The sequence below is a fragment of the Gekko japonicus genome, unplaced genomic scaffold, assembly GCF_001447785.1.
Source record: "Gekko japonicus isolate JY-2015 unplaced genomic scaffold, Gekko_japonicus_V1.1 scaffold537, whole genome shotgun sequence".
Classification (NCBI taxonomy): Eukaryota; Metazoa; Chordata; class Lepidosauria; order Squamata; family Gekkonidae; genus Gekko; species Gekko japonicus.
This window is the reverse complement of record NW_015162495.1, coordinates 818,394-890,482: the sequence shown is the minus strand read 5'-3', so window position 1 is coordinate 890,482 and position 72,089 is coordinate 818,394. Positions and strand designations below refer to the sequence as shown.

The window sequence follows — 72,089 nt, the reverse complement described above, 5'->3', positions numbered from 1 at the left end:
GGGTCTTGAACTGCTGAACTACTGACCTTCCACAGCCTGCAGTTCAGTGTCTTAACCACTTGAGCCACCACAGCTCAACTGATCCACTAATAAGAGTTGTGATTGCACTCTAGAATGGTAGCATGTGCCAGATGTCCCATAGCACATAAGGCAATACATGTTCTGCAAAGTACAGAATGGGTGGGCTGTGTGTCTTTCCGCTAATTGTCTTCTTGGGGTTCCTACCTGAGACTTGCCTGGCTCTGCTTCATTCTCTCTCTCTTGTAACTAAATAAACAGACCTGTCTGTCCTTGAATTTGTATCATATAGACTGAGATGCCTCTCTAGGCTTTATTGATACAGTAGAACACAATCCTTTCATCAAATCATAGAGTTGGAAGTCTTATACATCATCTAGTCTCCCCACTCAGTGAAGAAAATCCAAAGCTACAACATCCCTAACAGATGATTTTTCTAGCCCCTGCTTGGAGATCACCAGTGAGAGAACCTTGTCATTTCTAGATAAGATCCAGGTCCACCTGCTTTATCATTCAGAATACCTGTCAAATGGCTCTGGGAAGCTCATAAAGAAGCTGGTGGTGGTGACAGACAGTGGAGACTGTGCCATTGATAGTCCTTATTTATAATCACCAAGTGTTTACACAGCAGTTCTGTCTGTACCTTCATACTACTTTTTTGTGATGTATTCAAGTGGATGTTTACCAACACAAATAAAAACATATTCTTTGCCCCTCCAAATATTCCTGTCACAACAATGTGGTGGCTTGACAGCTCCTACTGTGTACTTGGAATAAACCTCTGTTTAGGATGTGAGGACTAGAAGCGTGAAGTTGGTGTAGAGCATGGCAAAAGGAATCTCTATGTTGGTTCTTATGGACCTTTAATACTAACAATGGAGCTTTTCTTACTCAAGGACCAAAAGTAGGTTCCTTGCATCAGAGGAAACCACCACCATTGACGGAGACATTCTGTAAAATCCAATCCAATAATGTGATTTTTAGCACTAGCAGAGGAAGATGAATTTAGCTTTTTTTTTTTTTTTGCTTAGGGTAAGCATTGAGGGCACTGATTCTGTTCCCCCCCCCTCCTAAAAATGAGCTGGACTTCCATAGTCGTCTGGTACCTCAATCCATTTATCGTGCTGAAGCTCTATTCTGTATCTTCCTTGTGCATCTTCTTTTTAGAAATATCTAACTGGTCCACTAATAAGAGTTGTGATTGCACTCTAGAATGGTAGCATGTGCCAGATGTCCCATAGCACATAAGGCAATACATGCAATCATTAATGCTAAAAACATTGCGGTTTTTTTTAACTGTGTGAAATGAGCATGGCAACAAAAAGACAGCTATGGTGGGATTAGCATATGGCTTTGCTTGTGTGCATAGGTATCTGCTTCTTGAGGTACAGGAAATGGATGAAAACGCCATAGATCTGCCATATAGCACCTCAAATATTAACAATGGATAATCCAACATCGCTAAAAGTTGTAGACCAAAAAACATGCAGAATATTTTTCTTAAATATTATTTATGGTTCATCCATAGGATTAATTAATGTTGGATAAACATTTTTTTAGAAATAATGAATACACAGCTCCCCCCCCCCCGAGGAGAACAGGTTGAAATCTACACATGCACATATGTATCCATGTGAAACTTGGGATAGCAGCCTGCGCTTTATAACTTAATCTCTATTTTAAAGATGAGCATGCTAGCACACTCTTATTCTACATACATATTAATCAGTGCAGAAGTATTTTGTACCTCTAAGATTTTATCAACATGAGTTGAGGCTGCTTTGCATTATTCATAAAAGGCGAAGCCACAGTTGAACGATGATAAACTTGTCACCCATACTTCTGCACGATATATGTATGAATGAGATTGCTCCAGCCTCTTTAATATATATATATATATATATATATTATATAAACTTTGCCCCTTTTTTGGTCTGTTTGCAATAGTAGTCTATTTCTTGGCTAGTTGAGGGGGGTCTTGAAAAGTGACTTCAAAAATGCTCCACCGGCTCGAGATTGGGGTGGGGGGGTAAGGTTGCCAGATCCAGGTCAGGAAACCTGTGGAGGTCTGTGGGTGGAGCGTGGAGAGGACAGGGACCTCAGTGGGGTACAGTGCCAATGGACTCCACCTTCCAAAGCATCCATTTTCTCTGGGGGGGGGGACCTAATCTGTATAGTCTGGAGATGAGCTGTAATTCTGGGGGATCCCCAGGTCCCACCTGGAGGCTGACATCCCTATTTTCAGCTACCAGAGGCATTTTGTTTGGTGTAAGAAAGTGCCTTCCAAGCAAGTGTCTTCCAAGTGTCTTTCTTTTCCAAGTGTCTTGTGTTGGGGAAGGTTCTTTCTGTTGGAGAAAAGCACCTCTGCTAGCAAAAAAGAAAAGAAAAGAAAAAGTGGTAGATACCAGTGAGAAGGAAAGCAAATGAGGGAAAATGCTGAAGATGCCCCCAAAGAGAGGCAAAATCTTCAATTTCAACAATACAAGTATCACAGGGTGAGACTATTAACTGTAGTTTCTAGCATCATTTATAGAGTTCATTGCATAAAAGTGAATTATTGCTCCTTGTGTTCTATTAGTATTCAGTGTACATATGAGGTGTTGGGGAGAAAGGTGTTGAATCGTTTAAAAAGTGGTAGCCAGTGTTCTGTGTGGATTTTGCAAACCAGACATTGCTCAAAGTATGATTGGGGAGGTAGCAGTGTGTAGATGACACATGATTGTTGATTGGCTAAATTAGCATTCAGTGAAGGACGGTGTGACCTAACCTCATCCAACTGGGTCGTGCTTTTGTTTAGCTGTTGTGTTGCTTCACCTCTGCTGGACTGTCCGCTTCTTCCCTAATTGGCTGAATAAAGCATGACCCTTTCAATCTAATAGACCTCAGGTTCCTCCTGTTCCAACATGACTTCAAAGGCAGTTACATTTTTGCCTGGGAACCTAACCTGGGAACATTTTCCAAGGGTTCTTTACATTGGAAACCCTAGAAAGTGCTTTAATCAGTTTGATTTTTATGAGAATGTAGATGTAGAGGCACTTTCTGGATGGTTTGTAGGACGGATCAGTACAGCTGAAGTTATCCAGCCGCTTTGCTATGTTAAAAGGGAATAGAGTAGCAGTGCACTATTGATCAGTCAGAGTTGGGATATTATGTGGAGCATATTTAAATTTAAATAAGGGCATATTAAAATCCCCACATATTAAGCACACTTCTGAAGATTCTTTGGATGGCATGAAAGATCTTGTGCTGCCATATATGGCTGAAAATGATTTTTTTCCAATGGTCATAGTCTTCATTGCTTATGGACATCAATTTCTGCTCCATTCTAGGTTTCAGGTGGGTGGTCTGTAGTAGTACAACACAATTCGAATCCAGTAGTACCTTAAAGACCAGATTTTTTAAAATCTGACAAAGTGAGCTTTGATTCACGAAGGCTGTTATACCCAGGAGAATTGTGTTGGTTTTGATGGCCCTGCTGGACTCAAAATTTTATTCTAAGTTTCAGTCGATGAATAACCATATCTCATTGTGTCTGTTCTGCACATGGCTATTTGTGCTCTTTTCTGTTTGATGACCCTCTTTTTGAGGTTCAAATAGCATTTGGGTGACAGTATAAGACAGTGCAGGCATAGCTTTTAGCAATATATTTGAATGTGTTTCTGGATCTGGACAGATTTCTATGGTTTAGATTAAATTTCTGATGTGAATGGGTAGTGGATAATGGGAACATTCTGGCATTGCTCCAATATAACTCCGGAGAGTAAAAAAATCTTTTTATCAGGAACAAATAGCAATTTTTTAAATAAAACTCAGTTATGCGAATATTATGAGATTTTTCCCATGGAAAGCTAATGTGGCAGCTGGACGGAAACGAAATGTATTTTAGCCTTCTTCTATTGACTCTGCATTGGGATGTGTTCATTGAAATCATTCAGCTATAGTTGCATGTTCCAAAAATGCAGTTCTGGGATCTTTTGCATCTTGCTTGCATTAACTTTGTGGCCTGATCCTTATGGCCATCACACTGACAATTCAGTGTGAAAATTACTCTTCCTCCTCTCACGCGAATCCTCCAGCTTAGTGCGGCTGTCCACAGGGCCTGTTCTGGTTCCCTTGTTGAGAGAACTGTTATTTGGTGGAGCCTTTCTGTATAACTTTCCCTGATGCAGATTATTTTGTGAACTCCTTCCTCACTGAAGCTTGTAGAAGCGCAACCTTGTTAACCTTTGGAAAACTGGTCAAGAGTTTGAGTGACGTGTTCAACATTAATCTTAGGTGATGAGTCACCTACCTCTACCTTCAGTTCTCATTCGCGATTTTTTTGGATTGCATTTTTATTGCAATGGTTTTTCTTAAAAAAATATTTTTCATACAACATGCTCTGAGCTGTATGAGAAAACTGCCAAATAAATATGTTCTGGCATCTGGACTGCAGTTTAGTGTCATATCTTTTGCTATTATAGCAATAGTGTAACAAGTTTATCCCTGAGGGGTTTATTTACCCTGCATGTTTCCAACCACAACAGCCAGAAGTTGTATAGTAGCACTAACATTGGGTGGAGACACAGTAGGAGAAAGCAGAGGTGATGGTAAAGCTGGACATGAGTACACCTTTGGCAACCATGGAGCCTTTCAATCAGATGATCCCAATTAATTTAATGCATTAGTCATCTGTGATAGTTAATTCTAATAGGGTTGAGTTTTACGAGTAGCAGACAGAATGAATGTGCCCACAGTGGTCTACAGGCCACATTGGCCATAGTTCCTTTCTCTACATCTGTATGACCAGAATGCATGTTTCCCAGTCAGTGATGCTTGTGAAGGATAGTTGTTTGTTCTAAAGAAGCACAGTGCAATCCTAAACAGATTTTTAAAAGATGCAACTTTGTTTAGGATTGTACCATTAGAAATAGTTCCTCAGGGCCTGAAGGACGGAGTTGTTCCGCCAGGCCTTTAATTAGGAGCCGCCCCGGGGGGAAAACCCTGCCCCTAGAGCTTTAAGCAGCCTGAGCCAGCTGCACGATATTAGATTGTGAGTGACCACAGCTGAACACCATCTTGTTAAATTATTATTGTTAATGACATCTGGATTGTATTCGTTAGCACCTTTTAATACTGTATTGTTTTATTGTTTTGTGATTTTATGATTAGTGTATTACTTATTGGTTTAAATTTTTGGAAGCCGCCCTGAGCCGGCTATTGCTGGGAGGATGGGGTATAAGTCAGCTGGTGGTGGTGGAAACTGCTCTCAAAAAGCTTTATAGTGACTCCATAGGATTTTCAAGGCGAATTATGTTCAGAGGTGGTTTGCCATTGCCTGCCTCTGCATAGCAACCCTGGACTCCCTTGGTGGTCTCCCATCCAAGTTCTAATCAGGGCTGACCCTGCTTAGCTTCAGAGATCTGACGTGATTGACCTTGCCTGGGTCATTACAGGTCTGGGCACTACCTTAGTTAGAATACAATAATCCATGATCCTAATCCTTGGTTTGAAGTTGGTTTATTAACTGCATCCAACTATGGGATTGTGTGACATATGAATGTAGACATCCTAGGCCCCTGCCACACGCAGGGGAAAAGGCGCTAGAAGGCGCGGCTTTTAAAAGCCGCACCAACGTTGACACGGCGCGGTGGGATCCCACGGATCCCCTTGCCGCGCCGCCGTTTCTCCCCGGCGCGATCAAACGCCGGGGAGAAAACACGGCCCTAACCGGGGGCCGGCCGAACTGCGCATGTCCGAGCATGCGCAGTTCGGCTCCGGGCCGGGGTTGTGCCGGCGCAAAGTCGCGCCGGCGATCAAACGCCCGGGAAGAAGCGCCTCTTCCGTTTGAACCACCCAGGTAGGTGGTTCGGTTTGAGGCGGCTTTGGGTAGGGAAGGGGCAGTTCGGCCACGGAAGCAATACGCTTCCCAGATGTTGTGGTGTGATCGCGCCGGTTTGATCCGGCTCCAAACTGTCCCGCTCCCGGCCCAAATCGGCTAGTGTGAACGGGACCCTAGTGGGTTTTAGGGTACTACCTTTGCAACAGCACAAGCTAGAACACTGTACTAGGAGCAAACTAGGATCTGAATGACTGTCATCCAAATCCTAGATATGCAAAATAACCATAGTTAAAATAAGTAGTTCTATGCTATGTCTGAACCAAGTCTGTATTTTATTCTTGAAATATTAATGTTAGAGCTGCCCCTTTAAAATCTCACTTCAAAACTTACATCTGCCTGAGTAGTCTGGGGAAATGCCAAAAGAATATTCTTCCTCTATTACTCTAATTAATTCTGCTCTTCCTTTTTTTTTTTGCCGACCAACCCCTTTGTAAAATTTTAGATTGTAATTAGCTGCCTGTTTTTTGCTACTTTGTAAGGTGCCGTGTTAATTGTTTAAATATTCTTATTAGTAACATCCTCTGTACTTATGAAAGTTTCTCACATACAGTAGATAAAACTTGTATATTTCGTGACCAGACTTTATAAAACTTGGTGTGTGGTTTCATTTCTGGTAAAGCTGAATTCTTTGAATGAGGTTTGGTTTCGAAGATGAAAGGCAAGCTCTGTAAGATGAGTTTGTAGGTTAGCAAAGGGATGTGGTGTAATAAACATTACTGAACACTGTTAGGATAGAAACTGTGTTCCCTTGAAAAATTAGTAAGCTTGACAGCTGCGTGATTTAACTAACGTTGAATTGTTTTGGAGGGTTGGGTTGTCCATAGTGTGGGTGCTAATTCTTATGTAATTAAATGTGTGCTATGTTGGACATGAAGAATTCAGTCAGTTGTCGATTCAGTTGAGGCTTTGGGTGAAACCCAGTTTGATTTGTGTCTGTGGTGTACAACTGGTGTAGGAAGCACATAATCTACTCTTGCTGCTGCTGCTGTTGTTGATCCTTCTCTTTTGCATGACAGAAACTGAGGGGCATTTCTTTATTTCGGGTTGCATAGATGGGTTCCCCTCCCTAGGTTATCCTCACAACAGTCCCTAATGAGTGGCCACAGTCATCCGTTGTGGTCCATGGCAGAGTAGAGATTTGTGTGGAAAACATTCACTTTGCAAGCTATATATAAGTTTAGCATTTTGCGATTAAAGACTTCCCTACTTGGAATCTCGAATACATATTAATGTCCTGAATTATTACTTTTTTTGCAGCTCCGATGAATTACTGGGCAGTGTAAAGCACACAATGTAAACATTAAGCAGCAGTAGACTTTGTGGGTTAGAGATGGAGTTCAGTACACATTTAGTTGGAGTCCCATTCAACTCAGTAGGTTTTAAATTAAAAATACACAGGACTGACTGGAGAGCCAGTTTGGTGTATTGGAGAAGAGCATGGACTCTAATCTGGGAGAACTGTGTTTGATTCCCCACTCCTCCACATGCAGCTGCTGATGTGGCCTTGGGTCAGTCATAAGTTCTTTCAGAGCTGTTCTCTCAAGGGCAGTTCTCGAGAGAACTCTTTCAGCCCCACCTACCTCACAGGGTGTCTGCTGTGGGGAGGGGAAGGGAAAGTGATTGTAAGCCGCTCCGAGACTCCTTTGAGTAGTGCAGGGTGGGGGATAAATGCAATGTCTTCTTCTCTTCTTCTACATGTAAGATAATTGCCCTTTCCCCTGTCAGTGAGGTCCAAAATGAGCCAGCTGAAAGGTCATGAGATGAACTGTGCACTCAGTGTGGCTTCATAAAGCAAGAACATTGCACCGTGTCAAAAACATTTTGGGGTTGGAGTTCATCAGCTATTAGATTCCTTCAGATAACAGGTTCTACATGAATCATGAATCATACTTTTTGGGGGGACTACAAAGGCATTGTGAAATGCAGAAAAAAGTGATAGTGTATAGCGGGCAAAAAGGAATATGTATCATACATCTGGTATGCTGTATGCCATAGTTACAATGTAGTTCAGTATGACATCTTTGGAAGAAGACTTGCAGTATTTATGTGAATGGGGAACGAGACACCATATATCTAGTGGACTTGGTTACCTATGGTGAATATGAGTTTTGTCTAGGTGACCAGACAGAAATTTTAAAAGTGAATAAAAACATACACCACAAAACTAGATTTTTCTTTGTTTCCCAAATTGACTCCACCTCATTTTTAACCTAGGTATATGTGGGTTGGCAGGTCAGTGCATATTTCCATTACCTTTTAAAGACATATTTGCAAATATGGTATATAGAGATCACATTTAGAAGAGTTAATATATGGACTGTTTGTCGTGGTACCTTAGTTTGATGAATAAAATTGTTACAGGAAAGTTGAGCATACCACCCCCTTTGATAATGCAAACATGAAGTATTGCTCAGTTCTTGCTTGCTTTAATCAGGTTTGGAGTAAGATTTTTTTTAAAAATGAAGAAAGATGATTGTTTTGTTCTAAACACAGGCTTTCATGTGCATGCTTGGACAAAGTTAACAATAGGGCAAGATCAAAAACTTGGAAGGTGAAAAAAAGATTGCAAGCACAGCTGACTTTGGCATTTAAGCAGGCTTGGCTCTCACTCCCCTCAGGTATTCTATCTATATATGGTTTCCTTTGACAAATCCAAGGCAGGAATCATCTTAAAAGGTAGAATATGGTAGTACTGTACATTTAGTTTCTGTTTGAAACAAGGAAAAGTTTCAATTTTCTTTTCTGGCCTTGGCATTTTTTTCCGGTTGGAAAAAAGTACACCACTACTCGTAGACAGTGCATTCAGGTGGGTTTGTGTGTGGCTGGGTAAGGCACTCTGCTGAATCGTTACCGAAGAGAGTGTCTTGTCACAGGCAAGCTCTGGACACAGAATGAACAAAACAAATAGTCTTACCAGGCTAGAATGAACCAGTAGTCAGCCTCCTTAAACAGTGCAGCCTAGTTTAAGATGTCATCTACTTAACGGTGGGTAACTTTTTAGCCCCTCTAGAGTGTCTCATGCTAATCTTGACATTCTGTTCCTTTATTATTCCATCAGTATTTTATGTTGATACATCAGTGAAATAAGATGTTCCTTGCATTCATACTGCTTAACGATTAGGAGTTTCAGTATTAATTATAGGGAGATTCTGTGATTAAAGGAGGGGAAATCAAGTTTGAACATCTTCAAGGATAACTGGGGCAAAGCCACAAGCTGAAATATTATTGCTGGCATGGCTAGTGCTTGTTGGTTGTTATTCACTTAGGCTGAATAGTTTGCTGCAAGCTTTTTCAGTGTCCAAGAAAAAAAAGAGTCAAATCCAGGAATTGTTAGGAAAAAAAAGATTTTTTAAAATATCAAAAACAGAAGAAAGTCTTGTTCTGTACATTTAGGATGCAGCTATGTTGTACAGTTCTGGTTGTCTAATCTCAAAAAGGAAAAAAAAAGATAACACTGGAGATATAAGACATGGATAAAATGCAATCAAAATGAACGACCTTTTCCTCTGCAAGAAAAAGAATGCTTTGGGAGCTTTTTAGTTCAGAACCAGACAGCTAAGTGGAAACAATAAGAGGGTTCTAACATTATGAAGTTTGGGGTAACAGTAATACTGACATTTGAGATTATCCAGTGAAATTGGTTGATAAGTAAACTCCGCCCCCCCGAAAAAATCCAGATAATGTGCATAGAATTCATTATCATGAAATGTAATATTGTTTTATACTGGTTAGAGTGTTAAACTGGGATTTGGTAGATTCAAGCCCAATAGTACCTTGGGGACCAACAAGATTTTGGGTCATAAGACTTCAAGAGTCAGAGCTCTCTTAATCAGATAGGGAGGGACCTTTAACTGTTGAAAGTTTACACCCCCAAAATCTTGTTGTTATCTGAGGGACTACTGAACTCAAATCCCGCTGTTCTACTGCAGGCCAGCGTTGGCTACCCTCTGAAACTTGGGTTTGGTAGACCGAAATAAAGTCTCCACCTTGCCATGAAGCTCATTAGGTGGTGGCCTCTGGCAAGTCACTTTCTCTCAGTTTCACCTATTTTGCACGGTTTTTGTTTGGATAAAACGAGGAAGGGAGAACCTTGAGGAAGTGCAGGATAAAAATGTACTAGATGACGGTGACCACTAGCTTAAATGGCTTAAAGAACATGGATTAGACAAAACCTGGCCAAAAGTGTGTATCAGTAGCTAATGGCTCTGTCAAAGGGAGTATCTGTATCAGAGGTACCTTAGCATTTTCCTTAACCCAGTTAATCCATGACTAGGACAATACACCCAGGATGTGTATGTGAGTGTGTGCATGCAGATAACTCATTTTTAATAGTTTTGTCTATTGCAAGGTGCAGTTCATTAAACATGGGAGGTAGGGGTGTGTGGGGGAGTAGTGTACAGTGGAGCATTCCAGCACTTCTGTGGGCAAGCAGTTTCCCCAAGTTGACCTTGTTGTCATCTTCATATCCCAAAGTGAAAGGCAGCGGCTCTTTGTGCTGTGGGTAGCATCTGCCTGTAGTATTAGTCAACCCAGAAATGCACAGGGACCACTACAATTCCATGCCTTGGGTTGGATCCTATCTTCTTTTCGGCTAGTGGAAAAGAAATGAAAGATTCCCTTTGACCACCAAAAAAGGCTGTGATCATGGGACTTTCATGGACAAAAGCCATGTTGGACAGGGGCTGTTAAGGAGGGGCGTTGAGGAAAAAGTGAAGATGCTGGCTGGATCCAACCCCTGATTGATAGTGACACAAGAGGAAGTTAGGGCTAATGGTTGTCCTCTCACAGTGTACAGATGTGCCGCTGAAACACTGGTCCGGATTAGCAAGTACCACGAGAAGGCCTTCGGCTTCTGGCTGGAGATCTCTCCTGTGACATTTTCCCCCTTTGGATTAATTTTTTAAAAAAATTGCCTGAAAAGAATTGTATGGCATTCTGCCAGGTCAAGACTAATCTTACTGAAGTTTAACAGCTTCTCTCTTAAAACCACTGACTCCAAAGGATGGCGGCTGGGAGGGGGGGGGAGAGAAAAGTCAGTTGCTTTTGGACACCCCTGTAATTAGGGGTAATTATTTATTTCTTATTTACTAGATTTACATACCAGCTTTCATCGTCAGATTTCAAAGGGGTATACAGCCTTAAAAGAAATTCTTGGCACCTAATGGCTGAGTCACCAAACTGCTGCTGATGGAAAGCTGGAAGGATGTACTAGACATCCAGGCCAGAGGCTGTGACTGATCAAGTGGATTCCAGGCAACGGGTGGATGTCACGGAGAAGGTTCTGTCACTTAGAATACTTGCACGAAGTTCTCCTGAACCGTCTCTTATTTCCCCACCATTGATTTGGCTTGGATCACTGCCCTTGACTTCTGACTTCCAAGGCAGTGTCCAGTGCTGCAGAACACCCTTTGTCCTGCTCTTTGTTTGAGTTCTGAAGTTGTCCTAAGCTGACATTTAAAAAAAAACATTGACCTTCTGATGGCTTGCCCGGTACATCGTGGTTTGAAGGTCTGTGGATCCCTTCAAGTAAACCTGTGGATTAGGGTTGCCAGCCTCCGGGTGACAACCCGGAGTCTCCCGCTATTACAGTGGATCTCCAGACAACCCAGATCAGTTCCACTGGATAAAATGGCTGCTTTGCAGTGTGGACTTCTATGGCATTATACCTTCCTGAGGTCCTTCCCTTCCGCAAACCCACATCCTCCCCATACTCTGCCCCCCTCCCCCCCAAATCTCCAGCTATTTCCCAACCTACAGCTAGCAAGCCTGCTGTGGTTCCCACTCTGCTGAGGTCCTTCCCTTCCCCAAACCCACATCCTCCCCATGCTCCCCCCCCAATCTCCAGGTATTTCTCAACCTACAGCTAGCAAGCCTGCTGTGGTTCCCACTCTGCAGTCAGTGTATCTGATATGTTTCCGTATATTGTTACTTGTTGTGTTTGGCCCGTATGACAGCCAAACTGTATTACAACATCCTGTGTACTGCAAAAAGTTGATCTTCACGTCTGATCTTCAGGAAATTCCATCTGGGTTGAGGCCCGAGGATCTCCCAGCCATCTGGTACAGACTCCTTATGCATTGCAGGGGATTTTGAGACATATCTTTAAGCATATTAGTTCACCTAAGTAATTAATAGGGCACAAGTGCTAGAATATGCCCCATGCTCTCTCGTAGCTGCATGGTGAAAGAGAAAGTTAGTAGTGGTGGAAAGGCTATTTCTCAGGGAATCTTGTTCGTCATTACTGATGTTTTTTTCACAGAAGTATCCCCAATAAGATTTTGAGGAGCCCCAGTGGTGATGAAAGTGGCCTAATAATCTTGATCTTTGAGATCTGCCTTTATAGAAGCATATGTGGCACTATCAGTAATGGGCCCCGTGAAGGAATGGCCTTGCAAGCTCTGACCTGTCTCTTCGGTTGGATCGCAGGAGGTTGGAAGAACCCTGCAGCCGCCCCAGATTTAGAGGAATAGTGGCAAATTCGCAATATATAGTATCACCAGCCCTTGTGATGGGAAGTGTCATCAACTCACAGCCAACTTATGGCAACTCTGTGGAACTTTCAAGGCAAGAGACGAACAGAGGCGGTTGGCCATTGCCTGCCTCTGTGTAGTGACCCTGAGCATCCTTGGTGATTTTCTTTCCGATTCAAAACTAGGGGCGACCTTGCTAAGCTTCTGAGGTCTGACAAGATCAGGCTAACCTGGGCCATTAATAGCCTCCTGTTAATTATGGGAGGCTTGCAGAACACTCCCTGACCTTTTGTGGACTACATGATTGACTGGTAGGAGCCAATATTGCAAATCCTATTAAACGGCCCCTCTGTTATGCTAAATAAATGTAAGAAACAGCATGTTCAGTGTGAATATCTTGGCTGTACATGTTACAGGAGAGTTAGGGGCTGTTTGTAAATGGTTGTTGCATTGCAATGAGCGCTTGTCTTGGATTTTCCTCTGTAGTAAAAGAAACATTGGGGAGTGTGCTGAGGTGCAGCATCACTGTATTCTGAAGGCACTTTAATTGTTATACATTGTGTGCTAAAGACCAATTTGATGATCAGACTGCAGGATAATCGTATTCTCCAAAAGCATGACCCTTTTCTGTTCTGGATGACATTGGTTTACGTATCATGCATGTGATCATCCCAGAATTATCCAATAGGCTTCTCCAGAGGATCAGCTTTTAAAAATATGATAGTACTATTTTTAATGTTTAAATGAGTCTCTTTGTAAATGTAACTGTCACAAATCTTTGAATCTTTTAAAGTGATTTGGTTTCATTATAGCCATAGCCTGAGAGATGTAATTCTTATTTGGAAGAACCATGCGTTCCCGTTTTGAATGTTTATTTCACAGATATTTTCCTTTTCCCTTTAGTGGAATGCACATTACTCTAAATGATGGTTTAACGTTCGGAGGTATACAATAAGCAGGAGCTAAACTCACACTTCATTTTTGAAATTTGTTCTTGTAAGACTCTTAATTTATCCCATACTCCAGAAGCTAGAAGACTATTAATCTACCATCTTCTTCAAGCATATGCTAATAGAATGAGATCGTTCTTGCTTAATTTGATGTGAATTAACAAGACATTTATTTGATGTGAGCAGTTTGAGGAAGATAGTGCTTTCTATTTCTGTAGAGTATAAAACGTCTTTGGAGAATAAGAATTACAAATGATCCTCGGAGAATAAGGCCCTGCTCAGACTACAAAGTTTATAGATGTCAGGGGAGGCAGGGGAAGGAGTGATACCTGGAGAGATAAAGGGAGGAGTGCTGACCTGTGTCCAACATACATGCGATCACTAGATTGTGTGGACAGTGCCTTCACTTTGATGGTCAGTGTGCACAGTAGAAACCTAGGCAAAATGCAGAGTTTCCAGTTGCACAGACAAGCTTATGCATGTAGAGTTTGCCTGGTGTGGGTATCATGCACATAGTCCATTCAGCCATGCATGGAGTCTGAAAGTTGGGTTCTTTATTTTTTTAAGCTATCATACATAGTAGGTGTGTGTGTAGGGACTGTACACAGGGTAGTGGGACTGTTTTAAGTTGGAGATGGATTTCACTCTTGTACTTTTGCTTGGATACATTTTGGCATCTGAATAGGATTTAGATTTAAATCAGAATGAACGAGAAACTACAGAACGTAGCTTGTCTTGAAGAAAGGATGACACAGTTTTGTATGAAATTCATGTTGCTTTAGCAGAAATTGGTCTATGGGCTTTTTTAGGGGAATGCCCTCAGAAAAGTCTTGGAAGTTTTGGGTTTGTTTAGTCTAGAAGTACATGATGGATTTGGTTTCCTGTGTTTTCTGTGTATATGCTGGAATGTATGATAAGGCGGTAGGAACACTTATGGTCTAGTCCTAAACAGAATTACACCCTGCAAAGTCCATTGACTCCAGTGGACTTAGAAGAGTGTCACTTTATCATTCCCACTATTGTGGCTCCTAATAATGCTGCTGGTTGCACCACGCTAATGCTGCTTTAGAAGCCACAACAGCAAAGCTTGCTTAGATCCTTGCAGAGTACCCACTGTCCTTTTCACATATACCATTAAATCCATTGCATTGGAGAAAAGAAAACAACAACAACAACTAACTTTGCCTTCTCAAGGGCCACTGGGAGGTGTTTCCCTTTGGAAAAAGTGACATAAGTCAGTATCATTCCACTGTGTGGGACAACATACAATCTCCCACCTAGTAGCTTGACAGTGCAGTCCTAAGCAGAGTTTTTTTTTGGGGGGGGGGGGTTGCTGCCAGGTTGCAGCCAGCTTAGGAAACCCTGTAGGGTTTTCAAGGCAAGAGGTGTTCAGAGGTGGTAGGGTTGCCAGGTCCCTCCTGGCGACCAGTGGGGGATGGAGGGGGGACTTACTGAGAGCAGCAGGAGGCCCATCTGACATACAGCAGCATGTCTGTGTCACTGCCCACATGACCTGGAGGTGACATCATCACACTCTGGTATTTGGGTGATGTTCTAGTATTTGGGCAAAAACTCTATGGTAAATTTGGCTTCTACCATAGAGTTTTTGCCCAAGTACCAGTGTCGCCCTGACATTCCAGATATGATGATGTCACTTCTGGGTCACGTGGGCAGTGATGTAGACATGGTGCTGCATGGTGGATGGATCTCCCTCTTTTTCAGGGTAAGTCCCCCCCCCCGCTGGCCAGCTGATCGGTGGAGGGGAAATGTGGCCTAGCAGTGGGGGACCTGCACCTCCACTGGGGGGTCTGGCAACCCTAAGAGGTGGTTTGCCATTGCCTGCCTCTGCATAGCAACACTTGGAGGTCTCCCAACCAAATACTTGCTAGGGCTGACCCTGCTTAGCTGTTGGGATCTGATGAGATCAAGCTAGCCTGGGTTATCCGGGTAAAGGCTAAGCAGAATTACGTCTTTTAAATTGCTTTGAAGTCAATGGGCTTCGAAGGGCGTAACTTGGGTTAAGATTACACTGTTGTTTGATTTGATTCTATCCTGATGAGCAGGTAACAGGACAGGACAACATTGTACAGTCTCACCCTGAGATATATTCAGGCCTGGGTTCCAATTGTGCTGTGACTCTTCAGGCCAAAGACTTGTGACCCAAGCCATAAGACATTTGAGCTCTGGCTACCAAAAACCTCAAAAAAACCCCCAAAACAAAACAGCCTTTGGAGGGTTTGCGTTGTTATCTTGCCTGCAAAACTAACACAGACACAAATGCATTTTCATTCTCTAGATCAGTTAAGCATTTTAGATTTTATGTGGTATATAGAGGTTGTTGAGCATCAGAACATACAAGTGGAGACCCGCAAGAAACTTGCGGAATGGTTATCCTGTTCCTCACACCTTTGCTTCCTCCTGTCTCCCTCTACCTCTCTCACACTCTTTATGTAATACCTTACAAAAATGACATTTTAATATTCTTCATGTTCTGACATAAGCAGTATTTCATTTTCTTAGTAAGAACATAAGAACATAAGAGATGCCAATGTTGGATCAGGCCAAAGATCCATCCAGTCCAACACTCTGTGTCACAGTGGCCAGAAATACCAGTGCCATCAGGAGGTCCACCAGTGGGGCCAGGACATTAGAAGCCCTTCCACTGTTGACCCCCCCCCAAGCACCAAGAAGACAGAGCATCACTTGCCCCAGAGCCCCTATCTATACCTTGTGGCTAATAGCCACTGATGGACTTCTGCTCCATATGCTTATCTAATTCCCTTTTGAAGTGTTCCAACATAGTCCTTATTTTAGAGAGCTTCATCTTATTATCTTTACAGACATGCCATTTTAGTCTTTTATTACTAGAAGTAACGACTTCTACAGCACTGTCCTATGTAAAAGCCCACCACAATCCTCATCCCATCTGTCCTCATAACAAACCTATGAGGCAGGTTAGGCGGAGGGAGCTGCCAGAGAACTCTCAGTGTTGGGGCAGGGTGGTGGTGATGGAATGGAACCAGAAGGTGGAACTTGAGCCTCAACACAATGGGCCAGCTCACATGCATATATTATCACAGAGTTTCTGGCAAACTAATGTATGCATTAGTTGACTGAAAAGCATTGTGTTTGAGGAAAGAAGGAACTGTGGCGCCTGATGCAAGAGGACAGTTTTGTAAGGTAAGTCACAGAGAGACAGACGTGTACAGGATACTAATTCTAAGTACATCAGAAACTCAAACATAGCAGCTACTCCAAGATAGCCAAATGCCTTGAGTTTTAGAGCCAATGCCTTTTTTATTCCTCCTGGCATCTTCATACTATGGACTGTTGAATCTCCTATGCCTTTAACAACGACATGAGAAATTCAACAACTCATAGTATGGAAGTGCAGCAATGGAGAAAGCTTCACCTGCTTCACTTCTGCCTGTGACAGCTGCTAAAGGTACACAAATCTTACCAAGGAAAAAAAATTACCCGGATTAATGGTTGCATTCTAGAAGCAACACCATCCGAAGCAAGGTACATCTGGGGGATTTCATCCTCAGTCTGCGGGCATTTCATTAATAGCATCACCAGGACTCAAGAGAGAGGCCACAGGTAGGCCTTGCCTTTGCCCCTGAAGCTGGTTTCAACATCCCGGAACACGTGAAGCAAGAACGACTTGTCACTGAGCATGTGCAGAGTACGCTCGCAGAGAATCCCCAGCCACCCCAAACAGCAGCAACTGGGAGACTCTTATAGGCTCCCGTAAGACGAGGCGGGCTCCGGCGCATTTCGTGTTAGAAATGACCCACTGGAGAAGGAGGTGGCAGCAAAGCTAAGGAGCACTCGGGCGACAGTGGCCGATCATCGCTCCTCGCCTGTATTACATACCCTACCCCCTTCCACTCACACTCCGAGGGCTGTCCAAGACCAGCCCGCAATAGCGCTGAGCACTCTCCCTCCAGCCCGGCCAAAATCCCACGGCGACCACCTCCACGGCGTCCTCCGGGCTGCTCCCAGCAACAGCTACGTTTGCAGCAGCCATCTGACTGCGGCTCCGCTCAGCGGCAGCCGGCAGCACCGCCCACACGGTCTCTTCCTGTCCCGGGCGAAAAGGATGCACCACCGGCTGCCTTGGAGAGGGGGACAGGAAGAAACCACCGAGACAGCGAGGAGAGGGGTGAAAAGCCATAGCAGCAGCAAAAAGAGGTAGTGGTCTGAGTCTGTTTCGTGTGTAAGGCTGGACTCTTGAGTTCCATCGGGGGGGGCATGCGAATGGATGGGAAAGAGCCTGCTTCAGTGCGCTGGAAGAAGGGAGGAGGGCTATACGAATTTTCAGCTTTACAATTGAACTGAAGCTGAGACCAAAGACCTCGCTGACACAGAGAAAACTTTCTCCTCCCCCCCACCCCCGGCTCCGAAGCGAAGGCCGAGCCGCTCGGCCCTCGCGGCATTTTCTCTTCCCCCCGCGTTCCGTGCGCATGCGCACGGAACGCTCTGGCACTTTCGGGGGGATTTAAACATCCCCCCGAAATTTTCCCCAACATTTAGTATTTTTGTGCACACGTGGGGACTGGCCCACGTGTGCACAAACCTCCCCCGGCCCCCCAGCTGCCCCCGGAGCGCTGATTTAGCGATCCGCACTCCGGGGGCAACTTGGCTATTAGATATATAGATGATTTACATTTTAACATGGGCTTCCTAGGCCTGGAAATCATCTCCGGGGATTTGTGGCTAGAGAAGAATTAACCTTTTTTGTGACTCCACGAAAAGTAAAAGACGTTGAGTGGTTATCTGTTTGTGGTGCACCTCTGTTGCCTCAACAGAATACCACTGGATGCAAGGACTTCATATCATATAGCTAATAGCCCTTGCTCTATCTGTCCTTCATTTGCCCATTGCTCTTATTCAGATGTCTGAGATACTGGCTACAGTTGCATTTTATGCAAACAAAGTCAAATTTTTGCATGTGAAATACACTGGAACTTGCTGCTGCTCAACTTCACTGAAAAACTTGAGTTCTAAGGCAGAACAAATACTCACATAGTTTGTTTCTTCTGTTTTAATATGGTTAATGCTAGCCCTCGTGAGATTCTGCAGGCCAGGCAGAAAACAGTTTTGATTCCAATTATTGTTCAAACATTACAAAATACAATGCCTTACATCAGATGATCACACCGTTTGTCATTAATTAAAGCTTAGCTTCCTAGAAGCGGTGGGAAAGTATTAAGAGTATGCATTATGCAGAGCCACTGAGAGCTCAGAGGCCTCTGATTCTGATATGATCTGGTCTTCATAATGTTTTGTTTCCATCTCTGTGTTCTATCTTTTGAGAGGGGAACAGAGTTAATTCGGCGGCATTTGCATTTAACTGTCATTGCATGTAATTTCTTACATTTAGTTTGGGGTGTTGACTCTAGTACTGTCCTATTCGGTTTTGACAGAAGGGTCCCACCCACTTAACGCTGATGCAATATCATAACTCTGTGCCATGGATAAAGTTTGCTGTAGACCAGCCAAGTGTTCCGCTGGGCAAAGCAAACAATTGTTTTTGCCAATACATAGCATTTTCTCTACCTAGTCCCTTTGCAAGTGAACAGGGCCTCCATTTAAGAGATTTACTAAGATTCATGTTTAAGTTAGGCAACTGAGGATGTCATAGTGTATGGCTAGCGAGTAGACGTTACTGGTTTGCAACCAGAGAGAAATATTGTATTTCCAGACACTTAACAGGGGCTAAACATTTTGGCCTTCTGTATAGCCTTTCTTGGTTTCTTGGTTTCAATCAACAGGGATTTTTTGAAAACCAATCACTAGGGTTTTTCTGAATTTTCTTGAGGTTCGAATGCCAAGCTAGAGGTTCCATGCTCAGTGAAGAGTGAGCCTTTCGTCAAACATTGATGCAAATTGCATGGCGCCAGAAAGCATTTGTCTTTTCTTTTTTCTTTAAGCCCGAAACTATGATCACAGTTCAGACTGAGCTATGCAAAAGCCCTTAAGGCTGATTTTGAAGGGTCTAGGGAACTGTGCCATTGTTAGCCTGCAGATCACAGGTCAAGAAAGCTTCTATGCCCTTGGCGCAATGGAACTGCGTAATTCTTCATCTTGTCTGACTCATCTCAGAGAACCTCCCTAATCACACTGAGCTAAAGTTTAGGCAGAGAGTACCTTTTTCTATTGTGTCTGTAAGCCCTTCCCCAGCCCATGTGATGATAAACAAGGCTAGGCAGGGTACTTACCACTCGCTGTGGGCGGTGGTGGATTTATATAGAAGAAAGTACAGTGCACCTGCCCGTTCTAGCTCATAAATCACTTCTTCATAATTCAATTTTGTTACCATTTTGTTTGCAATGAAATGTCTACCTGTGTCCGTAATGGAACTTTGGGATTACTTCGATGAAGACCGTATACCGTGTGGAGGCTGAACCCCCAGTTCTTTGTAGACCTGTTGAATGTGTCTTGGCTCAAAAGAAAATGGACAACAGCATGGTTTATGAACTTGTGCAACAAGTGCTCTGTGAAGCCATGTGCATCCACATTGATCCAGGTGTTTTGGCTCTTTAATCCTTGGCTCAGGGGCAGCTTCTCCATTTTTGATCTCATCCAAGAGCTTAATCTAGCCTCTTGAGCCCAACATTTGCACGATATGGTTGCTCATTCCTCTGTACCCTTAATCATTTCCTAGCATTTATGTAGTGTCTTTAGACTGCTTCATATATGTGATCTCAGTGTTCCTTGTGCCAGTCTCATAAAGTAGGTTAGTATTATGGATATGGGTTAGGCTTAAATAGGAACAAGTTGCTGAAGGCAGAGGCAGGATTTGAATCGGAGATATTTTTTTTCAGATTACAGGTTCTTTTCTTTAGCTGCTACTTTCATACCTATGTTTTAATACCCTTGAGCAGCTAAAGTGTATAGGCATTTAGGGTAGTATTTCTGTGAGCAGCACACTATATAATATATGCAAATAACAGAACTAGAGCATCAACTTATGCCCATGCAAGACAAAACCTGGTTAGTAGACAATCACTTGCCAGGTTGTGTTTTTTTTTTTTTTTTTGAGCAGTCCAGTTCCGTGATGTTTAGAATTATGGTTGGATTTTTGCTGTAGTGCATGGCCACTTGTTTCACACAGCAATTTCACAATGTTAGGTTTTCAAAGTATGAGATGGGGTTCTCTGATGTAACTTATTATAAGGGAATATGCCGACTGCTTCCTGGTATATGGCCCATATTTGGTACATACAACAATTGACTGAAGCAGACAAAGTTCTATAGAGATGCCTCTCCAGTCTCTGCCTCACATGTCCCACAGGTGATTCTATGTCTCCACTTCTGGAATTGATGGACAGACCAAAGGAGCTAGCCACGCTTTGTCCCTCTTTTATCCATTTACTAGATTGTATCAGTCTGGGAGTCAGGTCTGCATTCTGACAAAGTTGTCTGAGAGTCTTAAATACATACCTAATGACCTGGGAAGCAAGGCTGTCCTTACTACATACCTATGCTTTACATGCGATAGAGTGGGGGGAGGTATGGCTAGGAAAAAGCTCTCTGGAGAGGGACTGGCTGACATTGGGTGGGGGTTTGGATGATGCCCTAGTGCTTGGGGGTGAGGGAAGGTGATGAAGGGAGCAGGCTGTAACTGTAGCAAGGAGAGGAGGGTTCTGGTTTGAGAGGCTTAAAGTAATCAAGTAGGAATGGGGTGGGATATGGGAGGTTGTACTGGGAACTAGCAGAGCACCATATCTGGTGGAGCACTGAGGAGAATCCCATTGGTCTAAGATGTACATTATCCAGGGTGGGAGGGACCTGAGAAGAAAAAAGAGGAGAGGAAGGGATTGAGTTTTGTGGTTGACTTCTAGAGTGGTGGTCATGGGGTACCAGTTTTTGACATAGCTAAGGGGCAAGGAAGGGCTTTGCTGTTCCCTTGTTGTGGGGAGTGGGGCAGGGTTGCTTGTACCCAAAGTTCGATAAATGCCACATTAATGGGATCAGAGGCTGTGTGAATGTGTGTCTTGACTGAGCGAGTGCGCAAACCAACACAATAGTTAACTCTGTGATTTTCCTAATCAAAATAGTTAGCTGCAGCCACCAGTTTTGCTGGAATACATACAGTGTTGAATAGAAAGTAGGCATAATCATGTTTTTAAGTAAACTGAAAAATAAATGAATGCATAATTTAGGAAGGAAACTTTTTTTTTCTTTTGCAGATTTGCAGATCAGCTCTCAAAATGTCTTCTGTGTCTTCCGTGTACCTTCCAAGCCACTTGCATTAGCCCTCCTGCTAGTTGACTAATAGAATTAATAACTTTAAAAGCAAAAAAAAATACAAAAAACTAACAAAAGCATTCTAGAGCCACATGCCTTATGAAGTCAATGCTGGGTATGATTTTACAAGTATGTAATCTATTTTTTTTTCAAGTGGAAATGTTAACTGGAAAACTTTTTGGCACGCCATAAAGCATTGTGCAATCTGTTATTTGTCTTAGAGATAACAATTGGAGAATGCCTATATTCTCACTGTGTCTAACATGACTTGCCAGTAGATAGTTTCCTCCATTTAGAAGTACTCCAAATGGGCTTTTATTTAGATAATATGTCTTCTTGAAAAATGATATTGATGCTGTACAAATACAGCAGAAAAGCATATCTGTCTTACGGGTCCGCTGCTATAGATACCATCCAATGAAATAGAGTATTTTTAGAAAAAGGCAAGCTGAGGGTGTGCGGGAGGGTTGGGGGGAGAAGCAGAAGAAAGGATGAGACTCCTAATGCTTTGCAAATGCTTCTTCCCATGTGAAATTGTTGACATTTCCCTTTTTCCATTAGTGTTTCTCAAATATAAAACGAGGAAGGGGGGGGGAAACGTTCTACCTTCTGTCCCACCCACCCCGCAACCAACCATCTGTTCCACAGCTGAACATGCAGACATTCTAATGCATGTGGGGATCTGTGGGTTGGGGCACTAATCCAACACTGGCGTTAGAAGAGAGACATCATTTGAATGAAGGAATAGCTCTTCCCAAATTGGGTTGGGATCATGGTAGGGATGCAGTCATCCCCACGAATCCAATCAGTGATGGTTTTCTGCCAAGGAATATGCAACCCCTCCAGTAAGGTTTTGTGGAGAAGAGAGATGGTTTCTTCTGAGAATCCTATCCCTCCTTGGGACTCCCCCCCCCCCCATCTTGAGAGTTTAGAAAGCACTATAAATTGCAAAATGAAAACCACTGGTAAGTGAAATTAGTTCTTTTGGACTTGATACATGATGATGGGTTGGTCCAGGCCATGAAAATCTGGAGCCTCGTGCAATTGATGATTGTCTAATGAAGTTTAGATTGGGAAGGATGTTAGTAGTAGCTGTCTCAGGATATCCATTTTAGATATAGCCTGCTTTTACAAAATGACATCCTAAGAACATAAGACGTCATAAGAACATAAGACGTCATAAGAACATAAGACGCCTTCTTAGTACTGTCCTCTCCTATTTATTTTCATAATCAAAAGAATAATTCCTAGATCTATGAGTTCAAAGGAGGAAGTTTATTTTTGTTTTCTTGGTCTGTATGTGTAGAGGGAATGCTCAAGAGGCTGTAGTAGAAAGTGAGAGTTCGCAGTACTCTGGGGCATACTGGCCTATATTCAACCATACATTAAGAACATGAGATCATAAGAGAAGCCACTGTTGGATCAGGCCAGTGGCCTGATTAGGCCAGTCCAACACTCTGTCACACAGTGGCCAAAAATACCAGGTGCCACCAGGTGGCACCTGATATTCCATAAAGTGTACTTATATTTATTTATTCCATAAAGTGTACTTATATTTTTTAAAGAAGGGGTGACAATTTCATCTGATTCCTCCCTCCCTCTTTACTTCCTAGGCTGACATTCAGGGGGAGAAAAATGTTGGGTGTGAGTGAGGAATTGGTGGAAATAACTACCCCCTCTTAAGAAAACGCGAGTGCCTTTAAGTCTTCAGAACTTAGTGGCTGGATACTGCACGGCAACCCTTTGGAATCCTTACTAGTATGGCTGGATCCACACATCGTTAGATATTGTGCTGCTGTTGTACTCCCACAGCTGCTCACCTCCAGATTGTCTTGTCCACACAGGAGGCAAAGGATTATAACACGATGATAGCACAATGTCCAGTGATGTTTGGATTTATTTTCTATTTTGCCATGTTCCTTGGTGTGTTCTTTCTTCCAATGACACCATTTACTGCATTTCAAAAAAAAAATTCAATATGGCATTGCTGGTAGATCGCAAAAAAAGAAAAGAAAAGAAATGCAGCAGGTCCTCTTGGAAGCCTGTGTAACAGAACCACCAACTAAAGGACGCTAAACCAACACAGTGAATAACAGACATAATATGTGACTTTGTTATTGACTGTAAGGGCGGGGCTGTGGCTCAATGGTAGAGCATCTGTTTGGCATGCATAAGGCCCCAGGTTCAGTCCATGGCATCTCCAGTTAAAAGGATCAGGTAGGAGGTGATGTGAAAGACCTCTGACTGAGACCCTGGAGAGCTGTTGCCAGTCTGAGTAGATAATACTGACCTTGATGGACCGATGGCCTGATTCAATATAAGGCAGTTTCACATGTTCATTTTGGTTTGTATATGTGGATCAATGTTATTATATACTGAACATTTTTTCGTAATGGTAGGTTTGTTCAGTACAATTAGATTTGTTATTCACCGTATTGGTTTAGGGTCCTTTTGTTGGTGGTTTTGTTACATGGATAGTCAAGGTTGCATTCTCAGTGATGACAGACTGTTTATTTTGAACTGCAAGAACACTAGATTCCCTGATGCTTTAAACCTATATTGTGAGAGGGAGGGACGATCTTTTCACAAACCATGTTGCTAAATTTAGATACATTTTTTTGGTAAACAAGTAATGAAATCAACAGCTTTTTATTCATTTTAATGTGTCTCCTCTGCAGCTTGATCTTATCCATGTTCACCTAGAAGTAAGTCTTACTAACTTCAGTGGGTTTTAGTGGGTTTTACTCTCAAGGAGGTGTGTCTGGAACTACAGACAGGGTTTTACAGTATCTCATGCAGGTTTTGCGTTCAGCAAAAGTCACTGCTCTTTTTTTTAAATTATTTAAGTGTTGGGTTTTATGGGGAGGGTGGCATAATATTAGATTTGAGCACTTATTTTTAAATCATCTTATTAAGCTCATCGGTCTCTTTTTGTGGTGTGTGTCTGTGTTTGCATTTTCAGATATGGTCCGGAAAAAGAACCCCCCTCTGAGAAACGTTGGTAGTGAAGGTGAATCCCAGACCCTCAAGTCGCCAGGGATTGGAAGTGACGATACTGAAAGGAAGCAAGAATTTTCTGCCGGTCAGATGCAAGAAAACGCTGAGCAGGGCGAGGCTGCGGAGCCAAGTGACAAGGAGGGGTTTTGCACGCACGTCCCAGAGTCATCTCCTAGCTCTAAAAAAGACTTGAAAAACGCAGCACCGGGTGAGAAGGCTGGCTTCAATTACGAAAGCCACAGTAAGGGAGGAAATGTTCCATCCTTCCCTCATGATGAGGTGACAGACAGAAACACGCTGGCCTTCTCATCTCCAGCTGTTAGGGGGACCTCAGAGTCCTTGAAGTCTCCCGTCAGATCAGACGCAGATGACACCCAGGATGTGGCCTGCGCCCCGTCGAGAGATCCGTCGGAGAAAAGTGAAGAGCATCGCACATCGCCGAAAGCTACAGTTGAAACTGCGCATGCGCAGAGTGGTCCAGCCGAGTGCTCAGGCTCAAGCCCGACCTCGGTGGCCTCAAAGAACCCACAAGTGCCTTCTGACGGGGAGTTAAGGCCAAGCAAATCCAAAGCAGATTTGTTGGCAAACGAGAACCCAGATACGGCGCCTCTGTCTCCAGAACTTCAGGACTTCAAATGCAACATCTGTGGCTACGGTTACTATGGGAATGACCCCACAGATCTCATCAAACACTTCCGCAAGTACCACCTAGGGCTGCACAACCGCACCAGGCAGGATGCGGAGCTTGACACTAAAATTCTGGCTCTCCACAACATGGTGCAGTTCAGCCACTCCAAAGACTTCCAAAAAGTCAACTGTTCTGTTCTGTCAGGGGTCCTTCAGGACTTTAATTCCCAAAGGCCTGTCTTGCTCAATGGGACTTATGATGTGCAGGTTTGTACCTTGAACTTCCATACCTCCCCTGTATGTTTTTACTGTCGTGTTCTTAAAGCTTGGGTAGTTAAAGGATCTCCATAGATTGCTGCAGCCACGAAAGTGCTAAGAGCCCTTCTGCTTGCCTTAGTTACTCTTTTGCAAGCTGCGAAGCTATGGTTATGCAGAGGCAAAGTCAGGTTTACAAATAAGTAAGCACCCAAGAATGAGCGGTGGTCAGCTCCAGCTTCACACATGCTGTCAAGGATTTGATTTCCACGCTTAATTGTTTATTTTTATTTATTTATTGAAGACATTTATATGCCACCTTTCTACCCAAATAGGGTCCCCAAGGCGGCAAACATCAAAAACAGCATTTAAAATAAGGTTTATATAAAATATTTAAAGCATTCATTGAAATGATATAGATCTACAAACACAACACAACCAGGAAGGAGGGCCAGTAAGAGTGACTGGGTTCAAATCCTCATTCTCCCATTAAGCTCTCTGGTACTCTTGGGCCAGTCACCCTGTCAGCCTACCCTACCTTGCAGGGTTGTTATGAGGATAAAATGAGGTAAGGAGATAGCCATATATATAATCAACAACTCCCTTCAGGAAGAGTGCAATAAAAATGTTCCTGACAGGCGCATTCTTGGCGCCAGACTGAATGCAAAACTTTTATCAAATATGAACACTGCTATCTTTAAGAGTAATTTCAGAGAATAGCTTTGTCGGCCGGGGTATAAGCATTCAAGAGTCAAAGGCTACTATCTGATGAAGGGATTTTTGACTCTTGAAAAGCTTACACCCTGAAAATCTTGTTGGTCTCAAGGTGCTACTGGAGTTGATTCTATCCTTAAGAGTAGCTTCCTTCCTAAAATAAAAAGTCCATGAATTATGGCAGTACTTACTGGTCCAGAGTACCACCTCCTGGAGGGGGGACCCTCTCCCAAGTCCCAAGGGTGGGGGGAATTGGTGAAAATCAGTGCAAATTTATATACGAATACCAGCAACTCTTTAAAACAAACAAACAAACAGCAAAACTGCTCCAACACATTAATTAAGGAACCCAATACAGCTCGAATTTGTGTTGACAGTGTCTCGGTGAAATCAGTGGAATTAGTGAGTCATGGCTAATTCCCCCCCCCCTTTGCATTAACATTAGGACTTTGACTTTATAGCTAATTAAGATGGATCAGGGCCCATATCTTTCAAGTATACAACTAAAAACTAAAAACTAAACTTGGATGTAAACTGTAACACTGCTTCCCCCGCAATGATGGTGGGGAGACCTGAGGTGCTTAAATGGTAAGCAGCGTGGAGCCCCCGTGGCGAGATTCCCTTTTTAGCTATTCTAGCTTATAAACAACTGCTTGCTGTATTGTGTTTCAAAAATGCAGATGCAGATATGGTTAATCACATCTTTAAAACACACACACACACACACGCACATGAGAAATAACCCCTTTGAAATGGGAAAAAAAGGATCTGGATACTAAATAGACATCCTGATCTTTGATGGTTTTTTGCTTTTCCTATTGATTTTTGATGGGGCAGGGAACATTATGTCTTCAGGACAAGCAGTGTAAGTGATCTGCTGCCAGGGCTATAAGACTTACATTTCCGGATAACAAAAAGCCACCCGAGTGTTATGAAAGTAATATTCCATAATAAATCCTAGCACACATCATCAAAATAACAGTATGCCTATAGATGTGGGCCTGGGCTTTCTCTTAGGCACGGTGTCTGGTTTTTCACAGCTTTGCTCCTGCTTTCTGAATGTTGGGGCACTTTATGGAAGAGAGTTAGGTGGGTTTGGAATGTATAAAGTTGTATAGATTTGCTGAATTTCTCAGCTGGATTTCCCAGCAGAATTCCTATCACTTTGCAACACTCACCCTTTCTTGACTCTCTGCATGTCCCATGCAGGTTGGTGGTTTGTGTAACAAACACAAAAGGTGAAGCGTTTCCCAGCTTGGAGATGTAGGGATGGGCTGTGACCCGGCTGATGCGCGTCTGCTGTGCATGGCTGTTAAAGGTGCGGAGGAACACCCTGTGAACAAGGTGGCAGTCCTGATGCTATTAATTGCTCAGCGCTGGCTCCGGTCTCGAGCATTTTTCCATTATAGAATACCTAGAGGAAATAAACCAGTTTCACCCATTTCAGCTATAAAATCCTCCTCCCAATCCCTAGATTTTATTTGCGGAGAAGTCATTAATCATTTATTTTACATAAAGGCTTCAATCTTTGAACTACAAGGATAATTTTATGTCCTGTGTCAGGCGGTCAGAGCTGTTGCATTGTGATTGGAATGCAAACCTGTGAGTTAGGTGAGGGGTTAGGGAAGTAAGTGGATAGTTTCTGATTTGAAATGATAGGGTGCAGTTTCTGCACCTGGCATTCCCTTGTGTACTTGGCTGCATGGTAGGCACTTAAGGGCTCATATGGACAGTTGTATTGGGACAGAGATCTGTAGTCAACCCATTTTTGTTGATGGGTTAATTCTGTAATTTGTTATTACTGTAATAATAGGCATAGGGTCACCAGGCCACCCGTTATGGCAGGAGGCATCCTGATCATCGTCTCTGTTGCCTTCTGCCATTATGAGCGGTGGCAGGACTTTTTTTTTTTTTTTAAAGCACTGCTGGCTTCTGCAGCAGTACAGCACTTCTGGGTACAACCTGGAAGTGACAATGGGTAGATCTAGGAATCACCATAAACTCTATGGTTAGAGAAGAAGAGGAAGAAGCAAAAGAATTGGTTTTATACCCCATTTTTCTCTACCTTAAGGAGTCTCAGAGTGGCTTACAATCACCTTCCCTTTCTTTTCCCGCAACAGGCACCTTGTGAGGTAGGTGGGGCTGAGAGAGTTCTGAGAAAACTGTGAGTGGCCCGAGGTCACCTACCAGGCTTCATGTGGAGGAGAGGGGAGTCAAACCCAGTTCTCCAGATTATAGTCTGCTGATCTTAACCACCACACCACTACCCATTGTCACTACTGGGTTTTAACTGGAAGTGACACCGTGACTTCAGCGAGGTCACTGACATCACGTACCTTCCCCGTGCCCCTTCCCCCCAACCCTCCCATAATCCTAACCATGCACATTGCAGTTATTTCTTTTTAAACTTAAAACAACGAAATAAAACCCTCTGCCTAGCTAGGGGTGGAATAGGGCCATAGTACATCAAAATTCCTCTTATCAGGCATCTAAGAAATCTGGTTGACTGTGGGACAAGAGAATTAAGACCTCTTATAGAAGATACTTAAAATCAGGAAGTAGAGGGAGGAACAAATGGGTGGTTTTCACAGTTAAGGGATTAAAGGGAAAAAAAGGGGGGGGGGGGGAGGCCCAAGTATTCATACGCAGAGCAGTACTTGTGGATTTTTTCATAAATGGTCTGAAGACAGGTGAAACAGCAAGGTAGTAAAGATGTCAAGTGAAAGCAAATTATTTAGGAGAACAGAAGATCCCAAGAAAACATTTCCAAACTGTTGAATGCTTTTCTTTCCTGAAACCTTAAACCTTACCTCTCAGTGATCTGGGGATTATCTCCTAGCTATTTACATCATGGATGAAACATTACCAGGCCATTCTGAGCCTCCATATCACAAGGGAAAGGTCAACCAGCAGAGCTCTGGTGTTACTTTTTAACCCCCGAACGGTAAACAACAAACATCAGCACGGACATCACTTTCACTGTCGAAGGTTCGGCTATATGCACAGCAGCTGTAATTTCAGCCTCTGAGTTCAAAGAACCTATATGAACCACAAATGTTCAAGTTAAACTCCTGATACTCACCACATACTCATTAAGGGGGAGCAGAGGAGGAATAACAGAAGTCAGGTGGGAAGGGTGAAGAGCTGAAAAGCAGAATGGATTAATAAATATCTTCTATTTAGTAGATCATCATGGCAGAGACAAAACTTAATTACCATTTTTACAAGGCAATTCAACAGAGTTGTCAGTTTGGGTTTCAGTGTTATGAGAGCTTTCAGTTTGTTTGAAAGAGAGCACTTTCTTCCACAGTCCAGGTACATGTTATCTGCTCTGCCATGAAAATCATAAGTTTTTGGGTTTTTTTAAGCCCCCAGAGGGGATTTTTTATTTATTTTTTATAATACTACATAAACTACCAAGAAAAATTTGGGGATGGGGGGACTACAATTAAGGGAGAAAGAAAAGATAACCCACACTAAGCTAAAAACCCAAGTTTAGGAGATCATTCCCTGTTAAAATACTGTTAGTAAAAGAAAAGGCTGTTAATAAACAATATACTTTGTGAGATCCTATCTTTCTAAGCTTATATGTTAGATTGTTACTTGTTATGAGAAGATTATCAGTTTAATGGGGAGCATAATTTTGTCTGGTGAGTAAAGTTGTGGTAATGGTCTTTCTTTATTTCTTTTAACATTTCCAGTGAAAGATCTAAGAGGAGTACTTGAGTATTGACCTGATAAAAATGCCAGGGTTTTTCCACAGTTGTTGAAACCAACTGGCTATTGCAGTTCCATAGGCAAGGCCTGGTTCTCTCTTTTTTACTCTGATTGCAGTGCCTCACACATCTGGAATATTTCAGTGCTTGACAACAGGTCAATGAGGCATTCTGTGAACCCATTCACAAGAACAGGGTCCTTGAGGATTTCTCGTGACTTGCTGGCAGGAAATCACTTTGTGGTGCAAAACTGTTGGTGTCTCTGTAAGTAATGTGATATAAATGATAAGGAAAAGAAACACACTTTAAAAAAAATTGGGAGTATAATTTATGTGGTCTGTAGAATAGAAAACAACCATTTCTAATCAGAATGACAGTTCCAGCAAATATTGCCATTTAATGGTTTGGTTAACTTACCAATGAAGATGGTGGTAGAGTTTTGATGAAAAAGAACAAGATCATTAACCTTTGGGTGTTCATAGTAGTGTGAACATCATGGGAGAAATATAAACAATGGAAAATCTCCTGATTTTTTCAAAGAATCCTTTGAGTAACTGATCCAGGCTGTTGAGTAGATCTCCTTTCCGACTATAATGGCCAATATACCGGAATTTGAGTTTTTTCAACATTTTCTTACATTTTCCAAACAATGATTCTTGGTTATTTATAGGAGAGTTGATGCTTGATTAGATTGGGCTGGATACTTTTCCTAGGCGGTATTTTCCGAAATAAACCAGATGTGTGCAGTATCTCAGATTGAACAAATAGAACTAGAAATAAAACAGATCAATGAAGACTGTATTCGTTTAATAAGCCTTGGCAACAAAACACTATAAGGAAGACAAAAAGTGGTAGGAAACAGTACACAGATAATCTAGTTAAGATCAGCCCTTTCTCCAAGCAGAACTATATTCTAAAACAGACCAGACGCTCCTATACGGAGCTGGTGATTCTTTGAAAGAAACAGTTGGCTCCAGAAGCCTTTTCTTCTTCTTCCTTGTAAAGAACGCCATCTTTCCCTGCCGACTTTGGGGAAAAGAGCATTAAATATTCAGTTGTGCCAAATGTTAGACTTCATCACTTGTGCATACACCAGATGTTGATGCTGAACATGTCAGAGGATAAATAACTGATTAATATTGTCTTGCTTTTCAGTAAATACTGAGCAGATTTCACAAACATGATGCAAAAGGATCACTGAAATTCCCTGTAGTGCCGACACGTTCGTCTGATGACCATGCCTATTTCAGTAGTTCCTCCCCAACCATTTTATCTAAAAGATATGACAGTGGGATAATGTTGAATGCACAATGGGTTAGATCCAGCCAGCTATTTCATTTTATCTCACTTAATTCTCCTCTTTACTACAGCCCCTGCTGTGCTGGGCTTTTGTACATGCAGACCCTATGATCTCCAGCATAACCTTTTTCTTTTTATCATTAAAGGGAGCTCCACCTTCCTTTTCCACTAGCAGAAAAACTGGACTGGATCCATCCTCATGATTATTACTTTATTGGGAATGGATTTTCAGTCAGTAATTCTCAGTTTCGGAAGAATGCAATCTTGTTCATTTCTTAAAATCTTATTTTATGTCTTAGATTTTTATCCCGTCCTTACTTCAAAGTTCCAAGGAAGGCGTTGGGCCCCTTCTCTTTTTGATCCTTACAACAACCCTGTGAACTAGGGGTAGGTTGAAAGATAGTGATTGGCCCACAATCATTTGATGAGATTTGTTGCGAAGTAGGGATTTGAAACTGTCGGTGAAGTCCTGTGCAGAGTTACTGTGGTCTAAATTTATTGAAACAAATGACTTCAGACTGGAATAAATCTGCACAGGATTACACCGTGAGTTTCCCCAAATGGTATTGCACACCATATTGCACGAATCTGGTTTATTATAGTTCTGTTGTGAGTTTGTCTAACTTGCAAACTGTCTCGAAAGCCTTCAACAAAAATAGTTGTGAGATATATATATATATATATAAAAAAATTGGATATTTGTATTGTTTGCCAATGGTAGTACTTAAGCACTAGTGTAGTTAATACATAGAATTTTCTGTAGTGCATTTCGAGTGTTGAAACACCTTCTCATATGTCATCTCAGTAATCCTAAAAACAGCTATATCAGGATTACTCAAGTAGCAGGTGGAGGACTGATTTTGAAAGAGAGAATCTTGTCCAATAGTGCCTAATGAGGTTGTGGCAAGTATGAGTTTCAAACCAGGGACTCTTCTTCCTTATAGTTAATACATGTAGCTACTGCACTGCACAATATCCCATAATACTACTTGTACGTATTAATAGTAATTGTGTGCTGCCAAGTCACAACCAACTCATGGTGACCCCAGGATCATGGGCATTTCAAGGCAAGAGATGAGCACAGCCACAATGGTTTGCTATTGCCTTCCTCTCCATAGCAGCTCCAATCTACCTTGGTGGTCTCCCATCCATGCTCAACCCTCCTTAGCTCCTTAGAGTTGGTCACGCTCCAGGCTGAGGTCTTGGTTAAGAATTTGCTTTCCATGTTTAGGGAATCTGTGTAAGATCACAGTATTGTCCAAGCAGCATTTGGGTCCCGTATTAGAATTTCTTAACACAGAGTCCCAGAGGTAACCAAATTATCGTTACGTTTGTTAAACATGAATCTCATTTGCAGCTTCTTTTTTTAAAATCTTTTTGGAACTCATCAGCTTTGTGATTTGTTTCCCTGTCATAGTCTGCAGAGTCAGTCATACAGAGTTTGGCAGCTTCAGAGCAGTAATTTTACAGATTCAACTTACACAGAACGGCCAACATCAATCCCCCTCCTCTACTCCTCTTCTTCGTTTCAAAGCTTAACATTGACGAAAAATGCTTAACGTTGTTTAGAATGGATCTTTTTTTTTTTTTGCCCTGTCACATAGAGGGTTTTTATAGCGCTGGACCTTGAGGGTGTATAGCGCTTGATATGTATGCAAGAACTTGTTTACATGGAATAACTGTAGGATTGGGGTGTGTGTTTCAAAGTTTAACCGACTGACTCTGAAAAGATATTGAGAATAGGATATGCATGAATCAGATTGGAGAAACTGAGAACATTGCAAGATTCAGTCTTATGAATGCCACAATCTCCTTTGCCTTTATCAGTGGTTTTATCCATACAGATTTCTCCTTTAGAGTGTAAGCAAACATACAGGACACTGCCTTATACTGAGTCAAACTTCTGATATGTTGAGATCAGTATTGTCAACAGAGACTGGCAACAACAGTTCAGGATCCCAGGAAATGATGCTCCACTTCACCTACTAACTGATTAACAGGAGATGCCATGGGTTTCTGCATACTGAGCAGATGCTGTACCATTGAGCCATAGTCCCTCCACTAATAATTTCCCTTATGCGGTGGTAGTTAATTTAAAATAGCTGATACCCTGATTCATAGCCACTTTTGGTACTTAGAGTACCAAATGAATAAACTTTCACAGAAAAAGTATGGATTCTGTATTCAGTAGTACGACCTTCACAGTGGCAAGATTAGGAGAGCTTGGTAAGTGGGCTGTTTTCCTGATTTATGCCCATATTTGCCATGGAGTGATGGAAAGTGCCGTCCAGTCTCAGGTGACATGGCAACCCTGTAGGGTTTTCAGTGAGAGAGGCCAACAGAAGTCGTTTGCTATTGCCTGCCTCTGAATAGCAACCCTGGACTTCCTTGGTGGTCTCCCATCTAAATAGTAAGCAGGGTCGATCCTACTTCGCTTCCGAGATCTAATGAGATCAGGCTAGCCTGGGCCATCCTGGTCTGGGCATATTTACAATACTAGTTCAGAATTTGTGTTTCTGTGACTTCCCACGCTCCCAGGTTGGTGTGATAGCATGGAATTAGAAGGACTGGGAAATGTCATGGATGTGGGGGAGAGTGGTTATGTTTCTCCAAGTTACACCTGCAAAGAGCTTGGGAGGCAGCTACAAAAGCTGCCAACTTGTGCTGGTCCTAGTCAGTTATGTAGGCTGGTGGGGACCAGCAGAAGAAGACTTCTTCTGTATCCTTGGAGGGTAGGAATTAGGTTCATTGAAATGGAGCACCTCAAATGTGGAGAATCCGAATGCATCTGGGTGCATCTTCTCCATAAATAATCCAAACAAGAAGATGCAAAGAGGTGGCTTGTTCCTATCTTCATTTTTAGTGCTTCATAGACTTTTCAGACTTCCTGGAAGACAGAAAATTCCACGAACAGACTCCCATGATGCTTGTGTGCATAGCAGACATGATAGTGCATGGATTTCGTGTTATCAAAGAAGGCAGTACAGCAGGGTGGTGCTCCAGTAACTTGCTGTAAATCCTGGTATCTGTTCTAACCTGCATGACATGAAGAACTTGGTTAAGTGTGGGATATTTAATGCTTTCTGGATGTTATATTGCACAAAGCCAAATGGATAAACAAGAGCATTAGAAAAAAAAAATAGGATTAGAAGATTAAAAGTAATAGGCAAGTGGGAGACTAGGTAATTTAGGGGATTGGTAAAGGATCTCAAGCCTTTCACTTCCTGATTAAAGGTTGACCTTTAGTTATGTGACCTAAGTAATTGGAAGGTTTAGTGCTGTCTGATTTTGCAACTTCATTTTGTTGGATTAGCTCTTAGCTGATGGAAAGAATGTTTTAAATGGGAAAACTCCATAATTTTGTCCAATTCGGAGTGATTCACAACCTGTTTTTTCTTCCGGAAGCCAGGCTTTCAATATAGTCTTAGGAACCACTCCAAATATTCCCTCCTCATGCGCATTCAGCAGTATTTGCACACGCGTTATTGTCCACTTGCCAACATTCATATGCTGGCAGCACTCCTACGCATAGAGTCCTTCCCACAAGAAAGAAACTGAGTATCGCTTCGCAGGAAAGATTTTCTTCTTACTCCTTCAGCTCCACCTGCCTTCTGCTAGGAGAAGTCTAAGGCTTCTGGAAGTGCATCTCATGGATCACTGAGATATCTGCTGAGTGGAGACCTTCAAATCTGTTTCTGCTGTTGTTTTATTTGGTAGACTTGGGCTGGACTCCATGAGAGCTTTGGATGTTACATTGATATATATTATAGCGCCTTCTTGTTCGTCCACATGTCAATCATGCCCTGTAGATCTTTCATCTTGCTTCTCCTTGAGAGCATGCCCAAACTGTTCTTATGCTTCTCCACTTACTGATTTTTTCCCCTCCTTTAAAAATAAATACATCAATGCCATCATAAAGGAAATGGACCCCTTTAAATTTTCAGACATATTTAAATACATTGGATTGGTGTAAGTAGGTAAATGGGGCTGAATCCACCCCATTGTTTGAAATTTCTCTACTTTGTCTTGTCCCAGTAGGCCCACAAATATGGATCACGCAGAAAACTGGCTGATATCACAATGCTACATAGTTAGTAAAATTTGCCTACATCGATGAAGATGCTAAAATAGGTGAGGGCTACTGAGAGCGACAGCAAGCTAGGATGATGGTTTTCACAAGGAGTGGTGAAGAATTGTCCGAAAGGGAGGGCATATTTCCCCCCCAAAACCTCCAGAGATGTTTATGAAAAATAGTGAATATGTCAAGCTTTGCTTCATTTTCCACTTCTCAGCTGTATAAAAGACTGGTATCATGGCACTGAATCACAAGGCGGAAACTACTTACTTTTCTGGTATCAAAGCAAGTGGGGAAGACTTGTGATGGTGGTCCCTGGAGAATGCCCAAATGTGCTTCTGTTTTACTGCTGAGATGTCAGTTGGGGAAAACCAAAACAACAACAAAGAAACATTTAATACAAAGAATATAGTAAGCCATTCACGATGACAGGCAGGGATAAGTTTTCCTGACAAGACTTGATTCCTATGTAGAGAAAAGTGAAATGAGTAAGATGCTATTGGTACAGTACCATCCTAAGATTTATACCCTTTGAAGCCATTAAGTCAATGGGCTTAGAAAGCTGTAGCTCTGCTTAGAATGTCATATAATATGCACTCAAAACTATTATTTTCTACCATAGCATTTTGGTGGTGGTGGAAGGTGCCATCAAGTTATAGCATACTTATGGAGATCCCATAGGGTTTTCAAGGCAAGAGACAAAGAGAGGTGATTTACCATTGCCTACCTCTGCATAGCATCTGGCAGGGCTCTTTTTGTAGCAGGAACTCCTTTGCATATTAGGCCACACACCCCTAATGTAGCCAATCCTCCAAGAACTTACAGAGCTCTTCTTACAGGAGCTACTGTAAGCTCTTGGAGGATTCGCTACATTAGGGGTGTGTTGCTTAATATGCAAATGAGTACCTGCTACAAAAAGAGCCCTGAGTCCCATTCAAGCACTAACCATGGATGACCCAGCTTAATTTGGGAGAACAGACAAGATCGAGTGAGGCTGAGCTGTCCAGGTCAGGGCACCAACAGTAATTTACATCCAAATTGATTCACATAGGTTCAGTGATGTCAGATGTGAGATGCATGCACTGCGCTCTCGTAACTAGCAATATGTGGCATGGTGCCACATCTGTGGAAGAGTTTGCCTTCAGGAACTGTCCTTTTACCATCACTTTACCCATTTTCATACAGTGTATCCATGCAGACGAAACACAAGCAGGGGAGGAAAAGACATAGCAGCAAGCTCTGTCTCCAGCATACCTGCCCAACTGAAGGCGAATAAAGTATATGCATGTAGGGCTCTCTTCCTTTGATCTAGAAACCCTGTTCATTTAGAGTTTCCAGGTGCACACAGAGATGGCAGTATGCACATTTAGGGTCTTTCATGTTCCATACATTTACAGTGGAGCTTGCTGGCAATTATACTGCTTTCTGGCCCTTTGTGTACATTTAGACCGATTTCCCACAAACCGCTGCTCCGCCCTCACTCTTCCTCCCCCCCCATTGTATGTGTCAGTTTCCCACTACTTGCTGTGCAGCTGCATTTTGACCTGCAGCTTCACCCGATTTCCCCGCGTCTTTTTGATCTTGTTTTTTGAGGATCAAAAAGACGCAGGGGAAATCGGGTGAAGCTGTGGGTCAAAATGCGGCTGCACAGCAAGTAGCAGGAAATTGACACAATTGGGGGGAAAGGAAGAGCGAGGGTGGAGCAGCAGCTTGTGGGAAATCGGTCTTAGTCTCCACAGGTTTCTTCTGTGAAAAGAAATATTATTGTGGTAGTTCCTGTGGAACTGTTGTAGGAAGGCATCACCATGAGTAACCATACTTATGTTCTCCTTTTGCTTACAGTGCATGTTGGGTCCCTGACACAGTCTAGTTCTGAATGGCTACCAGAGTTAACCCTGCACTGGTTGACAATGGCTGTAGGAATTTGTAAACTTTATATAGGTTTCACAGAGAAAAATAACGGATGTATTTATTTGGTAAATTATAGGGGGGGGAAACATTAAATGAAAAGATAAAATATCATATCATTTGGTGCTTTCTTGAAGGTGGGAATCACTGATTCTAAGTGAAGCTTTGAAAACAAGATGGATGGTAGGTATAATGAGCCAACTCCTGCAGAGTATCCACAGTTCCCACTGATATTTGCAGTTCACAACTTTTTTGTGTCTGAAAATTGTAACACACTTTCAAGGTAATTGTAGAGAAAAACAACCCAAGCAAATTAAAAATCCTGGAAATCTACCAAGCCAACAGTTCTCCTTTTAAAATCTAGTAGGGTGGATCTGGGCGTCCTCTAAGTGGCTCTTTCTTCAACGGAAAAGCCACTTAAGTTGTGGAGGAAGTTTCCTCAAACTGGAGGAAGACTTCAAACTTAAGCCAAAAGGAAAGGTGGATTTGACTTGATTTATTAGACTTATATTCCGCCCTCCCCTGCGAGCTCATGGTGGGGCACAACATTTCACTGAACAACAATTAAACATTAGGATTTAAAGAAACAAACAAATTTAACAAATTTAACATTAACAGATAAAGGAAGTCATGGCGACCGCTGGCGACTCCTACTGGGGCATGGAGGACATTCAGAGAAGTGGCTTGATGGTCTGCCTCTGCCTCCCAGTCCCGGTATTCTTTGGAGGTCTCCCATCCAAATCTTGCCAGCGTCGGCCCTGCTTAGTTTCCAAGATCTGACGAGATTGGGCTTGCCCAGGCTATCCAGGTCAGGGCTAGAAACAGCACTCTTATTGGTTAATCTCTTTAAGTATCTGGCACAATCAGACCAGCTAGAAGGGGGATACCCTACTGAGTGGCCGTCTGGAAGGATAGCTTGGGGTCTCCCACAGCAATAGGCTTTCAAGATTCGTTTATCAATTTCTTCATTTATATCCCATCTTTCTCCCCAGTGGGGACCCAGAGCAGATTACGTTGTTCCCCTCTCCGCCATTTTATACTTCCAACAACTCTGAGGTAGATTATCTGTGTGGTGTTGCTTCATTTGGTGATGAACCCAGTGTCACCCAATGAGCTTCGATGTCAGACTGAGGATTCAAACTTTGGTCTTCCAGATCCTAGTCTGAAATTCTTAACGACTATACCACACCAGCACGAGGGAGTGCAGCTTACAGCAGGCAATAGCTTGTGACTGGCTGTCTAGAATTGCCTGATTCCGAGGAACAAGAGTATTCTGGGTAGTGATGCTATAATCAGTTGCTATGACAGAGTCACGGATGCTGGTTGAAGTCTTGTGGTACAGTGATGGCTCAAACACTTCTGTCATTGCTGGAAAAGTAACTTTAGTGATTTGATATCAGTATCCTATTTTAGACAGCAGGCCCTGTACAAAAATGAGGAATTATTTAAATCCCTAGGCACCTGTCTCACATTGTTAAGAACTCTGGCCCATGAGACCCTGTTCTGTTCTATTCCTGCTGCTTATTTGAATGATTGTTATTTAGGATTTCTTTACTGATTTCACAGAGGAAAGGAGGGAAGGAGTCTTAACCAGTTTATTTGAAACAGTGTTTATTTAATAAAGAGGGCCAAAATCAACTCTCTTTGTAATGCCATTTAGCAATTTATTGGCTCACCATCCAGGCTCCGTTTAGCCTAGGCAGCATGCAAAGCAGAAGCAACATCATTTCTCCAGCTAAATGGCTGAAAAGGCATTTATATTATGTGCATTCTCCCCCCCCCAAAAAAAAATGTTTACATTGAGTGCTCTTTGTGCCTCTTAATCTTTCCGTATGGTGTCATTCTGAAATGAGCAGCGATCACATGGTTCCTTTTGTGGCCCAGCTGCCAACGCGAGGGTGAGGGAAAGAAGTATATCTATATTTGCCTAATGCATTATGAGAGAGTCAGGAAAAAAAAAGTAGTAATTTACTTGCGGGGGGGGGGGGGGAGGGATGAAAATTTCCCCTTCCATTATGGAGTATGTGGTGTTGAAAATTTATAGTCTTTCACTCGGGAGTTTAAAAAAGAAATACTCCAAAAAGGTGCACTGCTGAAATCTAGCCTTTAGTTATGAGCCTGCTTATTAAGAAGAAAAGCTGGAGAAGCTGGTGGGTGGATTGCAGCGTGCACTGACTGTTTCTGAAGGATTAATGTCTTTTTAAAAAATGGATATCACGTACATTTTCACAGCCTCACTGTGACCAAAAAAGAAACGAAAAGGGAAAGCAATGATGGTATCGTAACCAGGAGGGTGGATTCCCCCTCTCACTTCCTTGTCTCCTCACGTTCCTCCCCTTAGCGTGCGTGCATGTGCGTGTGTGTAAAGCGCTGTTAAGTTAGGGATCCCAAATCCCCCCAGGGGGGCGGGGAAACCCCTACCCTAGAGGCCCGTTCCCCGGCGCCGCCGGATCGGGCCCCGGGGGGAACTCCTCCCCGACGTGCGCATCACCCGGAAGTGAGGCGGGCACTCTGGGCATGCTGGGGGCAGGGCCACGGCCATACAAGGGAAAACTCTATGGTTTTCCCTTGTATGGTCATGGCCCCGCCCCCAGCGTGCCCGGCGTCATAACGTCACTTCCTGGATCCACCTGGGAGTCCCCCGCCACCAAGGTAAGCTCCACTTGGCAACCCTATGTTAAGTCACTGCTGACTTACGGTGTCCCCATAGAGTTTTCTAGGCAAGACATGAACAGAGGTGGTTTGCCATTGCCTGCCTCTGTGTAGCAACCCTGGACTTCCTTGGTAGTCTCCCGTACACATGCTTGCTTCTGAAATCGGATAAGATCAAGCTAGCCAGGGCCATCCAGGTCAGGGATTATCCTCCATACCAAACTATAACCTGCTGTGATTTAGGTCCCAATAACGAGTCTAGGATTTTCCTCATGAATAGGCATTTGAAGGTTGCCACCCAAACGTCCAGGAGCAGCAAGTCCCCTCCTGATGTCAAGAGACAGGTGTGACCCTCACGAGGGAAGGCCCTGAACTGTTTTCCATGAAAACGTTGGCTTCCTTGAGGCTGTGTTTCCCTTCCTTTTTGTGAGATGTGCTCATCAGATCATGAGTATGGTTAAGCAACCCATTCCTAGTGATGTAATGTTTTCTAGGCATAGCCGAGGTTCTGTGTTGCTTGCTATTTTGGTTCTTCTATTTTTTGCTAATTTAAGGCTCTTTCTTAAGGAACATCTGCACTAAGAAAACCTAGGGCCTCAATACACATTGTGTGGCATTTTCTGTGGGCTAAAATTAGTTCCAACTTGTTCATTTTAACTTGTGGTGGGCTGGAGTGGGCTTGGTTGTTGCCATCTCTTTAAATTGCATCTCTCTTTTGGGTAAATGCAGAAGTTATCTCTTGGTTCAGGAGTCAATGGGCAAAAGATGTTTTTTCATAGTGTTTCAGAGGTCTTGACTTTTGTGGGGGATTTGCAGTTCTGGACAGTCCAGTCTAACAAGAGATTGCGCCGAGTGAACAAAGCACAGTATGGTCCTGACCACATCACTTGTATAGGAGCAAAGTAAACTCAGGGCAAAGGACACTGAAAGTTAATGTTTGCGTTCCCCCTCCCCCCTTCCTATTCATAGATCAGACTGACTTGTAACAAGTTGCTAAATGAATCTCTTTGTTCATTTCTCTAGTCTGGGGGGGGGGAATTATGCACCACTGTTTAATTGCTGGTGGCAGCACAGGTGTTTAACATTCCACTCCCTCTTGTCTAGGAGATCCTAAAGTTCCTGGGCTTGCTTGTTGTTTCATCCAGCTTGGTGGTGGTTCTTCTTGAGTTCCACCATGGCCCTTTTTCATTCCCACACAGATATGTCCCACATGGACCTTTTCCTCTGTGCTTCCCAGTGACTCCAATCCACCCTGTCCCAGCAGCTACATCACCTATCAACATCTCTCTCTTGAGATTCTTGTCCTTCTTTCCAAGTGCCTCTGGAACGCCTGACTTTGGCAGTTCTTGGCTTCCTGACGTATTAGGCTCTCATTCCTTCCTTCACTTCTACTGTGCTAAAGTTAGCTATTCATGCAGAAAAGAAGAGATGGCAGCCAGCAGCGGAGGCAGGTATGATCGCCACCACTGATAAGTGGATTGAATTTTACTCTTTGAAGCCCTCTCAGATTTGTCAAGTAGGAGCCTCCTGTTTGTAGGCCATAGACCTGAAGCTCAATTCATCTGAGCCCTAGTGATCCACGTACTTAATGGCAACACTGGTCTCTTTTGGCTCTAAGTACATGTGTTTGTTGTTTCCTTTCACAGTAATTTATTCCACAGGAAGCAAAAGTTTAACATTTTATTGCTTCCCCTTATATATTCTTCATAAATATACTGCACAGGCAGTAGCTGATATTCTCCCATTAATCTGTTGCAGGTGACTTTAGGTGGGACCTTTATTGGCATTGGACGCAAAACTCCAGATTGCCAGGGCAACACCAAGTATTTCCGCTGCAAGTTCTGCAATTTCACCTACATGGGCAATTCATCGACAGAGCTGGAGCAGCACTTCTTGCAGGCCCACCCAAACAAAATAAAATCCTCCCTTCCTGCGTCTGAATCCAGCAAAGTTTTGGAGAAGAACTCCAGCAAGCCCAGTCCCACCGTTCGGTCATGCGAGGCTGGAGATCTGGGGAAGTGGCAGGACAAGATCACCATAAGAGCCGGAGACGACACGCCAGTTGGTTATTCGGTGCCCATCAAGCCTCTCGAACCCTCAAGACAAAACGGTACGGATGCCTCCAGTTACTACTGGTGCAAATTCTGCAGCTTTAGTTGCGAATCGTCCAGCTCCCTCAAACTGTTAGAACATTACAGCAAGCACCACGGGGGGAGCCAGGCAGGGGGCCTTCACCCAGATCGGAATGACAAGCTTTCGAGGGGGTCGGTCATTAATCAGAATGACTTAGCCAAAAATGCAGATGGAGAGTTAGCGGCCAAGACCGAGAAGGGCTCTAGTGTGGCAAAAAGGAAAGACTTCTCCAGCTCAGGAGCGGAGGACAACGTGGTGACGAGCTACAATTGTCAGTTTTGCGATTTTAGGTACTCTAAGAGCCATGGCCCAGATGTAATAGTGGTGGGGCCTCTTCTTCGTCATTATCAGCAGCTGCACAACATTCACAAGTGTACCATTAAACACTGTCAGTTTTGCCCCCGAGGCCTTTGTAGCCCAGAAAAGCACCTTGGAGAAATTACTTATCCTTTTGCTTGCAGGAAAAGTAATTGTTCCCACTGTGCTCTCTTGCTCTTGCACTTGTCCCCTGGGATGCCAGGAGGCTCCAGAGTCAAGCACCAGTGTCACCAGTGCTCTTTCTCCACTCCTGATGTAGACGTTCTCCTGCTTCACTATGAAACCACACATGAAGCCCAGGCCTCTGAAGTCAAGCAAGAAGCCAATGCCCTGCAAGGGGTGGACGGGCTGTTGACTGTCAAAGAAAGCAAAGAACACTCGTGTACCAAATGTGACTTTGTCACTCAGGTAGAAGAGGAGATTTCTCGACACTACAGGTAAAGTGTGTGTGAGTGTGTTTTGGCGCACGTGTGTATTATTAAAATAAGTCTCTGTTCGCCAGCAAAAGTGGTATCTAGAGGGTTGTTTCATATTGTAGTCATTGATACACTTATATTTGAGTCCAGTGACGCCTTAGAGATCTATGAGATTTTCGGGGTATGAGATTTCGAGAAGGGAGCTTTGGCTCTCGAAATCTCATACCCCGAGAATCTCATTGGTCTCTAAGGTGCCACTGGACTCTCATCTAGCTGTTGTACTGCAGACCAATAGATCTGTTCTCTGAAACTATCTTTGATCAGAGAAAAGCATGCAGTCTGTCCCCCTGGGCAAACACAAGAGTAATGGGGTGAGAATACTGCCATATTTGTGTAGGCATGAATCAGCTGATCTCTCCTTCTTGCTATATACACATCTATCTATAGATACTTATGATAGATATACCCCTGCTTTTTCCCCGATGGGGCCCAAAGCTGCTCACATCAATGTTCTCCCGTCTTCCAATTTGGTCTCACAACAGCCTTGTGAGTAGATTAGGTTGAGAGAAATTGACTGGCCCAAGGTCACTGTGTGAGTTTCCATGGCTGAAGTGGGGACCTGAGATCCAACACTCTAATTGCTGTACCATGCTGGCTTTTCCACCCAATGCTTTTGCACTGCACATTATTCCAAGTGCGTTGGGTGGTCTGGGGATGGCACTTGCTTATCCACCATGGGACTAAGAGAATACAAGAGGTATCTTTGGAACAATGCAGACTTTCCTGTTCTTTAAACATGGATACCATAGTGTGACATCCATTATGGGAAATGCTCCTGACTATGTGAAACAGTTGTGTATTACACAGGAAATGGGAAGTCCTTAGACATAGAAGGGGTTGTGCATCATGGTCTAAGTCCTTCTGTACACATTGGATATGTAAATAAATATATAGACAGACACACATACACAGGCATATTTCCCGTCAAATCACAGCTGATTTATGGCAACCCCATGGGGTTTTCAAGGGAAGAGACATTCAGAGGTGGCTTGCCATAGTTGCCTCTGTGTAGCGACCCTGGAATTCCTTGGTGGTCTCCCATCCAAATACTAGCTAGGGCTGACCCTTCTTAGCTTCTGAGGTCTAATGAGGTTGGACTAGCCTGGGCTTTCCAGGTCAGGGGCGATTCCATATGAAGCTATAAATAATATGGTCGTGCAAGTATTATTTAAAGCGTGTCTCATCAATTCACAGCTCTGAGATCACAACCCCATGAAGACTGCATACGAATCCGATTTGTGATGATAGGATGGATCTACTCCCAGTTTTCCAATGACAAGTAGCAGACGTACGCCACCAGACTTTGGTGCTTTGCCATAGCCTGCCTCTGTGTAGCGACCCGGGTATTTCTTGGTGGTCTCCTATCCAAATAATAGCCAGGGCCAGCTCTGGTTAGTTTCCAAGATCTGATAAGATCTATCCAGGTCAGGACATAGATATTTGTATTGGGGTGATTTTCCAGTTCTCATTGGCAGTCTGGTCCACATCTCTCTAAACATGGTGCAACTGGATGGCAGCATTTCCACTCTCACACTGGATCAGATCTATGCAGCTCCTTTGTTTTGGGTATCTAAGCCATGTGCCATCTGCCGAGGCTAAAAGCAGCACCGTTGTCTTGGTCGAAGAACCAAAGAGGATGGGGGAGGTTTGCCAGACCCCTGATCCAGCCAGGGGATCCCCTGATCTTCGGGGCTTCATTCCGCCACCAGCTGTCTGGCTGCTGGGGAAAGCCCCACCCCAAAGAGGGCCTTCGTGTGTCAACATGGTTGGCATGATGATGTCTCATGGAGTTTCAGTCCAAACGCTAGAGTGTTGATGTCCCTTGCATGATGTCACTTCCGTGTGATGTCATCATGCTGACAGTGTCATGCACAGTGATGTTGCCCCCGCCCCCACACTCCCAGATGGCTCCTTCCCACCCCCCGCCATCAGGACAATTGAACTTGGCAGTCCTAGGATGGGGATTGCCAAGAGAATGTGTGCAAAAAAGTCTCTCTTCTTTGAAGGTTGAAAGGTTTTACGTTATCTTTGAAAATTACACGGAACAATTACTGTATCAGATGAAAGTCAAACTGTTAATGTCAGGTACAAAGATTCCTGTTAGTTGTTTTGTGTCAAGTAGGGAGATTTATAAAGTTGGAGGGTTTCCCCCCCCACGAGATGTCCTACAAAATGGAACTCCAGCTGCTGAGAAACACAGCAGTTTCCTTATTAGCTGCTGCTAGCAGTGCCAGTTCCAAATTCAGTAAGACTAAAAATAAACGAAGTGTAGTCTATGTGCTGAATATATACCTATAATGATAATATCACAGCCTAAATTAATGGTGCTCAAGTCCTATTAATATCAATGGGAGAGTGAAGTTTTCAAGTTCCCTATTCTACAGAAGTCATTTTCTAGCAGTTGTGCCTTAAAACAAATGAACAAGCAAACACATTTGAATCTCACTTAATACGGAGTCAGGCCATTGATCTGTTCAGTCTTCTGGCGTGCACTCCAACTTCTGGCGTGCACATTCTTTATACCTCCTTTTAATCATATGTAGTTCCCACTGGTAGCAGAGTATTTTCAGTGACAATCGTCCCCAGCCATGCTACCTGAGGTCTTACCTGGATATGCCAGAGATTTAACCTAAGACCTCCTGCATGCAAAACAATGGGCCACAGATTTTGCCTAACAATGAAGAAGAACTGATTTAATGTTGTGTTTATCTCAAAGGGCCAGGTGGTCTTCCCTAGCATATGAAGTGAGCTCTAACTCATGAAAACGTGAGCTGGAATAAATTGTGGTTCCTGATTTATTTTGCTGCAACAGATATAACACAGGTACCCACAAATTTTCCCCTAGCCATGGATTTGGAAAGCAGCAGCTCTCCATCGCTGCAATACAGATGGATGTGGCTGAGTCCTGCAAGAATCTCTGAATCAGTACAATACGAAGTTCAGTGGCTGGGATCTCGCCTAGAATTTCTGTGGGCACAAGGAAGACAATTTTTTTCTGGTTCACCCTTCCTGCCGCAGCACCAGATGTGCCCCGAAATGCTTCTCCTGGAGGGCAGGGAGCCACAGGAATAGCTTGGGGGGGGGGGAATCAGTGGTCTCCTGTGGGTGGGAATGGGCAAAATCACACCTCTTTTGTGCTTGTGAAAATCCTAGGAGGGATCCAAGCCTATATGCCTATTGGGAGAACCTGTTTGGTGTAGCAGTTAGGAGCGCAGATGCTAATTTGGGAGAGCTGGGTATGATTCTCCACTCCTCCACATGCAGCTGCTGGAGTGACCTTGGGTCTGTCACAAGTTCTCTCAGAGCTGTTCTTTCACAAGCAGTTCTCGAAAGAGCTCTCTCAGCCCCACCAACCTCACAGGGTGTCTGTTGTGGGGAGGGGAAGGGAAAAGGAGATTGTAAGCCACTCTGAGGCTGTGGTCACACACACTAAATAATCCACTTTCAATCCACTTTTAAACTGGATTTTTACTGTGTGAACTGGCAAAATCCAGTTGGAAAGTGCACTGAATGTGGATTATTTAGTGTGCGTGACCGCAGCCTGAGACTCCTTCAGGTAGTGAAGGGTGGGGTATAAATCCAATTTCTTCTCTCTCTCTTCTTCTGCTTCTCTTATTTTTTTGTATTTTTGTCAGCCCAGTGAAATAGTCTTTGTTGCATTTTTTCCTTCCATTGGGTCCTTCTCCCATATAGTTCCATATATATATATTCATTTTTTTGTTGAACCTCTTCTATCCAGGCGGAACACTGCAAAGGGAAACAGCCTTTGTTTAATTTCCATTATGTCTAAGAAAGTTCAAAAACAATGGTCTTCTGTACTTACGAAGACCTAGGGTTGATTCCCAAGTTCACTTTTGAGATGGAAAAGATACCACAAGGTGGCTTTCTTCCTAAATTGTCATATGATTTAGTGGCCTTGGCAAATGGGATGCCATCTGGCAAAATCGCAATCTGTCAATTAAAAAAAAAGATAATTTGTAATCTTATTCTTTGGGAGGTCACTCTTCTCATTTTGCTTGTAAACACGTTGGGAAACATGTTGCCTTCTGTGGATTTTCCCCCCATTTCAAAAATGAATTGCTGTTGTGAAGCTCTGATCTGGTATTGGATTCCATGAATGAATGAATGAATTTACTTCACTTATACCCTCCCTTTCTCTCTAAGAGGGATCCAAAGGGTCTGACATCAGTCTCATCTCCATTTCGTCTCCTCAGCAACCCTGAGAGGTAGGTTAGGCTGAGGGTTGTTAAAGAATTGGGTCCCTGTTCTCTGAACCCAATTCGTGTTCCCCACAGCCACACAGCAGCTCGGAATAGCAGCACACGGAGAGGGAAAGGCTCCTGCCTCCTCCCAAACAATTTTTTTTCATGCAAAAAACCATGCAGGGGGTGGTTTATGCTGCCAATCTTGCTGCTCCACGTGGAGTATCTATGCTGGTGGAGTAGCAAAATCAACGACATAACCCCCCCCCCCCGCCGCCGCATGGTTTTCATGCAAGAAAACTATGGGAGGGTGCTCCCCATTGGGGGGGGGGGACTCACCCAACCCATTTGGACTCTTCTTTTTTAAAAGAAGCTGTGTGGCTGCAAGGGAACAAGAGTTCGCTCCAGGGAACTTGACCCAGCTTTTTAAAAACTCTAATGCATAGGTTGGTCCTCTGCGAATGTGAGTGGCCCAAGGTCGCCTTGCAAGCTTCCCCAACAGAGTCGAGATACAAGCCTGGGTCTCCCAGATCTTATATCTGAGACTCTAGCCACTACACAACACTGCACTGAATGAAAGCATTGAGTTAAGTTATCCTGAGACCAGGTGGAGAAGAAATAGGAAGGAAGAGGGATACCTGCAAGTTGCAACATAATGTGGTCCTTCAGTTTAGAGAAATGTGGAAATCACCTGGATATTTCTCGGCAGCTGGCTGTATTGACTAGATCTGAGGAACCTATAAAATCATGGCGCCTTGTTGCTCACCTCCAACAAACAGCTGGGGCCCACACAAGCAGCAAGTTTCAGCAGGTTGTTCCTCCTCTGTTCGATCCAAGTGGGCCGCAAGGGTGCTGTTAGGATTAATTAGTTAATCATTATGAACTGCTTTGAAGATGAAAAGTAGTTTCTATGTCCTCCATGCTGTTGTAATTATTTTTATTAGGGCAGCTCTGGGCCGTATTGGGAAAGTCAATACACAGCACTTTGTCCATACATCAGGGAGACTTTCTCATGTTTTTAGTGACGGAGAAGATTGCTGTGTCCCAAAAGCGCTGACGTTTTTGCGTGTTAAATTTGGATATCCCTTCCCAGGGGAAAAAAAGTAGAATTTTAAGACTATAAAGTTCATATTTAGACGGCTTAGTTATTGGCCTAGTTTTCAAAAGAACCGAGTGTCAGACATTTGCCATTGACGTCAGTGGTACACAATACTGTTGAAAAATCACACCACTTATTTAGGTGACTAAATATGCTTTCTAGAACCTAAAATTAGGCTCTTGAGCTTCAAAAAAAATATCTTGGCTAGAATTCTCTAAACCTTCTGGCACAGCAAACCAGCATTTACTGTGTATATGTATTTACGTATATTTTACCCCCCAAAGCATATGATCAACTCTGTTTTTAGCTGTTAGTTCGGCAACATTTGTATGGTTGCTGTTTTTCTTATTCCCTCTCTCTGGAAAATCAGGCTTGCTTGCATTTATTTTAAGAATATTTTTTTCTTAAATAGCAGGGCTATATTGATTAAGAAAGGTGAGTAAATCCACCATCTTGATTTAGTATGTATCTGTGTGAGACATTGACTGTGGTCACACACACTAAATAATCCACTTTCAATCCACATTCAGTGCACTTCCCAACTGGATTTCACTGTGCGGACTGGCAAAATCCAGTTGGAAAGTGCACCGAAAGTGGATTATTTAATGTGTGTGACTGCAGCCATTGCTTCTAGAGTTCTCCAACACTGTCAAGGCGAGCTTCTTGAAAACAAGACACGAAATATGTTCGGCTCTTCTTTGAATGACTATGGCAAAGCAGGGAGATGGAAATCTTTCTTTCTTATAATCAAAAGGCTTAGAACAAGAAATGAGCTGGAGGTCATTCTTAGCCGAAATGTGAATAAAAGTATATCTTTTGTATATGGAATTTGCTCTGAAATAATTCCACACTGAGCATGAGCATGATAGTTTTAAAGAATACCCTATTGGCTTCACAAATGATTATCTCTCATATCCTTTTCTGTCTCATCTCTCCCCCCCCCCCCCAGTTTGGGGTTTTCTTTGGGTTGCTAGCTCCAGGTTGGGAAATACCTGGAGATTTTGGGGGTGGAGCCTGAGGAGGGTGGGGGTTTGGGGAAGGAAGGGACTTCAATGACGTATAATGCCATAGAGTCCGCCTTCCAAAGCGGCCATTCATCCCCTATCTACCACATGAACACAGGAAGCTGCCTTACATTGAATCAGACCATTGGCCCATCGAAGCCACTACTGTCTGCTCAGACTGGCCGCAGCTCCTCAGCATTTCAGGTGGAGTTCTTTCACATCACCTACTACCAGATCCTTGAGATGCCAGAAATTGACCCTGGGACCATCTGCATGTAAAGCAGATACTCTACCACTGAGCTATAGCCCCTCCCCTGTTGGCAACCCTGTGTTGGTTTATTTCCAGGTTATGCCAGCATGGGTCATAGTTGGTTTGTGAACAGATCACTAAGTAGTTTGTACCCTCATCTGTATTTGCTTAGAGGATTGTGCATAGCTTTGTCCCTTCCCTACTCTTCCCTCGTGTCCTCTCCCTACACAGGATTCCCATTATTTTTCTCAGTTGGTTTAATGCTGGTGCATTCGTGCTGAACATTGTTAATGCTAACCATGATTGTCCTTGGAAGTAGGGTTCCCAAAAACCCAGTTGTATCGGAATGTGGTTATTATTAACCATGGCTGTCACTGATGGAGCTGTAATGCTGCACCATGGTTGATGGAAACATGGAACAGATTAGGAATTTGCATAGAAGCTTCTAATTGGGAAAAAAAATTTTTGCATCTGGTGTTTGTGTCTTCACTTGAGGGAAATTCCACTAACTCCGTACAGGTTATGTATTGAACTATTTAAATTTTTGGGGAGAGAAAATGTGTAATGATTAAATAGCATGGGCTGATATTTCAGTGCTTGGAAAACAATTGTTATGGATTGCTGGCATCAAGACTCATCTATAGATTGTTTACCAAAATGCCATGAGCACTTTCCATGCCATGTGGTCTTTTAAAGCTAATGTCTTTTTATGTTTAAAACACTAATAACAACATGGGGGAAGCCTGGTTTTGATTAGGGAAACCAGGCAGGGTGTGAGGGTTAAATCTCTCTGAATGACCTCCAACCCAATTGGCATTATGCTTGTGTAGAAGGTACCTTTCAGAGATGGAGGTAAATCCTTGATCTTTGTTACATTTTTGGCTTAAGTCTCCTCTGTTTTCACGGTACCACAACCTATGGACTTTCCAGCATTTGAAATATTTCCAGTCCTTTACACTTTGTAGCAGAATGGCTACTTGTTTCGTCTAGGATAAATAAGTGGGTGGAAAAGGGGTGGCACCTGTGGACAATGCCTTTTATTTTTTAAAAAATTAATAGGCCCAACTGTTGCCTTTGGTGACAACAGAGTTTTTCATATCTTTTCCGTAAACTGGAGTTGCCATGGATGACAATTTATGTTCTCAAATATTTTTGATCCTGTATCGATAGAGGTTAATTCCCACCTCATCCCATTTGACTGAAGTCAGGGCAACTTCACTTGTGAATTTTTTCCTACACAGGGGCAATCTGTGTGGGGCGATAGTAGGATCATGGTATACAGTTGCTTGTGTTTTGGGATTGAAAACATGGTTAGGTAAGGGAATTGAAATTGCTTCACATGTACGGCTAAATTATACTTACTGTATTTCACACACAGCCCTTTGAATTATTATTATTTATGTACGCAAGCGCCATCAAGTTGCAGCTGACAGACGGCGATGCCAGCAAGGGGCTTTCAAGGCAAGCAAGAAGCAGAGGTAGCTTGCCCATTGCCTTCCTCTGCAGAGTCTTCCTTGGTGGTCTCCTATCCAAGTACTGACCCTGCTTGCCTTCCAAGATCTGATGAGATCAGGCTACACTGTGCCACCTTACCTCCCTTATTATTACTTACCTGTATATTACCTTTGACTGAGTACAGTGTCGTGTGTGATGGATGTCTTACAGTGCCGTCCTACGAGGAGTTGCACCCTTCTAAGTCCATTGAAGTCAAGGAGTTTAGAATGGTCTAGCTTAATTCAGGATCGCTCCGCTAGTATTGCAAATACCAGTGCGTGAGCATTTTGGGAATAATGACTTGCAGAGAGCCATGCAAAGACTAACTTAAAACAATCAGTTTTAGTATAAAAGCTAGCCTCCCGGGGTCCTGATCCTGACAAAGACGTCTGTGCGCTACTGTAATGCTAATAAAATAGTATCATGTTAACTCATAAAAAGTATTTTGTTACTATGGCATACACAGGAAATTGGCAACATATTGTTCCAATGTGGGAACATATGTTTTACATAGTTCAGTAATACAGTGCTTTGCATGGTCTGCTTGAATGAAAATAGGCATGTGTGTTATTCCAAAGGTATACGGGACACTTAAATTGGCTGTCTTGGAGATTGCCTATTAGGTAGTTTTACTCTCTGTTCTTAGTCGAAGCTTTCATGGTTGTTCCAAGTATCCCCCCGTCCGCCCCGAATTTCACAGTGCAATGCAATATTCTGCTGCACAATCCGCTCTCTTGTTTTTCCCTTAAGAAAAGTCTCTCTTTAAAAAACCCTTAAGAATGTCTATAAAAGAACAAATATGACTTGTTCTCTACACAAAGCATACTGCTTTGGGAGTAAACAGTTTTAGTTTCGAAGACTCTCTGTACTCTGATTTTTTTCCCTTTTGAATGAACTCTCGATTGTTCAGTGGGGTAAAGTTATCAGTGAACGATGGCTAAAAAAAAAAGATAAATGGCACCTGTCGTTTCCTCCTCCCATTATTTTATGTATATATCGTAAGTTTACAGTATCATTGACATTTAAATTGTCCGAACATTAAATCGAAACCTTTTAGTATCAAAATAAATTGAATTGCAATAAAGAAAATGTCTGATAAGTATTAATTTCTTGGGAGCATGCCAAGAAAAATAATAAACTGTTTCAATTATTCCTGAAACCTATCCAGCTTTTGCCAAGGCACTTGAATGCCAGTACATTACAATACAATACTAAGCAGAGTTACAGCCTTCTTAGTTCATTTGAAATTGATGGGTTTAGAAAGGTGTAACTTTGTTTAGGATTGTATTGTCTAGTGAGTTTCATATTTTTGGTGCATCTATGAGCCAGTTTGGTGTAGTGGTTGTGCGCAGACTATAGTCTGGGAGAACCAGGGTTGATTCCCCACTCCTCCACTTGCAGCTGCTGGATGACCTTGGGCAAGCCATAGTTCTCTCAGAGCTGTTTTTGAAAGCCGTACCTACCTCACAGGGTGTCTGTTGTGGGGAGGGGTAGGGAAAAGAGTTTGTAAGCTGCTCTGAGACTCCAAGTGAAGGGCGGGGTATAAATCCAATCTCCTCCTCCTCCTCATTTTCTTCTTAATGAATAGAGTTTTTTTTTAAAATTCTAGTGTATTGGTAATACTAATCCATTTGAAATCAATTTGTTTTGGTCCAGAATTCATTTAAAAAGAAAACTTAATTGACAAGGACTCTACAAATAGCTTTTTCCTTGGTGATCACCAAGAAGAATATTTCTCGAGAAGTTCTAATAATAGACAAAGAACTTCACATCTATCTAAAATGTTCGTTCGTTTTACAGCCCCTCCAGGTGTCATGTCCATTAGTTAGTATATTTTTATATTAATTTTAAAATATCACAAACAGAAGTGGAAGAAGAAACAAGGAGTGATAACAGTGCTACTGGAAAAATATTTCCTATTGATTTTAAGACAGGTAGGATGCTTATTCCAGTGTTCAGTGAATGGGTATCTTCTTTCTTTGAATTTGATGACAGACCTGAAAAGCATATTGTGTGTGTATGTACATGTGTGTTTGTTCATTTCCAGCAAGTCAAAAGCCTTGAGCACCGCTCATTAACAGTTGCAATCATAGCCTGTTTCCAACATCTAATAGATGCAATTTTTACAGCAATTAAAAGATTTCATGTAAGTAATCGGGTGAAAGTTTGATAGTTATCATTAATGAAATTCAATAAAATTAGCAGTCTATTCAAATCCACCAAGAACTAGCATCGTTAGTAGCTATCATCATAAACACGTAATCTTGTATTTCTCTTCCTATTTGTATTGTATTGGTGTTGTGGCAATGAAGCCTTCAGCATTAATTTGTTGAACTGATGCGAATGGTCTGCAGCTACGGGAACAGAAGACTTGGGCAGACATTTGGGACATACACGGGGGATTATATCCACAATGGCAAGAGTGCACCTGACATCCATGCATATCTACATAGAAGGTGCACATCGGTGCTAACCCTGTGATCGGTACATTTATAAAGTGAGATGCATGGATAATTGGTATATTCAGACTAGAGATGTGAAGGCCCGGAAAAAAACCGGAAAAATTCGGGGAAAAAATGTTTTTTTCCTGAAGCCTTTTTGTTTTTTTCCAAAAAATTGGAAAAATTGAAAAAAGAAAAAAAATGATTATGGAACGTTTTATTTTAACACGATGAATAAAATATTTTAAGACAAGGTGTTCAAATATTTTCCAAATCATTTCTAAAATATATATTTATGGTTATCAGATTGATCTAATTTCTGTGCACTGAGGACAAGCAAGTCCTAGGTTAAAAACTGAACCCTCCAATGCAAGAACAAGATGCATTTCTTCCTTTAGGAGGTGCGATTGTCAGAAGAAAATAAAAAAGTTTCAGTTTTGATTTTGCATGTGGGTGGGTATTCTGTTTGAAATAATTGTTTGGATGCACTATTTGTAATGTGCTAGTTGTGATAATTTCATGCCAAGTAAAAATGTCCATAGTCATATTTTATGTTCCTAAAGTAACAGAATGACTTTCAATGTCGAAAAGACAAAAGAAATGCTAATGTAGCATTTTTTCAATTTTTCCAAAAATCTCCGTTTCCCCCCAGGAAAAAAACGTTTTTTTTTCCAAGCTTCAAAATTTCCTGAAATTTTACATCTCTAATTCAGACATGTCCTCCAGTGGGTAGGGAGTCAGGCATGCCAAGAGCACAGTCTCTCCCCCCCCCCCCACGCCTGTACAGGACAAAAGTAGTTTTCACACCTGCCTTTGTGAGGGAGGGCAAAGATTGTCATTTTATCTGGGGTTAAAACATCATATAAAGGGAATTTTGGAAGAAGTCTTGAATGGGAAAAAAGCTTCAGGAAGAGAGAGCCTGAAGTCTGAAAGGTAGGTGCAAAGTGGCCAATTGATTGAGAAATAGAAACCTTTAAAAAAAAAGCAGGTGGAAAAGGTGGATTGAAGAAAAGGATCAATGAAGTGGGTGGGGCCATAGCGCAGTGGTAGAGCACTTGTTTTGCATGCACAAGATGCTGGGTCAGTACCTAGCATTTCCTGTTCAAGGACTTGAGTTGGCAGGTGTTACAAAAGACCTTTCTCTACTTGAAACCCTGGAGAGCCACGGCCAGTCAAAGCTTGACAGTATTGAACTGTATGGAACAAGGTGGTAGAAGGCAACTTCAAATGTTCATGAAAGAGGAGACTGAAGGCGCTTCCCATATCAGGTGAGGAAGGGATGCTGGTTATGAAACAGGTGATTAGAGGAAGTGAGACACAATAGGACATAAGTGAACAGTAAGTGGGAGACATGAAAAGTCCAAGGAAGAATTCAGGCAGAACTACCTGAAGGACTTTGGAGCTGAAAGATCTGTGCACTGTTGTCAGGAACTCAGCAAGCAAGGTAGAGACAGCCAAGAACATGAAGTTACCCAGGCTATACTGTGGTAATTCTGCCAGTTGTAGCTTCTGTTGGCACTTCCATGTTGTCACCAGATAATCCTAAAGCAGCAGTGAGAGCCAAGAAGCAGTGCTTGGTATAGAGCCAGTGTGGGAGAGTCACTAGAATTGGCGGCGGGGGGGGGGGCTGTGTTCAAATACCAGTGCTGCACTGGAGCTTGCTGTACACAGACCTGTCATGGCTTTACATCCTAAACTGCCTTATAGGTAGCATAAAATGGAAGTGAGATGAACTTTGTATACTTTCCCAAGCTCCTTGGAGGAAAGGTGGAATAAAAATGCAATGGGTAGAAGGGATGAAGTTTGTCAAACATTGGGATCAATAAACAAGTAGACATAGAGGCAAAAAATGTTTGTGAGTGTTTGGGTGTGGGGGCATGTGGCAGTCTCAGCTGAAAATGTAATGACAATTGGACTGGTCATTATAATCAGTCTTAGCACTTTAGCCCCCTTCTGCATTTTAGGGTTAAGCAAAATCTGTTTCTCACTGACGCCTTGCGGTTTCATAGATTGTCTGCATATTTTAGATTTAGTTGAGTCAACTGAATTCCCATCTAAATTGGATGATGCTAAGGCTAGATAAAAGCCTGCCGAAGTTGTTATCTGTCGTGCGAGTAGATTGTATGAAGTGGAGTAAACTCTTTGCCACAATACTAAAGCTCTTGTATACAAAGAAGAGCTATATAATGCAAGTCCATTTCTTCTATCTCCTTGGATTTCGGTACTAACGTCCTATATTATATGATAAAAGTTTAAATTGGGCTTTTTGAGGTAAGGGGAAAAGCTAATGTAACAAGATTTAACAATATACTTTCTGTTAAACAATTACACTCCTTTGAATACAATGCACGTAAAAATCTTCTGTTTGTTAATGTTTTCCACTGAGATGTTTTGTGAGCAAGCAATAACACAGATAATCAGCTCAACATGAATAAGTACTTGGGGGCTTCTCTGAAAATGTATAGATAGAGAAGGATCTTTACCAAGGATGGGTTGCTTCAGTAGCACCATGACCTGCTTTTGGATAGCGGAGAGAGCAGGAAGAAACCTAATGGTCTGAAAGGGATTAACACAGACATGGGACAGAGCTACGTAAAGTGGACATACTAAAATGATGACTTGATAATTAAAAATAGGTCTTATGTTGAAAGATGGATTTAAATGGGGGATTATAGGTCTGGAAAGGCCAAATTCCACTGAATGAAGAAATATATATACTAGCTATAGTAAAGGTAAAGGTTCCCTTGCTCGAAAGCCAGTTGAGTCCGACTCTAGGGTTGCGGTGCTCATCTCCGTTTCAAAGCCGAAGAGCCAGCGCTGTCCGAAGACGTTTCCGTGGTCACGTGGCCGGCATGACTAAACACCGAGGCGCACGGAACGCTGTTACCTTCCCACCGAAGTGGTACCTATTGATCTACTTGCAATTTCTTGCTTTCGAACTGCTAGGTTGGCAGGAGCTGGAACTAGAGACGGGAGCGCACTCCGTCTTGCGGCACCCTCGGGTCTCGAACTGCTGAACTACCGACCTTCCACAGCCTGCAGTTCAGCGTCTTAACCACTTGAGCCACCGCAGCTACCGGAATGTATATATTTCCCTGCCCTCTTATCATCTATGGGGAATAAGAAGAGTTATTTGGTGAAAATATGACAATATTAAACTCCCCCCCCCTTTTTCTGTTTTTCAGGAGAGTTCATAACTGTTACAAATGCCGTCAATGCAGCTTTACAGCTGTTGATACTCAGTCCCTACTGGATCACTTCAACACTGCGCACTGCCAAGAGATGGACATCACCACGGCCAATGGGGAGGATGGCCATGGGGTGGCTGCTGCTCTCAAGGAGGAGCCCAAAGTTGACCTGAAGGTCTATAGCCTGATCAGTCCAGACCCCAAAATGGGAGAGCCGGTCTCTGAGTGCATAGTAAAGAGGGAAAAGCTGGATGAGAAGGAAACAGCAAAAGAGAAAGGTTGGCCTGATGGCTCCGGTGACGATCTTCGTGGTACAGCTTGGCGAGGAGTGGACATTTTGAGGGGGAGCCCATCCTATACGCAAACCAGCTTGGGCCTTCTGACCACTGTGTCAGTGGGCCAAGAGCAGCCAAAGCCCTTACGGGATAGTCCAAATGTAGAAGCTGCCCACCTTGCACGACCTGTTTATGGCTTGCCTGTCGAGACCAAGGGGTTCCTCCAGGGGGTGCCTCAAGGAAGTGGAGAGAAATCTGGGCCACTCCCTCAGCAGTATCCTGGATCTGGAGACAGCAAGTCAAAGGATGAATCTCAGTCCCTCTTACGGGTAGGAAATTCTAATTTTGTTTTTTGTTGAAGTGACGATATTATGGTTTTTTCCCCCTTTCAAACCAGTTTTCAGTCATCACCAGCTGCACCTTACCAGTTCCAGAGTCCTGAACTATTCAGACTTGAAGAGGTAGAATGGCAAGTGTTGGCTTCTTAGCCATTGTGTATGAACCCTGCACATTGGATGCAGCAGTAAGCCACCGTTTGTTTGCTATTGGGTTGTACCAAATTAATCATCTGTGCTGATTTTGCAAGATGCTGTTACATTTGGAAAAGAATAAATGCAGAATCCCAGAAGGCTGCACATCTGTTACAGAAAAGAGGATCTAATCACCTCCTAAATTTTAAGGTGGCTTGACAGGATGTAGTTAAGTAAGTCATCCCGGGATCAAATAGCTGAAAATGTGAAACCTGAATCAAGTAATAATAAAAATGTTAGAATTGGGGGTACTTTAGAGGGGAAAAAAATGAGAGAGAGCACAGTGTAATTAAATAGAACATTTGGCATGTCTACAGTTGTGCTGGAAACTGAAGGAATTGAGGAGTTGAAACTTCAGTGCTCCCTTACTGCATGGCCTCTTTGACTTCTAAGCAGCATACCTCTTTGCTGGCTGGTCTTCTGAAAATGGGACACACTCTCTAGACCTTCATTTATTTAAATTGTTCAGTGTAAAACATGACCTATTGCAGTTGCTTGAGGGAGGAGTGTTTTGTAAGTAGCTGTACTTGGAGACTTTGGTGGCAGTGTGGTGGCAGCTCGTTTTGTATATTACCTCCCCCCCTTTTTTCCCCCCCCCCCCCCCCCGGTGTGCTTCGGCACAATTCTGAATTCAGCAGTATCTCTGGGCCTTCTTTGAGTTACATGTGTCGTGCCTATTTTTCTTTTCTTTTTTACTTTTTGGTTCATTAAGAAAAAAAAAAGTTGCTATGTGACAGCAAAGCCCAATGATGTTTCACAAGAAAAAGTAGAAAATATCTTTCTAGAAAGAGCTTTCAGTGCAAGTTTCATGCAGAATTTCTCTGAATTAAGTCCACTGAAATCCATGAGGTTAGACCACAGTAATTCTGCAGATCATTGCACTGTTTGTCATTACAACTTTTTTCTTCCAGATGAGCCCAAATCAGAGGTCCCCTGGCCCAGTTTCATCTGGTACCATAATTCAAGATCACGAATTCTTTGAGGGTTCGAAATGACTTCTGGATTACCCTCAGAGTTGCTGAACACTCACATTACAAAATTCATGCTGTATTTATGTCAGTTGGGTTTACTCAGATGGAAGTTGAGATGTACTTAAATGCTGTTTTGTTTTTTAAATAGGCATATAAGCAAGGATTTGGGATACTTAATTGAGAAAATGAACTGCTATGACCCCCTTTAAAAGAGAAATAAATGGGCTTAAAACCATTGTTAGAGTTTGCAGTCTTAGGCAGAATTAAAAGGTTCAGAATGCACCATGCTATCGCACAGTAGACCTGATTAATTTGTACCACATTAATATTGCAAGATTTGGCTGGGGTTTTTGGCATGGTTTGGGGTCTTGTAAGGGCAAGGAGATGCCGGACGCATGAGTTTTAGAGGCAGGAGACGAGTGACTAAGAACCCCATGCATAGATGAGGGATTGGGTGGGACACAAAATTCAGTGTTTTGAGAACAGGGTAAAGTTCTCCAATTAAGTGAATATGTGGGTGGCTCTTGAAATATTTACAACATCCTAATTCCTATATTTTACAGAATTATGTTTAAAAAAATTAAATGTGGGTCTGAATAAAATGAACTAGACTTGCACATGTTGAAAAAGGCTCTGGAATTTGCAAAAAAGTCTCCATCCCAGCATCAGCATTTAGAAACCTTTTCTAACACAGAAGCAAGTGTTGTTTGTCACTCTGTAGTGTCAGTGAGCCTTTCAGGAGTCTCTAATAAGCAAATGCCATCTTTGATGTTTGTTTGCTTTAAACCATCTGAAAGACCTTGTTAAGGGCAGGTGCCTATTTATTTAATTAAAAAAATGTACACACCTAATGCCCAGTGATATTATACCAGTTTGGGATCGTACCTGTAGATCTCAAAAAAATTATGAAGATGAACCAAACAGAAACATGTGGGAATTTTATCAGGTGTTGTAAATGTGCCAGAGCAAATCACAAATAAGATCAGTGACAAAATCGGAACCAGAGCCATGACTTTATTACCTCTTTTGGGAGACTTACGTGTGCCATGACTACTATGTTCTGAGCACTGCTGTCTATGTTTAAGAGTGCATATGTCTGCATCTTTATGTTCACATACACGTGCACACACTGAAACTGGCATATGACATTCTTATGACAAAAGTTGAGTTACCAGTTTTAGAGAGACGAACACTTGAAACAACTTCCCTCCTGAATTTGGCAAGTTTGCAGAAAGTGAAGTCAGAAAGGCTTCTCCACCTTTCTGGTTTGAACAAAAATTCGTCTACTAGATAAAGGTTGAAAAACAAACAAAAACACCAACATACATTGTTAACAACATACATTGTGTGGCAGCTTATTTCTCACTCATGCAGAGTGCCTATCACCCTCCACAACCTCTCTCTGACAGGCTCAGGATTACAGGTGGGTCAGGCAGTCACACGTCACTACCTGTCTTGCCGCTTTTGAAACATATAGAGAGCTATGATAATTTCATATACCAGGTCCTCCCTCGTACTCACAGAGACAGCAACAGAGAGAGTAGCCCAGTCCCCGTTAACAACATACATAGTGCTAACATGTATATGGTGTTTCTGAGGAGGAAATAAATTACTTAAGCAGTAATTTTGTGTATATTTCATAGGGTGATCAACATGTAACTTGAAATCTCAGTTTGACTTCAGGCCTGTTCAACTTGTGAACTACCCGCATGTTCGATTTTGTTTCATTGCCTGCCTTGGATTGCAAGAAGGGGATGGTGGGTGCAGTTCTTAGAAATCTGGCAGACCAAAATACAAAAATGGTGGATTTGCTCAGCTTTCATGGGCGTCTTTGATCGTTGTGATCCAAAGTAGTAAAGGAATAATGAATGCTAAGTATCCAGTTGTGCTGAAATGTTCATTTGATGGTATGTTGAAGAAATCTTACTATCTTTTGCCACTTTCTTTCTACATGCCTTTCCAAGTCTTGAGTCCGTGGGCTGGAAGACTTCCACTCTCCCATTATTGCCAAGCTGGTACATGGACCATATCTCCAGCTTTGGAATATGGGAAAATGCCCCCATATCCCCAGCTTTGGAGTACAGAGCCAGCATGGTGTAGTGGTTGAGAGCGGCAGACTCTGATCCGGAGAACTGGGTTTGATTCCCCATGAAGCCTGCTGGGTAACCATGGGTCAGTCACAGTTCTCTCAGAACTCTCTCAGCCCCTCACAAGTTGACTGTTGTGGGGACAGGAAGGGAAGGTGATTGTAACGTGCTTTGAGACTCCTTAGGGTGGAAAAAAGCAGGGTATCAAAATCAACTCTTCTTCTACTTCTACCCTTATATTTATGTGAACATTTGACCTTTTGGTCTTAACTCTACAGCAACTTTGGCATAAAAGTGCAACCTTATAAGCTGTTGGTATGTTCCAGATATGGACTTTTGTACAGTCCCATGTTGGCACTTCATTTGCCAGTTGTGGAGGATTTTTTTTTATTTCTAGTCCCTAAGGGTTTTCCATGCATGCATGATGTGGCTTCCCACTGAAACGATCACATCATGTGAGGAAGGAGTGCCCCCTTCCCTCAGTTCTCTTTTCACCACCAGGAAGAAAGGTTATCCATGGTTATTATAAACTGTAGTTTATAAGTTCCATTTCAAATTGTGGTTTCACATCTTGGTTTGCAGTCAGTCCTTAATCACGGGTAAAGTATTAGGAAGTCCTACTTAACCAAGTTTAAAGAAAATAAGCCATTCTTAAGTTAACCACACTTATCTCTTCCCAGGATCCAGTTGTCGAGTAGAATTCATTCCCCTTTAAAGTGTTCCCCCCCCCAGCACACATTTTCACAGGATGTCTACATGCCTAGGAAAGAAAGCACAAAAATGCCTGATGGTATTGGACAGTTGTCAATATTTCTTGTCCCCCTTTGCTTTAGTGTAGTCTGAGTTTATCCTTTAAAGGTTTGTTGATACAGGAAGGAGCCATTGATATGCAAAAATGTTCCTTTGAGTGGTGGACGAGGAAGGTTTTGGCTGCTGCTTACCAAACAGCAAGATTGTTTACTGCTTTGAAGAACTCTTCCTTGGAGCTAAGGAGGCATTTTTTTTTGCTAAACTGATTTCAAATAAAGTACCTTGCATGGCTAATTAGGGTCAAACCACATGTGACGTGAGAGATCCATGATTCTTCCTGTGCTTCCCCATCTTTTCATCAAATGGAATTCTGGCTAAGGTGTTTAATGCTTAACCCTTCCCTCCCCTTTCACTTGCAGCTGCATTTCTGTCCTTTAAATCACATAATCATCCACTCTATGGCCTGAAGTTGCTGTTAACTTAGGCCCTGTTCACACGGAGGATTTGCCGCGGGAGAGCGACGATTGCATGGCGGATTATCCTGGCGCGATCACACCGCAGCATCTGGGAAGTGGCACGCACCTGTGGCAAACCCGTGGCATACCACCGAAAATGCATGATTAAAAACTACCTGCTCGAAGGTACTAGCAACCGGTTTGCCACGGGCTGCCTCCAGAGTCCCTCGGTGTGATCGCGCCGGCCGTGGCTTTTCCCTTCGGCCCCTTGTTGATGCGCAGGTGCGGAGGGACGGAACTGTGGTGTGCTGCCGCCACGTGGGATCGCGATATGGCGGCTCTAATTGCGGTGGCGCAAAAATCCCCACCTCCCCCCCGCGTTATCCGGCCCATGTGACTGGGGCCCTAGTACTACAGGGGGAATTAATACAAGCACAGAGTGTTCACCTGTAATCTTTCTTTTCCCACAAGGCTAACAGCAGTTTTGAGTAGAGGAAATTTAGACTGGGGAAACTGCATGTGAGAAATGTTTATATATTTATAGCCCACTTTTCTCTTCAGTGGGGAACTGAATTGGCTTACAACATCTTCTGCTTTACCCATTTCATTCTCACAACAAATTTATTGGTCTTCCACTGCTCACGTAAATTGGCAGGTTTTCTCCTGTAAGCTGTCCTTTTCTAATTTATGTTTTATTTTACCATTAGAGGGATACAAACTGAAAAGGGACAAAGGGAAAAGTGAGAAGCATAAAACATAATTTGTTGAACACATTTTAAGGACATTACATAATATAAGAATATAAAACATCAAAAAGTATCGCAACAAATCGAAACATGGTAAGATAATCAATGCTTCAGCTTAGTATATTTCCACGTATAGGGCTAGATAGGAAAGCATAGAAGCAAGAAACATAAAAAAGAAAATATGATTATACATCCTGTAAGCTGTCTTGAGGCTCAGTAATAAAAGAAGGGGGAAAAAATGTTAGGACCCCTGGTCAATGATACTTGCGACTTCATTGTATGGTAAGCTAATACAGTTGTTTCCCTGTTAACGAGCGGAGTGGGTACTGGAGCTGAGAGGTGTCAACTTTGCTATGTCTTCCTGGTGAGCTTCTGCACAGTTCATACACATGCCTAGGAATGTCTTGCTGTAGTCAGTGGGGCCTTCTCCCAGGTAAGTGTGCACTGGATTGCACTGTTGGTGGATAAAGTGAAGATCAAGCCATGGAAACCCCAGCTTATTCTCTTAATCATAGTATTCCTTAGCAGACTCTCCGCTAACTTTTGATTATGGGATACTAGGTTCTCTGCATGGAACTGTGGAAGAAGTTCTCCATGGGATTTGAAGCTTCAAACAGAAGTCTCTTTTAACACTTGTGTGTATGTGTGATCATGGGCAAGTTCTTTTAAAAGGAATCCTGTACACATAGCATCAACTGCGAGTTGTATAACAAAAAACCAAAGATAAGTAGGGCCCAACTTAACCCCCCCAAACCCCAGACAGTAGATAAATGTATACTTTTTTTTAGGATTATCAAGAGAAAGTTTTGCAATTCTGAAGAAAAGCATTCAAATGTCTGGGAGATTCCATTTAGTTATTTTGGCTAGTTGCTATTGATAGGCCTAGCCTTATGAATCTCACTCTGAAGATCTCAATTCTCTGCTGATAAATTGATCAGTGGCACTGTATTCTGTCATATGTCCCTTTTATTTTGTTTCAGCATGAGGGAGGGTCTTCTCCTTGCCCACAGTTCTTTTTCCTGAGTATATTGAGGCTATGATTTAAAGGAGAAGACCACTGTGGTAGAAGACTTGTTTGCCATGAAATATTATCACCTCCAAGCTGCCTTTACCTACACTGGGAGAAGAAATGCAAATTTCCATGAATTTACCCCAGCAGGGGTTAAAATAGTTCTGGGATGGTGGGTTTCAGTGAGAGAAGGCATTCCTCCCTGTGTACTGTTTGAAGAGATGTCACGATGAATGTTAAATCCCTGGAAATCAACTTTTAACTACTTATCTATCAATTTTCATTAAGAAATTGACTTAAGTCATTTGGATCAGAGCTCTGATGTATAGGTGGGAACAGCAGTCATTGATTGGTTGATGCTTAAAGACAGAGCGATAAGGAATGTGGATGATTTGCTCGTACATGAGAATAAAGAAAATGGTTCAAGTTTATGATCCAAAGTTAAGCACTTTTCAGATCGATTGATTTCAAGACTCAAAATATAACAAAGTGACATAGCAGAATTTAGCCATAGCTGGATTGTGACCATTTATTGCTAAATCTGTGGTGTTACTTTTCCCCCCAAATACATATGGCAGCACACAGATGTCTAGTTCCAAAAATACTGGGTTTGTAAATATATGTAAGGAAATCAGAGCTAATTACTTTGAAGTCTCTTTGATTTCAGTGGAGGGAAATTTAAGACTGCGCGTAACTCTACCATTGAAATCAATGGAATTTGAAACTGCTTAACTGGCAAGGACATACGCTCATTTTATGTGTTATTTATATGTTAGCATTTGGTTTTCAGAAAGATCTTGCACAATTTATCCCAGGCCTTGGGTGCCCTTAAAAACATAGCCGTCAAAAGGAAGAACATCTGAAAGAGTTTCTCTTTAGCTGCATTTCATTTTTTCCTCATTTCCTTTGACTCTGTTAGAGATCTTTCAGGAAGTATTTATAGTCAAGGCTATTCCTTGCCATACGGGTTCTCTAATTAACTGGGGGAAGCTCAGCGGGTGCTATGTCTTACTAATGCACATAGCTATGTTGGGTCAAAGAACTGCTGCACTCTTTCGGCTTTGTTAGAAGCACCTGTTTCCACAATTCAGTGTTTGGGGATATGGGAGGTTAATTTCTAAGTATAAACTACATCCTTGGGGGGGGGGGGGAAGCTAAAATAATCATTCAACAAGGAAAGTGTTAAGTAAACTGATTGGAAACATTTGCTGCTGTATGCTGGTTGTCCCTGAATTTAAAAATAAAAGGGAGCAACTTTTCAACTTTTGTTGTTGAATTACACAAGGTTGAAGATTCTTTTCACTTTCTGAAGTGTTTTAGGAGAAACATCTTCTTTGCTATGTTCCTGACTACTTGAATGAACGAACCTTCGTGCAAGTGAATACTTTGCATCATGCCTCGTGACGGGGTGCTCAAAGATTGCCAGAAGTAAAACCTAAAATGTTAAACATGCCTTGCTAAGTGTATGTTTCTGGATTTTGTGGAGTAGTTTTTCACATTGTTTGGTGGGGAGGGGTAGTCACTGATGGAGAAACGGTCTCACCCTTTGGATATTTATTCAGCCATAACTAGGTTATATGTCAAGGCAAAATGTGTAGAAATGTGTTAAGTGGTAAAAATCATTATTTGGGTGTGGTGCGGTAATCATATAGTGTGTGGATGTTGTGTCGAAAACCTTGAGGAAAAGGTGAATCACTGCAGAACAAAGGCTCAGAACCAAAGATTCAACCCTCCCTAGCTTTTCTTGTTTGTGAGCAATAGTGTACATCAGCGTTGCTAGGATCAGGAGCAAAACAATTCAAGCCAATCTCATCAGTTTCGATATTTATCGAAAATGCGCTGCATTTTTCGAAGGTATCGGTGAGCTCTTTGAAACGTTCTGGATTCTGTAAGAAAGCCCGGTGGCTGCAGACGAGCTATCAAACTTGTAACAGTGGTTTACATTTCTAGATTTTCTCTACCAAAGTAAATGAGGAAAGCACCATTGGCTTTACCAGATGAAGCACATTTGGAGTGGTAAGGCAGAAAGGAATTAGGAAACCATCAGTCGGTTCCTACATCATATCCACCTTCTATATAATTTTCCCAAAGGATCCCTGCAGATGAGAACAAGAGCAAATATTAAGTATCTCACCAAGGTTCCTGGCAGCCCCATGGTCCTCAAGGAAGCCCCATATGCTGTAAGGGAAAGGAGTATATATGATACAACAGGACTACATTTAATAAGGAACTTGTTGAAAATGTAATTCCGGCGGGTTGCCCTTTTGGTCTGTAGCAGGACAACAACATTCGAGTCCAGTAGCACCTTAAAGACAAACAAATATTTCTAGGGTATACACTTTCATGAGTCAAAGCTCACTTTGTGAGACATGAATTGAATGAAGCTCCATCAGCCATTGTATCCGAATCAGAAGGTGGGAGGATTGTTACAAAGAAGGGCTGATTTGAGTCAGGATGAGAGGTACAAACCGTGGAAATGTAAACGTCTGTTTGCTCTTGTAAGAATGTTTTTATCTCCTTCCTCCCCCTCTATCTTTATATTTAACACTTTGAATCAGGGTGTTTCATCTATCTGTGGAAAGGGAAGGGCAAAAAATTACCCATTTTCACTTACGAGAAGTAGGTTTTAGGTTGTCGTGATTGTGCTCTTTAATCAAACCATCTCCCTTGGGCCTCTGCCACGGGCAAAAATTCCACCCTGAATATTTGCAGGTAGCTTGCACTAAAGTCTTGTTTCCTCATATGGGATCTAAAAAAAACCCTTGCTTTCTGCTGAGAAGGGGGAAAAACAAAACAAAATGCCACCACAAATTGTCAGTGATTTGTTCTGAATGGAATTGAGGCATAAAGTTGATGGAAGTAGATTTTGATTAATGTGTTGTTTTGGGTGCCGGCAATCTTGGATGAGAAAATGCTGCTTTTAATGTTGTTGTTGTTGTTGTTTTAATTTCGGCGCAATAATATGTTTGAACGGGAAGTTTGGTTACTTCAAACTAATTTTAGTAGGTGGGGTGCGAGTTGCCGCTGTTGCTGTGCCCACAAATAGCTCCTGATCACAGCTGTTTGGGTGCAAAAAATAAAATCAGCCGTGACTCATTTGTACTGCATTTGCTGGGAATGAGGAAACTACAATTCAACAGTGTGCAAAAAAGAAAGGGGAGAAAAATAAAGCTGCATTTTATCATTTTGGTGTGTGAAATTTTGTCACTGGTGTATGGGACTGGAGTGTCAGAGCAACACTGGGGCTTTTCCCTGTAAATTTCTACACGGTCTTACCTTAGGCAATGTTGGTTTTGCCCCGTGAAAGTTTACGCCACAATAAATTTGTTAACCTTTAAGGTGCTCTGTGATACTCATCTTTTTTTTCTTTTTTTTTTAGAATGTGCTCAATTAATTAATCTTTTGGAAATATTTTTTTTTCCCTTAAGGGGGGACAAAACTATTTCTTTATGTAATGATGACTCTGGTAGCTTGTTCTGAAATTTCCATAAATCATGTGCAAATCCCTTTCAGACTAAATAATAATAACAATAAAAAAGTACCCTCCTAGCAGCTTGGGCAGTTCAAAGCTATCTCCACTCCAGTCTGTACTTGACGAAAAAAGGCTTTAAGGCAGATAGCATAAGAAGGGTTGGGGGGGGGGGACACGCTGAAATCAAAGGCGAGCTTAATATACAATTATTACAACCTATATAAGACTTTTGAAGAACAGAATCTCCAAATATTTATAGGTTCTTCTTCTGATGAATGCATGTCAGCAGCTGCCTTTCATGGCCGTAGTATATGGAATTCATCTGGTGACGGGGGGAGCAGAAGAAAGTTAGTTTTGCTGAATTCAGTGTGTTTGTGTAGGTTGCCACATGGTAGTGGTTGTTTACTGCAGTCCAGTAGGAACTTTTTATGCTTATGAATCTTAATTTACACCACTATATTTACTTTAAGCAAAACTTTTTGTTAAAATCCAGTTAAGATATTTCACAGTGTGAATAATCATGGCATTCCAATACGTAACCAGTGGCGAAAGGAAATACATGTTATGTATGTGAGCAAGATTTGGGTCCCGTAGCACCTTAAAGACCAGCACGATTTCCAGGATATAAGCTTTCAAAAGTCAAAGCTCCCTTTGTCAGCTCATACTCTGGAAAACTTACTGGTCTTCATAGGGCTGCCAGGTCCTGCCTCGTCACTGGCAGGGGACTTTGGGGGCCTCCCTGGAAGGGGCGAGGAACCTTCTCTTTAAATGGTTTTTGCAAGCTGGCGTGCTGGCAGCCTGGATGCGTGAAACCAAGTGGCGAATTTGTTGCTTTGAGTTCAGGCATGTGGCCAGTGGCCATCCCCTCCCTCCCTCCCTTCCCCTCCTGCAAGATTTAAAGGGCCCTCCAGCTGATCAGCAGGCCATGTGCTTCCACTGATCAGCTGGAGGGCCCTTTAAATCTCGTAGGAGGGGAAGGGAGAGGGGTGGCTGCTGGGGGCAGGGCTTCCCCCACCAGCCAGCGGCAGGCAGGAGCTTGCAAAATCAGGGGATCCCCAGCCCCCACCTGGAGACTGGCACCCCTAGGTCTTCAAAGTGCTACTGGACTGGGATTTTTCTCTTTTTCTACTGTAGACCAAAATGGCTACCCATCTAAAGCTATGCTGTGTATGTGTGAGTGAGAATGATGACCCGGGAGGAGGTCTTATTTATTTATTGTTGAGGACTACAGGAAAGTTTTCTCCAGCTACCTGATGCGAGGCAGTGGGATGGATCCAGACTTTCATAAACAGAAGGGTGCTTTCAGTTGCAGAAATCAGTGAATGATCTCTGCCAATTCTTCTCAATGCAAACTCTCACTGAAAACTCTCCCAAGAGCCTCCCAGACTTCAGGAACAGCCTTTTGAGGGACTTGGGAGGCAACAGTGTGAAAGAGGAAGTGGGAAGGATCCATTGTATGAGCAGAGCTGGATCTGACCCTGTGGCTTGATCAAGACCACTGTCAGGTTGAGAAGGATTTTGAACCCTAGGCCTCCAAGTAAAAGGCCAGCATTCTGTTCACTATACCACACTATCCCAACGGAATACATCTGAATTTACATATAGTAAGCTGACTTGGCTATTTTTTTACAGTGCACCAGCATGTAAATACCCTAAGTAAATAAATAACTAGATTGATAGAGATTCTATTCATTTTAGAATCAGTAGTACTCATTCACTTAGCCATGTATCTGAACTTCCTTCATTTTACAGTTGGAATTCTACTGGTACCTTCTACTAGAAAATTCTTTGCTGGATACTGAGATCAAATTCTGCCACCGTGACCTTGTTTCCAGCCTTATTAAAAAATTGGTAGAATACAAATCCTCCCCTGGCACCTACAGCCTCAGAGTCATAACCCCGATAGGTACTGTTGATTGGCTAATCTTCTGAAAAGGGGAGGAGGAGAGAAAGAACATGACTATGTTTCCTAGGTTTAAGAAGTTTTGACCTGGATGGCCCAGGCTAGCCTGATTTTGTCAGATCTCAGAAGCCAGCCCTGCTTCAAGTTTGGATGGGAGACCACAAAAGAATTCCAGGGTTCCTACACAGAAGCAGGCAATGACAACCCACCTTTGTTTGTCTCTTGCCTTGAAAACTCAATGGGGTTGGCCGTAAGTCGGCTGTGACTTGACGATACTTTCCACCACCACTGAGATGCAGAATTATTTGTTTGATAAAGCGTCCATAATGCATTCAGTTAAAATGCTAAGATTAAAGTCAGGTTAATATATATATATTTTTAAGCCCCCGGAGTGGATTTTTTATTGCATTTTCTTATAACACTACAAACTACAACAGAAAATGGGAGGGGGAACTACATTTATAGGATAAAGAAAGATACCCACTACTAACTAAAAACCCAAGAGAGGAGATCATCCCACCATTTTAACCATACATTTAGTCTTAATCCCGTTAATCTTACTATCAACTGAGTCAAGTTTAACATTATCTTTTTCAAATCTTAACTGTCATACAGAAACACCCCAAAGCATCTCACTTCAACATTTTTTAAAGGCACAATTCAGAATTCTTCAGCCTTTACGTCTCCTTGCCTAGTCTCTTCCGAAGCTTATAAGGACTTTTAGGGACTGCCGCCCATTTCTCTGATAGAGAGTCCTCCGCGGAGGATTCCGAGTCCAGCTCGCCGTTGGATTTACTGTCCTCCCCTTTTTCTCCTTCCTTCCCTGGCCCTCCCATCTGGACTCTGAATTTTGAATTCAGTGGTGTGCATTTAACCAATTTTCATTACATGATGGAATGCCATATATATATATTTTTTGCATCTCATTGTTGGCTACTGCACAAAATAACTGTAGACCCCCCCCTTTAATTTAATAATTGTTTTGCTTAAAAATGCTTGTATACTTAAGGGCTGTACATCTGAAGCAAACACTGAGTGAAAGGTTTGAGAGTTCTGGTTCTCGTAATCAACTTGGCACTTGCCCATCATGCTTGTGTTTTGTCCCAAATATTATACTACTGTGTTTATTACTTGCAAAGACCCAAAATGGAAAAGCCACTATTCTTGATTCACAAAACAAAATTGCCCCCTAAAAAAAACCCAGACTCGATGGTAATAATTTTTTTTAAAGCAAAAGAACATGTTCTAATCCTACTAATTTTTCCATAATGGAAAATTACATTAGATTTTGCAGAAGTTTTAAATCTGGGTTGATTTTTTTTGAAATCCTTTGATGCTCAGGGGTCTGTAAACTCCATCATCCCTGAATAAATTTTCCTAATAGAAAATAGCAAAGGGTATGCTCTGCATGTCAACTTGTGTGTGTGTTTGTGAGGGCAAAAACTGACTGGTGGGAATAGCAGTTGCCCTCTTTTGTTCCTTTTATAAACACGGGACCATACCATGAGCACCGGGGGGGGGGGTTTGCACAGGTTACCAGGGTAGCTGCACACTTTTCGTGCTGTGTCGGTGCTCTATTTCTAGGGTTGCCAACCCCAGGTAATGGTTGGAGATCTCCTGGAATTACAACTGATCTCCAGACAACAGAGGTCAGTCCCCCTGGAGAAAATGGCTGCTCTGGAAGGTGGAGTCGATGGCATTTTAACTCACTGAGGCCCCTCACCACACCCTCCATTCCCCAAACCTCCAGCAATTTCCCAATCCGGCCTTGGCAACCCTATCACTATTATTCTGCTATTTCCCTCAGCGACCATCCATCGTGGGTATCCTACAAGCACTGGGAATCTCAGGGCCCGTGACTGACCCTCGAGACCTACTGTGAATTGTGTGTGCTCCGAACACTCTTCACATAGTATCAGCCATTAGGTTTTGCAGGTGTTGGCCACACCAGGTATACATACTAGCATTCTGGCCTTCTGGCTGTTTGTACTCTGCTGTCCTTGCCACTACTGAGCAAGAGAGTGTTCCAGGTCTGAATTTTGGTAGAACGGGTCACACCAAAATTCAGAGCCTGGTCTGAATTTTGGTAGAACGGGTGGCTCAGACTGAGCAGGCTGAAATTAAACCTGGCGAAGACGGAGGTCCTGTGCTTGAGTCGGACCGGATCGGGTTGGGGCTCCCGCTCCCGACCTTCGATGGGGCACCTTTGGTGCCAGCTTCAGAGGTTAGGAGCTTGGGAGTGCTCCTGGACCCCACCTTAACAATGGAGGCCCAGGTGGCAGCCACTGCCAGATCGGCCTTCTACCATCTTTGGCTGGAGAGGCAGTTGGTTCCTTTCCTCGACCGCAACGAACTAGCTACAGTGATCCATGCGACGTCACCTCGAGGTTAGACTACTGCAACGCTCTCTACATGGGGCTGACTCTGTCGCAAATCCGGAAGCTGCAGCTGGTGCAGAATGCTGCGGCTAGGTTGTTGGTGGGCGCCCCTAGGTGGGAGCACACCCAACCTATGCTGAAAGCGCTGCACTGGCTTCCTATAGCGTACCGGTTTCGCTTCAAAGTGCTGGTGCTTACCTTTAAAGCCCTACATGGCCTGGGTCCGACATACCTGAGGGACCGCATTTCCCCACATATTCCCCAAAGAGCACTTCGGTCGGGGTCACAACACCGGCTGTTGACCCCAGGCCCCAAAGAGGCCAGGCTTGCAGCAACAAGGGCCAGGTCCTTTTCAGTGGCGGCTCCTATCTGGTGGAATGAGCTCCCGGAGGGGATCAGGGCCCTGCGGGACATTTTGCAGTTCCGCAGGGCCTGTAAGATGGAGCTCTTCCACCAGGCATATGACTAGGAGCCGCCACTGCCACTACCACCACCGTTTCTCCAGAAAGTGTTACCGCCGGAAGACCGTATAACACTCAACCGTGGCCCTAGTCTTCTCTTCTGCTATGCAAAATGTGGGAGTTTTTTCTTCTCTTCCGTGCATCCTGATGGTATTGATCTTTTCACTGTTTTTATCCATATTATATATTGTATATATATATATGCACTTTGTGCACTTGTAAGCTGCCCTGAGCCCGTTCGCGGGAAGGGCGGGGTATAAATGCAATATAAATAAATAAATAAACACCACCAGCCTGGACCCAATCTCCTGACTGCCTTAGGTCTTGAACAAGTGTGCACTTTGGCATTTAGAGGTAGGTGTGTAATTCCTGCAGGAGTCTGGTATCTATGCAACTACTGTCTTTGCTACAGAAGTGTGGAGTGGCTGAAATCTACATAAACAGATAGAAATCGCAAGTGGGGCTAACAGCAGTAACATGGGAGCTCCTTATGCAATCTGTAATCCAGGATTAAACACACCTGGGCTCACTGCAGCACCATTTAAGGAATAAATAAGAGGCTGAATTGATGTGAAACAGAGCTGTAGGATCTGTAATGAACACACCAACTTGAAAATCTTTTGAAAATA

The 72,089-nt window shown here is 42.8% G+C and overlaps 1 protein-coding gene across 1 annotated transcript; it reads left to right on the top strand.

Annotated features, from left to right (window-relative positions):
- Positions 1-21,520: 21,520 nt before the first annotated feature.
- LOC107105997 (zinc finger transcription factor Trps1-like) lies at positions 21,521-58,408 on the top strand. The gene is made up of 7 exons (XM_015406071.1): positions 21,521-21,704; positions 24,538-25,466; positions 41,577-41,928; positions 42,529-42,706; positions 56,421-57,027; positions 57,941-58,077; positions 58,348-58,408. Exons 1-7 carry the CDS (start codon positions 21,668-21,670, stop codon positions 58,406-58,408), a joined length of 2,301 nt encoding a protein of 766 aa, XP_015261557.1. The 5' UTR covers positions 21,521-21,667.
- The last annotated feature ends 13,681 nt before the right edge of the window (positions 58,409-72,089 follow it).

Bases quoted from the DNA above. Each gene is read 5' to 3' on its own strand.
- LOC107105997 (XM_015406071.1), top strand. From the start codon at position 21,668: ATGCCTTATGAAGTCAATGCTGGGTATGATTTTACAA. The intron at 21,705-24,537 runs GTATGTAATCTA...TTGCATTTTCAG, and splicing joins TGCTGGGTATGATTTTACAA to ATATGGTCCGGAAAAAGAAC. The intron at 41,929-42,528 runs GTACGGATGCCT...CTCCTGATGTAG, and splicing joins CGAACCCTCAAGACAAAACG to ACGTTCTCCTGCTTCACTAT.